The sequence below is a fragment of the Mixophyes fleayi genome, chromosome 2 (assembly GCF_038048845.1).
Source record: "Mixophyes fleayi isolate aMixFle1 chromosome 2, aMixFle1.hap1, whole genome shotgun sequence".
NCBI classification, from domain to species: domain Eukaryota; kingdom Metazoa; phylum Chordata; class Amphibia; order Anura; family Limnodynastidae; genus Mixophyes; species Mixophyes fleayi.
In genome coordinates, this window is record NC_134403.1 from 92,072,706 (window position 1) to 92,139,930 (window position 67,225).

The following is a 67,225-nucleotide window of genomic DNA, read 5'->3' on the forward strand; positions in this document are numbered from 1 at the left end:
GATATATATATATATATATATATATATATATATATATATATATATATATATATATATATATATATATATAATGTGTCTCATTTTATGAGGCTAATATCATATTAACAGTAAGGGACCAGCAAAAAAAAACGTTATGCCGCACAATAGTGCCCCAGTTCACATCATACCTCATTATTGTGCCCCCAATTCATCTTATGCCACATAGTTGTGCCCCCAATTCATACTTATCCACAGTTGCCCGCAGAAACACATAGTATGCCACAGTTGCCCGCAGAAACACATAGTATGCCACAGTTGCCCCCAGAAACACATAGTATGCCACAGTTGCCCCCAGAAACACATAATATGCCACAGTTGCCCCCAGAAACACATAATATGCCACAGTTGCCCCCAGAAACACATAATATGCCACAGTTGCCCCCAGAAACACATAATATGCCACAGTTGCCCCCAGAAACACATAATATGCCACAGTTGCCCCCAGAAACACATAATATGCCACAGTTGCCCCCAGAAACACATAATATGCCACAGTTGCCCCCAGAAACACATAGTATGCCACAGTTGCCGCAGAAATACATAGTATTTCACAGTTGCCCCCAGAAATACATAGTATTTCACAGTTGCACCCCGAAAAATACATAGTATTTCACAGTTGCCCCCAGAAATAAATAGTATTTCACAGTTGCCCCCCAGAAATTCATAGTATGCCACAGTTGCCCCCCAGAAATTCATAGTATGCCACAGTTGCCCCCCAGAAATTCATAGTATGCCACAGTTGCCCCCCAGAAATTCATAGTATGCCACAGTTGCCCCCCAGAAATTCATAGTATGCCACAGTTGCCCCCCAGAAATTCATAGTATGCCACAGTTGCCCCCCAGAAATTCATAGTATGCCACAGTTGCCCCCCAGAAATTCATAGTATGCCACAGTTGCCCCCCAGAAATTCATAGTATGCCACAGTTGCCCCACAGAAATTCATAGTATGCCACAGTTGCCCCCCAGAAATTCATAGTATGCCACAGTTGCCCCCCAGAAATTCATAGTATGCCACAGTTGCCCCCCAGAAATTCATAGTATGCCACAGTTGCCCCCCAGAAATTCATAGTATGCCACAGTTGCCCCCCAGAAATTCATAGTATGCCACAGTTGCCCCCCAGAAATTCATAGTATGCCACAGTTGCCCCCCAGAAATACATAGTATGCCACAGTTGCCCTTAATATCTTTTATGCCACAGTAATGCCCCCAATACCTTTTATGCCACAGTAATGCCCCCTTCTCTTCACACTTCAAAGTGCCTTAAAATATTTTTTAGATACAGAAAAAATGCCCCCAATGACTCTTATGGCCTCAGAATTGCATCAAAATCTTTTTTTAGGGTACTAATAAATTTAATAAAAAATTATATAATTTTATACTTACCTCTGCCAGGCGTCCACAAAGGCGCAGCAGTTCAACTCTTCTCCGGCTGTCATTTTAAATAAAATGTAATAGATTTGGGGTTTTCCCATTTTTGATGTTAAAGTTCTTGATTTTATCTTGTAAGCTCTTCTTGCAACATCAGAAATAACCATAAATATAGATTACAAGTAAGTTACACATGCTACTAGATGTGGACAGACAGATTGGGAAGGACATACAGAAGGTTACCCTATAGAACAGTGGGCCTGAGAAAGAATTTGGTGGCGGATATTGTACTATTTGTAACTGACCCTGGTGTTTATGTGTCTGCTACAGGGCTAAACATTGGGCCTGTGGTTGCTGGCGTTATTGGAGCCCGTAAACCCCAGTACGATATTTGGGGAAACACTGTGAATGTAGCAAGTCGAATGGACAGCACTGGAGTACCAGACCGCATACAGGTGACCGATACATTTTATTATTTGTCTGAACCTAGACTTGGATGTTCTACACACACACATACACCTCTACAAGTGAGACCCCTTTATTATGAATCTGTCTGTGTGGTATCGTTCAGCCATCTGCAGAAACATTAACATTTGATGCCCTCTATCAAGTAGCAGTAATGTCTCCTAGCTGGGATCACCCAGAGCTCTTGATCAGGAGACGGCACAGACTCTCCATAATGAAGGCTGCTGTGCAAGTGACTCATTAGGTGTATTCTCACCATTGTACATATATTCCATGAATTGTGGTGGTTAGCTCACGTTCAGCAGAAAAGTATGTTGTTCAATTTACTGCTAACTGCCCATATTTGTGTCTTTAATGCCTTTATATAAATATATTTACAAGAAAATCCTTTGTTCTCCCTTAGGTTACAACTGATCTGTACCAGGTGCTGGCAACCAAAGGTTATCAGTTGGAGTGTCGAGGTGTTGTTAAAGTGAAAGGAAAAGGTGAAATGACCACCTACTTCCTCAATGATGGTCCAGCCAGCAGTTAGCAGGAATCTCTGCTTTCAGGGGAGGGAGGAACAAGAAACCTCACACTGACCCCATACAGAGTATCCAGAACAATAAGGAAGCTACCTACATCATCTGCAGCATTGCAGGTGCAAGGGGGCTCTGTGGTGCCAAAGCCTCGCACCTGAGATGGAGAGCTTGGCAGGGGCGTGTTTGTATGGTGCTGTGCCCACTGTCCGTGCTGCCCTGCCCAGGAGACTGACTCACCTGTACAATGAAAGCCGAGAGAAGCAGCTTTCACCCTGGCACATAAAAAAAGAAAAATATGCTCACAGGCGGTACTTACAAGTTATTTATTGTGAACGAGACATCATGCTGTTTTCTTTCATCCTTCTCTTTATTTTTTATTGTATTGGGTTAAACCAAGTCAGACGACCATTTTACAATAGACATGTTAACAAAATGAAATGAAGCTTCTCTATAAACTGACCAAAGAGCCAGAAGTACAGGCCACAGCAGGGAGCGAGGGCATTGCCTTGTACGTCTTTATGCGCTGTATGTTTTTTCTCGTGAGCGTTTGACAGGTCTCCAGCAGCAGGTGGAATTAAGATGGTTCTCAATAGGATCCCCTGTACCACCTGCAGGGATACACAAGGGCAACACAATCTCTGCAGCTGACTTATTTCCTTCCATTCCGCGTCCTATTCACTCTCATGTGCTACACTTCCTCATCTCCAGGTAATGCAGACTGACGAACAGGAGCAGGCGATATTCCTACCTGGACCTCTCAGGGGGTTCCACATTACTGCATTTTATTTTTTGGTTCTGAATAGGAAGTGTGTTCAACAGACTCTCTGAGATCCCCTTGCATCCTGGGAGAGTTGCATGGGGAACCATATCCTGACAACAGACATCAGTAGTCTCTGCCTTTTTGACTTCTTCCCTAAACTGCCTTTAATTCTGTGGAGTTACTTAAGCAGAGGGGTGAGAAGAACGATGTGCTTGCGTGTCCACACCTAACAATGCACTTGGTTTTTCTTCACTGTGAAGCTGTCGTAAACTTTTTCTCATTTGCCAAAATTCACATCCGGCCTGTGGAATATGAAAATCTTGGGCTTGGAGACGAGGGATATCCGCCTCATCCACTTGGGGGCAGCACATACTGTGTTAGGTACTAGCTGGCCTCTGAATCCTCGGGCTGCAAGGATAGCCAGCGCCTTAATCCTTAACTTGTAGAATTGGTGCACTGTATGTGTTCTGTAACCATCAGATGTTTGATCAAATGGTAGTCCTAATAGAGGAGATGTCGGCTTAAGGTGGACTTTTACATTGAATACTGTAATCTAGGGAGATTTAACCTCTTCAGTGGCAGAATACCCTGCAAACCATTGTGATTCAATGAGTTGCCTGATTTCAGCTCAAGCGGTTACAGGAAAATATGGAGTCTCAAATAATAACGACTGTAGAGAAAAGAGGAAATATAACTCAAGAAATATAGTTGTGCCTCAAATGTATAGAGGTATTGGCTAATAACCTGGGGTCCTACCCACCTCTTTCACTACATTTAAAGCAGGGATCAAGGTTTCTATGCAGGTATTGTAAAGGTTTAGTCTCGGGCATAGATGGTCTTGATCCCCAGACAAAGGGCCTAAATCAAACACCTTTAAGCAAAATATTAGAATGGAATATTCTGCGGGGCGTGCAATTCCATGTCTAGTGCCAAAGAAGGGGGGTGGAGAGTTACAAGAGTACACTGGGGCTGCTTGTGTTGGCACTATCATGTATTTTTCACAGTTTAGTCAAATATAGTCAAACAACACTAAAAGTATTTTTTGGATAAGACGAGGCAGTAAGTCAAATCTTCATAAATTAAATTTGTTTTATTTTTCTTAAATGTTGAAAGCTCTAATTTTGTACTGACTACAGTTCCAGCACACAGATAACCGAGAGACCAGGAAAGTAAATGTAGAGAAGTGGTGCGTCGCTTATTACCATAATTGTTTGGGGAGCTGTGGATCTCTCTGGCTGTAGTGGAACTACAAATCTCAGCATGTCCATGCCAGGAGAGCCATAGCTTGCTGATGCCTGTTGAAATGTCTCTCTTCAGGACTGACTGCTTTTTCTGTCAAACACGGCTAGGTGGTGAAATAAGTCTATGTATAGGTTCTCTCTTAGTCTGCCATTAGATGTATGTAATATAACTATCCAGGATCCCGAAATGAAGGACTTCGCTATAGCCAGCATCTATTTTGGGAGAGAGAGTGAAGTGCCTTGTACAACTCTGTAGTAAATAGTCTCACAGACTTATGTTGTCTGCACCCTATCTCCACATCCCACATTGTTCTTATACATCCGGCTGTTCTGTCAGTTGGCAGATAATGAATATAGCATTTCTAATGAGTATGTTGCTTAATATATTACCACCTTCAGTGCAATCAGTAAGGTTATGTACTCGCTGGCTTTCTGTGTTTAATGTGGTTTTAATCCAAGTTACGCTGCAGCACATTAATTTGACCGCTTCTTGTTACATTTCAGTGTGTCGGACACGCATCCAAGCAGTTGAAATCTTATGTGTCAATAAGAACACACTGTACCACGGCGTGAAGTGACTAAGAAGCATTTACATAAGCGTTTGGTTTGAGCCATATAACACCAGTTTTGTCATAGATTGAATGCAAAAGTGCCCATCAATATATGTTTTAATATGCATAAAAAATGCATTCCAAATGCCAGTGTGTACATACCCTAAATCATGGTCAGGTCTTCTCAATACTAGCTATAGTTGCACGGTCTCAGAACTAGTGTTGGGGTTCCATTACCCTCTTCCTGATTGTGAATCTTTCAGTTATTCGAGTTCACTCTGTAGTGTTCAAACACAGTAAACTGGGCTTAAACCATATTACTGCTTCTCTGTTTTCCAAGTTAAGAAGACTGGGAGGGGTGTATTGAGGTAAAATCAGTGTCCTATTTCATTTTAAAACACTCCTCTTCGTCCAGGTGGTTAAGCAATGAATTATGGAGCAATGTCTGACGGGCCTCAATTAAAGGGAAACTATAGACAATATGCAGGTTGATCCAATGTGAGTATATTGTGACATTTGCAAATATATATTTGTAGACATTCCGAGTTGAGATGCGTTAATTAGTCAACCAGTGAGTATTATTCAATGCTCAGCTGTGTTGCTGACATTATCAGGTCTATGTGGATTCCTGTTGTGCCCTGTAGCCTTACACTCATTTGTCCGTTCAGGAACAGGACATCAGGAGTACATAGTTATCTGCGAATGCAACAATTAACTTCTATATTATGTAGTCTGTATAGTAGCTACAATGTTCCTTCAGTGCTAAAATAGTTAGAACATTTATAGGTGGCTATAGGCTTTGTCCTGGGTTGCTAAATTGTAATATACTGATATAGGAATCAATGAGTTCCTGTTTGTAGTCACTCACTATTATTCAGTGTGCTTTAACCCATGCAGTTTCTCACACATGTACAAGAATGAGACTTTTAATACTATGTGCCATATTTTCAGAAAAGGGTATTCTAAATGATAAGACCCTATAGACAAAGGGAGACCGCTTTATTGGAGGAAGTTAAAATTCCGGTTTATTTTTTTAAAACCTTTTTTGGTACTTTGTACATAAGCTATATTCGTGTTTTAAGAGGAAAATTGGTTGTTGTGAAGTCAAATGTTTCTCTAACATCTCACATCAGCGTTAATTATTATCAAGAAAATAATAATGATACAGGTAACTTCACTGCATTTGTTTTTGGATCCAAAAACTGGCTAATAGTGGATTCCATTATGCATAAAGTTCTAATAATTTTTCTAGATGTTTTAAAGTTATATATTTATAAAATATAATTTAAATATATCATACAATCTATATATATATTTAAATTATATCAGGTGGGGTTATATTTGAATGTACATGTATATATGTATTTATATGTGGCTTTTGTACAAAAAAAATGTGTGTGTGTGTATATGTATATATATATATATATATATATATATATATATATATATATATATATATATATATATATATATATATATATATATATATATACACACACACACACACACACTGTTAAAGTAAATGAATAGAGGGAGCAAATATAAGGACTATTGAATGATTATTAAAGACTGATTCAAGTAGGATGGCAGGGGCTGATCTTTAGATTATACGTAGACGGCTCTAAACCACAGCAATGGAAATATCCCATGTGTGTAAAATATATAAATTATAGCATAGCAAGCTGATTCCGGTAGGCCTGCCCCTATAGCTGTGGAAATGATTTCTAGATGTATGTAAATATATACAGCATTTTGCTTGTAAGCACAGATTGCTATAGCGGAAAAGACGTGTAGCAGGTGTGTAATGTGTGTGTGTCTGTGTGACTGATAAGGGCCAGCCTTTGTGTGTGCGTGTATTGCTGTTGACAGACATTGTTGGCATTAATTCTGAATGAACATGTTTATGTTGTCTCACAGCACTGTTACCTTTCATATTGAAATAAGACTAAAGTAAACGTCAAAATGCTACAAAGTCACATCCGCAAATATGGGCTGTGTTTAGTAAAATGTTTTCTGGCTCACAAAGAAAACAAAGTATGTTACATGGCATAGAAGTAATTCTCCTTTTATGTTTCCTATACCTTGCCTTACATTATAGCATGGCAGTGATAAGAGGATGTGGTATCTGTTGCAGCCAGTAAAGAATTGTATACCCTGGAACCTTCTGCACAATGATGGCCGTATAGAAATGGCTACAATGAAGCCTGGTTTTTACATTTGTTCTTTTGAACAGCCGCTTACGTCGCTCTGCCATCATTGCAGTATTGCTTATGGCCATTCCCCTCTATAGGAAATGGCAAAACAAATGTGAGTGAAACAAGGCTACCAAAGATTAAGTAGTGAATCTCTAGCCACAAATAACCCTGTATTAATATGGAATAAATAGATCTCCTTAACAGCCAATTGATGTTTGCTCATTCTGTAATAAGTTATGATTTCCTCTATAATAATAAAGCCGATGGCTTTTCATTGTCCTTGTTTGCAACCACTGTGTTCCTGATATTGTGTTTTACCTGATCCACACCTACGGCTGCAATCCTTCATTTTCAGCTGTTACTAGCTGCAATGTGAACAAACCTCTCTACTAACCATCTGTAGCAAATCAGAGGTGTTCATAACCATAACATGCTAATTACATCCTTATATTTATGTACACGTGTAACATAAAGCCTGCCATTAAAAGCCTATTTCCACTTTTTACTCTCTCGTCCAGACATACATAAAATAGAGTTACATAACTCTGAGCTATGTGACGTATTCCGTACAGAGTGGCGTTTTAAATACTTGTAATGATTTTGCAGCAGTAGGTGAAATACACACATCATGATTCAGATACACACACGTGTAATGGACACATGCCAGTGGGGAAAAGGAAGAGATTTATGAGATATGTTCTATAGCTTTTGAAGGATTCCTCCCATTATTTAACACCCCTACTAACTCTGTAAAGATATTACGCCTAGCTTCTATTCCCATACTAGAGTAGCAATATGGGGCCAGTCTGCTTCATCCACTTGTAATAGAGTATTAGCTCTGGAACATTCATTACATTCTTAATGTATCACTGAACTATAAGCATGGTTGATTTATTTCCCTCCATACCAATAGGACCTGGGCAGGATCTGTGTGGATTTTGTAGTTTTCTATGTGCAGGTAGACATAGGTGTATATGGTGTTAGAGAAAATCAGATTATTGAAATTTCATGCAATGCATATTATTGTTGGATATCCACAATGCAGCTTATGGGGCTCCGTTTAGCACATATTACTTTTGATTCAGTGTGATTCTGGATTAACCTCTGTTTGGAAAACTGGTTGGCAAGTCCATCAGAGACCTTTTATTTTGACCAATCCAATATGGCATAGGTCACCGTTATCCAGGCCATCATTCAATATTCAGATGTACTTCTATATGTTGTGTGGACAGTTTAACAGGGATTTTCACCACATGACATCTCCAGCCTTAAATATTAATATTAGGGTTGGGGCTGCAGACAGGCCTATATTTTTTGCGGTTTTACAAGGCCGAAGAGGGCTATATGAAGTATTCCCAACCATTCCCTTAATACTTGTGCTGCAGTTTATCTGGTGAAATCTGTCTTGCAAATGTGCTTGATTTTTTTATTTTAATTTTTATTAAAGGCCATTATCAAGGATATTTGTTAGGTTCACAATTATGCAGTCTGATTTTTCTGTTACCTTTTTTATATACAATATAAATAACCAAAAACAAAATCCTGAATGGATGCTTGCTGATAGGAGTGAGAGAATGTAAGAATTACCTTGGTGGCATAGTACCCAGGACATGTATCATCCTTTATATTAACCCTGGTATGAGTGAGTAATCTACTGATCTTCCATTGTTCCGTTTCCATAGCTACTCAGATTTGACAAGAAGTCCTCTTTTAGTTGAGCACAGTGTTACAGGTCGGTTAAGATGTAAAGCTGAGAGGTCACAAAATGTCACTAATTTTTTTTATTTAAAATAAGTTACTGCAGACAAAAACAAAGTGCATTCAATAAACATGTTTAAAAACACTAAACATTTTTAAATGTTTTGACTTTTCTATAAATGTTTAAAGGGGACCTAAAATTAAGTTTAAGAAGTTGCATAAAATGAAATATACATAAACATTGTTTGTGTGTGCATTTGTTTTCTTTAACATAGATCATATAGTTTTGTATGTGATGTTCCGTCACTCCTCTTTACTATGTTGCTGTTGATGGAAAGTTTTAGACACAGTCGAAGCTTCTGCTCTCACCAGTGATAGGCTATGAAATCAGTCTGAGCAAAATGATAAATAGAAGGAACATCGGGCAAAATATTAAACAATGTCATTTATTACACTAGAAAATTATGCAAAGTTGAATTTTACTTCATATAATACTCAAATATTTCATGCAAAAATTAATACTTTCTGTCACATTTTGTTTCATTTCATATGTCAATCATTTGTAATGTGTCATGCCCACTCATTATTTTACTTCTATATCACTTGTCTCATTTTGTCTACTCTTTTTCCATTCTACACTATGCCTCTAACTCTCCATTTTCAGCCTCTTTTCATTCTCTCCCCACTTCATTTCTCAGTCTGTTTCTTCTCTCTTGCGGTTCCCATTCCCTACCCTTCTTTTGATGCCTGACACTTCAGAAGCACACAAACATTCTTGATGCTGTTTATACATTAAGCAGGACTCAGCAAATTAAATGTCCTGCTCACAGCATGAAAAATGCCAACTCGCACATCCCTGCACTTGTGCAGAGCAAAAATGGTTACACACGGACATCACTGACCTTGACAAACGCTACAATAGGAGATGACACCTTAGCATAAAAGTGAATCTAGATACGGTTTTCCTTTAATATGTTAAGTTATTCCTTGGATAAGATCAGAATTTCTTCTTTACACTTTGATAAATGACATATAGGAATACTATTTTATGAGCAACTTCAACTGTTTTACGAAATTGTTACTTTAGTTTTAAGGACTGTCAAAATGGAATATAAAATAATCCCTTACAGGCGTATCTGTAATTTAAAAAAGGTTGGGCAAGGGACATAGAAGTATAAAGCTAAAGTGTGTCTGTCACCTGTACATAATGGAGGGAGCCATTTTGTGAGCTGAACCAATATTCGTGAAATTGCAGGTTACATATTTGCCAACGGTCTTATTTGCGGGGACAGTACAGGAAATTAAATATTTGTCCCTGTATATATCCCTGTTTTTATATTGACCAGCTGTGCATTGACGTTTCTCACTTTCTGCCTGTTATATCAAATTCTTAGCTCATCTAGAAAAGAGAATTAGAATAGATCATAGATAAATATTTATTGCAGAGGAATATTTTAAAAAATATGTTATGATCAAACACCGTAGACATGATCGTATCAGACTGGTCTCACATACATGCTTCAGCCCAACAGCAAAATATCCCAGGAAACTATTTAACAAAAAAAAATGATGAGGTTATCACAATAGACTGCATTATCATGCCTATGGGTCCAGTGCACAAAATGGCTGCCTGTAATTGTTTTGTGATTTATATAATTTACACTGTTGTGTGTTGCACATTATAGGTGGCAGTTGTCTGAGCTGGAGGTTGTTACACATACTAAACCCTGTCCCCTCATTGGCTGTGGTACAAGTAGGACCTCTCTGGTAATATGCCCGGCTCTTACAGCACCTGATTATTCCCATTGTGACAGTTTGTGATTTTGTGAGAATGAACAATAAAATTAATTTTTATTTAATTTTAAATAAAATTCCATACAGTGTCTTTACTTTTTTAATATTATTGTGTGATAGTTATTCATTTTACCATCTGCATTTCATATTTTATTTGTAAATCAATTGCATTTTACATTGTCAGTGAAAGGGCGCGATATGTCTTACTAAGTGTTGTTATGTGACATGTTAAGTATTTGGTCCACGATGACATGCATTTCACATGTATCATTTCTTCATTTTTATCGATTCAATATTTAGGGAGTTAAATAACATACTGCAAACAGCAATGATGTGCCTATAGCAAGCAATCTGACATCAGCTTTAAGCTGTTTACTGCGGTAGAAAGCTATCGCTTATAGAATGTGTCTTCTATACATCCTGCTTTCTTAAATAATTCCTATTGTGCACGTCTTTACAGCTCACCCCAAACGGCCTGGCCGCTAATTTCATGTCCATAACTATTCCCTGCAATAAGTCTCAAGATTTACAGCATTCAAAAGAAAAGTAAATTCACTTAAACTTTCTTCAGAAATCTGGGACATTTGTGAGGTATTGTATTGTACAGAGGCGGAGGTAGCAATCTGTGGGCCCTGCTGCAGGGCTGAGGGTACCGGGACCCACAGATCACTAGTTCACCATGTCCCAATATCTCCATGGCCCCCGGTGCACCTCACCGGCTGCACCAATGCTAGTTCCACCACTGCTCTGTATATGCATTGAAAGAAGGGATTCCTCTATTTTGCCCAGCGTCTCGAGCGTATACACATTAATATGTGCAGAATTAACAACATCACCAAACAATCTGTAAGATAGATCTTATGTTTGAATTATGTCAAATATCCAGTGCATTATCCTGCTTACCTGGATCATTTTTAACCCCTGCACTGCCGACGCTCACCCCTGTACTGAGCGTGTTTTGGCACTTCTCTGCCCTGGTGACATTACAACATCAGTAGCCATCATTTGTTTATGCAGTACCAATACTTTTTTACAAAATAATTTTTAGAAAATATTAAAGCTATTGCAATGTTTTGTTTTTTTTAGTGATTTAAAATCTTTGTGCAGATTCACTGGGAACATGTATAAAAAGATGTTCACAGAAAACAATGTACTGTAACCAATAGCAACCAATGAGATCTCTGTGTGATGGTAGAACATAATCTTTTTGTGAGCACTAGTTTTCATGCATTTTCACCACAATGAAGTTGACATTGCTAAAAAGTGCAAATACCAAGTAAAATCATTGCAGCCAATTAGTTAATGTTCATCTGTTGAATGCAGGTTGCACAATGAAAACACATTTGGATTGGTAGCCATTATTTTAGTGCAGAGTTCTCCCTTTGAGCAATGTTAGAAAATATCCCTGTAGAGGATTGTAAGAGCCCTGCACATCAGGTCCTTCCAGGTGATAGCTCGTGCTGTTATACTGAATCAGGCTGTACAGGCGATAGACACCATTCTCGGCTGACTAGGAATAATACAATAAAGCAGTGGTTCCCAAACTGTGCGCCTAGGCTCCCTGGGGTGCCTTGACCAGGGCCAGTGGTAAGCAAGGTGGGGGACGACTTGGTAATTATTTTGGCTTAGGGGTGCCTTGAAAAAAATTTGGAGACCCTAAGGGTGCCTTGAACTGAAAAAAAAGTTTGAAATCCACTGCAATAAAGTATTATTAATAACACTGTTGTATTACCCTGGTGGGACACACGTGACGACTGATGGCACGGTCTCCCCTAAATCTGGGCAGGATATATGTGGGAGCATGCTCCTGATAGTACAAAGGCCTAAGGGGGGATTTCTGACCTGGAGATTTTATAAGTGCATTGAACCTTGTGAATGGGGGGCAAGATTAACTTCAAAGTAATTGACAGCACCTGAGCTTATTGTGACAGGTAGAATATCCTACCCACGTACATGGATACTCTCATTAAGGTAATATTTATCCCTGCCCAGAAGATGGGTGACTTCATCTAGAAGAAGATAAATTATGAAACACCATAAATGTAACATATATTTAGTTGCATGCAAATCTTGGCACACTGATTATGGCTGCTGCACATCACTGTCCCTACTCCTGTGTGCTAATCCACCATTGATTGCAGAGTATTATTGTTACCTAGGAGATAAAGTCAATCGCTCACGTCTGGCTTTTGCACGACCCCACACTATATTCCTGACCATGGGCCTGATTCATTAAGGATCTTAACTTAAGTAAATTCTTATTTCAGTCTCCTGGACAAAACCATGTTACAATGCAAGGGGTGCAAATTAGTATTCTGTTTTGCACATAAGTTAAATACTAAGTTAAATACTGACTGTTTTTTCATGTAGCACACAAATACTTGATAGCTTATTTGTACCCTAACATTTAAAGTTGATATTTGTGTGCTACATGAAAAAACAGTCCGTATTTAACTTATGTGCAAAACAGAATACTAATTTGCACCCCTTGCATTGTAACATGGTTTTGTCCAGGAGACTGAAATAAGAAGTTTCTTAAGTTAAGATCCTTAATGAATCAGGCCCCATGAGAGAATAATACAAGTTGTTTCTATGTGTATTGCTTTAATGAGTTTTCTTTAGCCATCATATTCATTTTATTTAACTTTTTTTGAGTAAGAAAAGTTCATTAACACATCCCAAACTATCCAAATTCTGGCTTCCACCAAAAAAATGAACAATGTGAAAATTAAATTTGCAGTAATGTTGCTATGCCACAGGAATGCACATTGTAAGGCGTGAAGATGTGCCACAGCTAGTTGCCATATACTGTATATTACGCAGTAAATGAAATTTCACAGCAGCATGGTCCTAGATCAGCCCTGCTGGGATAAAACACAGATCTTCTCTCTGCCCCCATGCGGTTTAGAAATTAGAATTAATATCTCCATAAATAAATTCCAGAATGACAAAAAATAGATTCCCTATTGTTTCCTTAATGTATTATGACTTGCACCCCACAAAGCTCATCATACCGCTCTGAAGTCCAACGAATCCAAAGTACATTTTGTATAGTTTTGAAAAAAAAAATATTCCTTAATTTACATTCTTAAAATGAGTGTGATTGTGTAATGTGACAACTATTAGAAAACAATGTTCTGATTGTGTACAACTATTATAATTATTTATATAGCACCAATCATTGTGCAGCAAATCATTCACATCAGTCCTTAACCATTGGAGTTTACAGTTTAAATTTCCTAACACACACACACACACACACGCCAATTAACCTACCAGTATGTTTTTGTAGTGTGGGAATAAACCAGAGGAAGAACATACAAACGTCACACGGATAGGGCCCTGGGTGGAATCGTACACGTGACACCGGTGCTGTGATCAGCAATGCTAACCACCGTGCCACCATTACTCCACATGTAGTTTGTCTAATACTGGTGTCCAGATCATAGAAGTACATTGTCTACCTTTATCTTTTACTTGTCAGTAGTATACAGATTTTTATTTTTTTTATTTAAAAGTGCCAAATCTTCATGAACTTGTAAAAACTACATCTGCTTGTCAGGATCAGACGTTTTTGCTCCTGGAGAATTTGACTCATTACATGACCCATTGTATTTAAAGCTAACCAACTGCAATTATCAATATCTATTATTCTACTTGAATTATACATATATATACGTACATGTGTTCACGAGGGGCAATTACAAGCGGCAAACAGTCGGAGCGCTGCATGTTTCCTATTCTAAAACATTGTCTGGAAGTGGGTGTGACCGCACAGACCAATAGGAAGCTGTAAGCTAAATGCAGCTTTCTGTTGGTCTATATGTCCATACTGCACTTTGCCACGTTACAGTGCCCCAGCTTTCAGCCTGGACTCGGACAGATTCCATGGAGCATCCCCCAGAACTCTGATGAGGGGATTGGTGGGAAGGTGGTCATTTCATCCAACCTGGGGATACAGCTAGGTAATACAATGAATATAATGTAATAAATGTACTCATATATGTAAATGTATATATACATACACAGGAACACTGAGAGAGTGGGGTAAGTAATATGTAACCAGGCCTCCCTTGGCGGCCCAATGGTGGCTTATGGTGAGGAGGGTTATGACCGGCGGAAGTGACTGCAGATTGGTCTACACAGCCACACCCCTTCTAGGCGTTTGCTCTTCCTGCAAGAAGTGGGCATAATAAATACATAATATATATATATGTGTGTGTTTGTTAGGGAATTTAGACTGTAAGCCCCACTTGGGCAGGGACTGATGTGAGTGAGTTCTCTGTACAGCACTGCGGAAATAGTGGCGCTATATAAATAAATGGTGATGATAGATATATACATATATATGGCTCAGGCAGTGGCTTCTGAGGGACAGCAACATGGAACTAATTTGAAAATGTACATTTTCATTACAAAAGTGAATGTCATTGTCATAGATCTAATGTTTAATGCACCAGTCTGTATTTTAGAGTGTATTGTACTGCTGAACAAATGTTTTAGTTAATCTGAGTACAGGATGAAGTGTAATTTCAGCTATAAGTGAAATATCACCAGCATAACACACATTCATGGCCACCTGACCAGTAACATTATGTAGACTTGTATTGCAATTCAAAATGTTAAATCTATCGACTTGCTTCGCCCCCAAGACCTGTTATGTGTTTACTTTATTTTGAATGACATTGTTAAACAGTTAGGGGCATATTCAATTGTCGGCGGAAACTCCGAAAATCTCGTGCTCCGCGCACTATTACCGTTGTTACGGTAATAGAGTGCGGAAAAAAAACGTTATTACAGTAGTTTTCTTGCTGGATTTCAGCTCGCAGCTCCCTGAGCCGCAATAACGGTAGTAGTTTGAACGCCGCGGAAACCCGCAACAATTGAATATGCCCCTTATAATGATTTGTACTGAGCAGAAGGAAATATGTTAATATGACAATTTGTATAATATTTGGGAAACAAGTATTTAATGTGCTGCTTGTATTTAGAAGGAAGTCATCAAAACGATATTTTAATTTACTTCACCAATGTTAAAATGTTTTTCATTACATTGTTTGTTTAAATCAATGGTGACACCATTGACCCTCCTTTTGCACACTTGTCATTGACCTACGTTGGTATTAATAGTGTTATTACCCTTGACTATATGATATTAGGGTATTTTTAAACACTATGGGCCTGCCTCATTAAGGCACACAAAACGAGCCTAAATTGAGTTGTTTTCTATTGTAAATGCACATAAAGTGGGCATTTTATGCAATATGCGGCACGTATCTGCATTTACGCTCCTTAATGAATCAGGCCTTATATATACTAAAAGCATCTAGGGCTTGACAAAACCATTTAATTACTTAAAGCCTCCTAAGAAATGCATGTCCGTTTCTAACACTAGTGATTAAATGACACGATGCAGTTGCTGATCTATGATGAAAAAGATAACTTGTGGGGTTCAATTTGCTAGTGTATTAATAAGTCCTAAATTATTACAAACAAGAACAAACTGCTAAGACTCTAACCCAGATTCTACAATGGATTTCCCATATCCATTTCTGTCTAATAAGCTCACCTGTCTGACCACTGGGTTATGACTGGTGTGAGGGTCATTCAGGTTTTTTTTTTTTTGCAAGAAAAAGGTGCCAGAACTCACATCACGTAGTCACTCACTGTACACACACGTCAGTTGTGTAGCGAAACCTAATGGTCGCCGCCCCCCGCAGTAAGCGCTTTGCGCGCGACCACACAACCAATCACAAGCTGAGCAGCGCCACAAGCCGAGTAGTGCCATCACAACCAGTGCAGACGAAGCATGCATGCATCGGACTCGTAGCACTTCTGCCTCACAGCGCTGGGGTCATGAGTTCAATTCCCGACCATGGCCTTATCTGTGTGGAGTTTGTATGTTCTCCCTGTGTTTGCGTTGGTTTCATCCGGGTGCTCCGTTTCCTCCCACACTCCAGAAAAACATACTAGTAGGTTGGTTGGCTTCTATCAAAATTGACCCTAGTCTCTGTCTCTTTCTCTGCCTGTGTGTCTATGTTAGGGAATTTAGACTGTAAGCTCCAATGGGGCAGGGACTGATTGGAGTGAGTTCTCTGTACAGCGCTGCAGAATTGGTGGCACTATATAAATGATGATGATGACTCGACACACAAGCAGCCAGCATGCACCGTTTTAATGATTTTTCCACCGACCTGCTATGCCCGACAGGGTGATTCAAGTCCATGTGGACCAAACATCAAATGTTCAAAAGTTACTTTTAAAACTTGGAAAATCCGTCGAAAAAAGGTGCCGGAACTCCTTTCCGGGGGGTTCTATAACCTAACAAGCACCGAGGACATGTATGATTCTAGGATCAATAGTGTTTGCTGAGACTTGTGCTGCTCAGTAAGATTGGGGCTGGATCGCTCATGCTTGGGTTCTCCAGCACAATAATCCTCTCCTATGAACTTCCATCATGCTCTCTCTCACCTCTCTGCAGTAAGTAAGTTTAGGAGAGAGATGCTGCTCTGTCTGAGCCAGCAGAACATGAGTGGCAGCTTCAGTCTTGCTCTGCAGAAATGTGTTGTGTAAATTGGTAGATTCGCAGACCTGTTGGGAACAGTGATATCACAGCAGCTTGAGGGACTGAAATTTCAGCTTTTTATCCTTTATCTGGTTGGACAGCTTCAGCTGTATGTAATGGAGCAGAGAGGTAATACTCTATTAAACTTTAGCTTTTGACAGGTCCGCAGTGGTATTTAGGAAAATGCAGAGCAGTGTATTTATCTCAAATAATTTGGGTTTAGTGATCTTTTAAATATTGTTTTTTTTGTAACAAATCTATTGATAAAGTTGTATTTGTTTTGTGTAGCTTGTACTGAATTAGTGCAAATGTTGTGTAGGTTTCAGAGTACGGTTTAAGCAATTTAATTTTGGCCCAGACAGCAGAATGTTGAGGTCTAGCATTGTAAACAGATTCTTCTATACTGTGTTGATTAAGCTGATTGTCACAACAAACAAGGTCCGTTCAATCAGTGGTGCGAATTCTCACAATGATAGGCAGCTCAGAGAATGTTTTGTAGCTGTGGTTGGTTGTCAGCAGGCACCTACAGCACGGAGGTCTATCTCCAACTCATTTTATAGAGGACTCTGTATTAGAGACATAAAGACAATTGAACAATCCGCTTTTATCTCAGCCACATTGAAGTTGCCCATTACTGTTCGACCTCTTCCTGTACCTCAGACATTACCATGCTATCATTTTGTTTTTATTATGCAGCCTGTACGTAGATGGTACAATCATCAGCTCAGCCTTATGTATGTTGTCAGCGAGAGGTGTAGATATTAGAACTTGTCCTAGTAAATATTTTAAATGTTCTATGAAACCTGTATGTACAGTTGTGTAAATCGATAGAAACACAGATTTAACCAGCCCAGCTTTAATAATAAAATGGCCTTTATATGCAGAATGATTAGGTCACCAGCTGACCAGGAAGTACCTTCGGGATCCCGTTGTTTGGCAACTGAACAACCATGCACAGTCTGGCCCACACATATGTTGCCAAAGATATGGTTGTAAGGTAGATGGGACAAACAACCAGATTGCTTCTATGTGGCATTACAGTACTCAAGACTATGTCCACGCCTGAGAAGTGGATAAACTTGAAATATTTTGTTGACTTGGTTCTTCACTTGTACGATGGTAGAGGGGTTACTAGATAAGCAGTCCTTTCTCTCAGAAGTGTATTTTGACTAATGTTTGTTCGTCAAAATGTATGTTTTCCTGGGATTGCTATCCCTATTCATTAAGGACTAATCTGGCATTTAGTTTTATTACAGAACGAAGTGTGCCCTGCCTGCTTATCTCAGTGATTCACAACAAGCCTCTAAGTAGTGCTTTGGAAAAACAGTCTTATATTCTGAAGACAAGGTGTCTGTAATATTGTGCAAAAAAGAAATAAATCCATGGATGACAATGGTATATGAAACAGAAAATGTCTCAAGGTACCAGGATGTTGATGTGGACACATTTAACTCCTCCTTATCTCCTCTGACACACATTCTAGTGTGTGGGGGACAACCTGCAAAAAATATGACTCATTCTGCATCTGTGATGTCAGCGTGCATTGTGAACACCAGCCCTGTGTATCTGTTTTATTTTACAAGAGTAAAAGTATTCATTCTGGTCTTGACTTTGCGTCTTCTCAGAAATTTCTGGCCTCAATCCTTTTTGTTTTTATTTTCCTGTCAACACGGTTAAAGGAAAAACAAATATGTATATATGTGTGCGTGCTTTAAATATATATATATATATATATATATATATATATATATATATATATATATATATATATATATATATATATATATATATATTCTACTCTTGTGTGGTTTTTTTCGATTCAAATAAAAAAAAAAAAAAAAGCTTTCTATGAAATCTAAACAATTTTTTTGTAATATAACCGCTAAAACCAACAAAAAAAAAAGCAAATCACCATGTATTTCATTGAAATATTTAATATATTTAAGTATAAATAAATAAAAATTAAAATATTTGTAACAATGATAACGCACTCTTTATTTTTAGCTGTTGAAACGTATATTTAGGACTATTAGTGCACTGGGACTGTGGCTAAACAAAGAGAAGAAGAACAATAAACAGTGGTTAGATCATGACAGAAGGCCAATAATGCTCAGCTTAAGTTGGTAAAACTTTTTTGCACCTAATAAACTTGATCTATCACCAATATTTAGCATTTCTGATTAATTTGTAATGAATTGAACACTTAACATCTAGCTACTTGTTCCAGGGATGGTTATTTGTAATTTTTTTCTATTTGTTTTTTTCCAGTCTGGCACTTCTTCCCTAATGCATCTGAGAGAAGTAAAAAAATAAGTAGACATTCTGGAAGCTGAAAAATAAAGATGGCCCCTTCCACTGTGTGTTGTGGGAAGCACAGAAGAATTGCAACGATTTATTTCTGTTTTCAGACGATTACTTATTTGATGTTTTAAATATGCCAAGTTCTGTGCTGCGGGGACAGATCCATCATTTGGTCTTAGAGGAATCCTAATTATAGCCACCTCGTCCAGCGTCCGTACTGTACAATGCAGAGATAGGCAATCTGTGAGTCTCTAGCTGTAAGGAAAAACTGGAGCATGCTCTGCTAACATAAAACACCACGGACCTGATTCATTAAGGATCTTAAATTAAGAAGTTTCTTATTTAAGTCTCCTGGACAAAACCATATTACATTCCAAGGGGTGCAAATGAGTTTTCTGTTTTGCACATAAGTTAAATACTGACTGTTTTTTCATGTAGTACAGTACAGTATACTCCATGCTACACAATTTCCCAGTGACCCCAGTCCTTAGAGAATTAAAACTCTTATGAGCTAAATTGAAGTAAAACCTATGAACTTCTTATTTCTTTTCCTCAATTTGCAAATTCAAATCTATCACGTCCGTTATCAGAGACCAACAAATGGTCAGAGTATTACACTTCCATACCCCTCCACATCTAAATTAAATCTAAATTTTGTCTCAAACTGCTATAAGACATGTCCAGGGCAATATAGTTGTATGGACAGCATCCTATTTAAAAATAAATAAAATAAGTGGCTTACCACCAATCCTCCCATTATAAGAAACATATTTGCAAATACCTTATTCACCTTTATCCAGAGTTAGTGTACAGTAGCAAATGATCTGATTTTCTGACAGAAAAACAGAACTAGAACAATCTCTGTGTATATTATATATTATTATATATCTTTAGGCGTAAGTCCCGTTGCATGCTGTATTTTGCATGAAATTACTCTGCGTAAGTGCAGAAACTGACGTCACACCAGTGAACACAAGTGTATGCAATTCAGGCTCAAATGCAAACGACACCTCCTGACAACTTACGATTTGAACTGCTAAACAGGAGTGTATGCTCGTGTACAATGTACAGTAAGGAGGTGCTGGGTTTGAGCACATGTACTTTCATCAGCTTCAAGTTCTGTGGTATCTCTGAGGTTCGTGATTTTAGCCGTATCACTTGCACCAGCTGCAGGGCAGGTGTAGGTGCCAATTCATAGTGATGACTGCGGCTATGCATGCCACAACATGTGTTTTCAATTAAGACAAAATGTAAAAATCATTTCATGTACAGTAGACATTAAGAACATTTTGATATTTGTATTTCTTTTGATAAAAAATGAAATGTATTTTTATTAATGATTAAGAGGTGTTCATGTATTTAACTTTTTTTTTTCCCATGCGTTCTGATGGGACTTTATTTTGCACATATGCATTGTGCGTATCCTGCAGTGTGTTGTCTGCATACGGCATATACTGTATAGCCAGAGCCTACTTATACACATATATTTAAATGGAAACATTTCCTGAGATCCTCTTGTACTCGAATACGGGCGTATGCTGTGCAATTTATGTCCGTGTTTACTGTGTGTTCCTTGATAAACCATACCCATTGTCTGCGGATCTGAGATAAATGAAATAAGAATGCTTTTGTAATCCGTCTTGTAATGCTTCATTTTGCAGAGGACCTAGTGTTTTTGGATAGGAGGGAAACTTGCTCTTGAAACAATGGTTTGAGATTTTGTGCACCATTCAAAAACAAGCATTGCAACCGGTTTCCCTCTTAAACACCATGTTCCAAGTTATTGTAACTTCCCCACCCTCACTTTGTAGTATGACCAACAAGCCATTCCTAAGAAAACACCCAAGGAAGATAAAGTTAATGCTAACTTAGAATTTTGACAAAAATGCATATATGAAATTAAGAACAGAACAGATATAGGTGAATATGAGTGAAACATGCTGGACTTCCCTCACAAAGTACATTGTACCCCCCCCGCTCCATCAGAACTTCCCCTAATCTGTCCTCTTTCAAACGAACATTAAAAATCCACCTTTTCCTTAAAGCCTTCCAGTCTCATGCCTAAACTCCCACCGGTCGGCTACCTCTCTTTCTCATCCCTTCTTCCCTTCTCCCCCTTCCTCCCGTCTCTCCGTCTCATCCATGTGTCTGTCTGTCTTCCCCTCCCTTTAGATTGTTCGCTCCTTTGAGCAGGGCTCTCCTACCTCCTGTTTCCATCACTTTTAACTGCGCTCTTCAGCTACTCAGTTCACCTCCTCTCAGTCCCTCTGCCCTCTGTCTCCTCTCGCTTCTCTCCGCTCCCCTCAGTGACTCTCAACCTGTCATCCGTGCCCACCCTCTTGGGCCATAGTTACCTGCCTGTACTCACTTTTCCCCTCCCTCCCTCTCTTTCATGCTGTGCCTGAGCCCCCAGAGTTATAGTGCTTACTGTTACTTGTACTGTGCTGTTTCACCTTGTACTGTGCCATTGTTTGTCCTTGTACGGCACTACGGATACTTTGTGGCGCCCTATAAATAAAAGTTAATAATAATAATAATTGTATTGTTGTATCAGACATACATGCTCATTATTGCAGCTTTGCTAAAAGTATGCATATTATAGGTAGTGTATGCCAGTTTCAAACTTTGCAAACATTTCCTTAATGCTGCTACAAAAACATATACTGCAATCAGAGCCATCATTACAACTTAAGTGTGGCCATGTCAGTATCAGCAGTCTTAGACCTCACTGGCCTGCCTCCAAAACTCAGCAGGCCCTTGATACTCCTCGAGGATTAATACATGGATATATAGCATCTATTTTGTGCTTCTTCAACTCCTGTGACCAGTCTGTCCGACAACTGTGCACACATACCAGTTCCTGTACATTGAACTGTGCACACATACCTGCATTTACATCTACTGTGTGTTCAGCAGACTCCTACCAGCTAAGTACTGTGCTGCCTTCACGGAGGGAACTAACTACACTGGGCTGCAAGCTGGGTCCTCACCAAGTGAAGTCCATATCCAGAATTCCTGGTGAAGTGGGGGTATTTGTCACGGGCACTAGGAGTCTTTACCCAGGGATCACCAGGTGTTAAGCTTACCAGAGGAGTATAGATGGTAATATGGTACTCTGGTAGCGGGGTGAGCACGGAACAGGAGACAGCAGATGATAGAGATGCTCGGGAAAGTCAATGACTAGCAGCACTGGTAATATATATGTAGAAATACACGAGGAACTGAATGGACAAAGGACACGTGAGGGTAGTCAGTGGTCTGCGGTAGCAAGTTGTACCACTGCTATAGTGAGGAGGAATGTCCAACAGAAACGAGGAGGTGATGAGAGTCAGCGGTCTGGGTGAAGGAATGGAATCCAGGTGAAGGTATCCGGGGAGTCAGTGGTCTGCGTTAGTAAGTTGTACCACTGCTATGTGAGAGGACACTGGAACAGGTGACACTGGAAACAGGGATCAGTGGTCTGCCTTTAGCAAGTTGTACCACTGAATATATATGTGAAGAGGAGCACGGGGAGAGACTGCAATACAGAGGATACACGGGCACCTTGAACTTGATCCACAATGACATGCACAATATAGTAATGACTGAACAGCACTGCAATAATACAAAGTCATAGAAACTATCCGGGCAAAAGATAACACAGTCAATGATGGCAAAAGTCTCAGCGGATAGTAAGCTCCAGAGGAGAACAACTCAGTCCAGCAAGATATGCAATACACCAGCACAGTCAATGAGAAGTATGCATACCGTGGTTCAGGAGCAGGTTGTCAGACAGGAGTGCAGAGATACCTGAACGGCTGGAGGCCGGCAGGATGCGAAGTCCCTGGAGGGTGAAGCGGTAATCAAGTAGGTGCAGCGCACAGGTAGGTAGACCAGCAGGGGAACAAATACTCAGAAAGCAGTAGTATGTAGAACTGGACTCCTGGAGGACCCTGAAGAGTAGCGATGGTCTAGACGGGATGAAGGCAGTGAGGCGCAGATCCGATGCAGACTGGCGAGTAGACACCAGCAGGAACACTGGGAAGCACGGAGAGCGGATCAGCTGCTGCAGACACGAGTAGAACTGAGGGGTAGCAGACAGCAGGACTCTGCAGGAACAAGGAGGCAGCGGATAGCAACCAGCAGGTGCAGCCACGACGAAACACGGGAGAGCAGAGCTGAGCTGGAACTGTTGAGCACGGAGAGCAGCGGATAGGAATCAGTTGTAGCAGTCTCGAGGAAACATGGGAGAGTTGAGATGAGCTGAAGACTGTAGCGCACGGAGGCAGCAGATAGGAATCAGCCAAACAGTCACGATGAAACACAGGAGTTGAAGTGATCTGGAAACCACAGGAATCGGCAGCGCTGAATACACGAGGAAACACAGGAACACCTTCAGAGGCTCATGGGGAATGAGACTCCAAGATCAGGCAACGAGGTATAGACAGCAGGTGCTTTACATAGGGAGTGTTGCCTGATCAGCCAATTAAGTTAAAGGAACAGGTACTGAAGGTTTTGAAAGGGCTGCGCATGCGCAGACCCTCAGGATGGTGGACGGCCACGGTTCCTAAACACACGGGAAGAAGCACTCACAGTCTGGTGAGTGACAGTACCCCCCCTTTTAAAGGTGGGCACAGAACGCCTGGAATCGGGCTTGTCCGGATTTTTGGAATAAAACTTCTTAAGAAGAGCTGGGGCGTTGAGATCTTCAGCTTTGATCCATGAACGCTCCTCAGGACCAAAGCCCTTCCAATGAACGAGGAAACGGAGAACTCCTCGCGAAATTTTTGCGTCCAATACATGAGTAATCTCGAAATCTTCCTCCTGATGAACTTGAACTGGCTGAGGTGCTGAAGGAGGAGCCGAGAAACGGTTGATGATGAGAGGTTTGAGCAAGGACACATGGAAGGCATTGGAAATACGAAGGTTCTTAGGAAGTAGAAGTTTGAAACAAACTGGATTTATCACTTGAATGATCCTATATGGACCAATAAAACGGGGAGTGAATTTCATAGATGGGACCTTCAAACGAATATTTTTGGTAGATAACCAGACACGATCTCCAATTTTTAGTGGTGGAATAGCCCGCCTCTTCTTATCTGCGAAAGACTTATATCTGGCAGATGTCTTCTTTAAACAGGTTTTGACCTGAGACCAAATATTTTTGAAGGTCTGACAAACAGTCTCTACCGCAGGAACTTGGGTGGGAGGGAGGGCAGGAAATTCCGGAAAAGACGGATGGTGACCGTAAACCACAAAGAATGGAGTTTTAGACGATGACTCATGGTACATGTTGTTATGAGCGAATTCAGCCCAAGGAAGCAATTCTACCCAGTTGTCTTGATTGGCTGATGAGAACATCCTTATAAAGGTCTCGAGATCTTGATTGACCCGTTCAGTTTGTCCGTTTGATTGCGGATGGTAAGAAGATGAGAGCGCTAATCGTATGCCCAAGGTTTTACAAAGGGCCCGCCAGAATCTGGAAACGAATTGTACTCCTCTATCTGACACAATCTCAGACGGACATCCATGAATACGAAAGATTTCCTTAACGAAATGTTCAGCCAGAGTAGACGAGGAAGGCAAACCAGACAAAGGGACAAAATGAGCCATCTTCGAAAATCTGTCTACCACTACCCAAATAGTATTACAATTTTTACTAGATGGCAGATCAGTAACAAAGTCCATGCTAATATGGGTCCAGGGCTTGGACGGAATGGGTAGTGGTTGCAGCAACCCCGCTGGAGTTCTGCGGGAGGATTTAAACTGAGAACACGATTCACAAGAAGCAACAAACTCTTTGACGTCTCTCCTCATCGAGGACCACTAGTAACTTCGAGAGAGAATCTCAAAGGTCTTGCGTTCACCAGCATGTCCAGAAAAACGAGAAGAATGGAACCACGAAAGGATTTTCCTCCTAAGAGTAGGAGGCACGAGGGTCTTCCCAAATGGTAGCACTTTAGTGGAAGAAGCAGCCAGCGAGATACATTTGGGGTCTAGTATAGAATGGTTGGGGACCTCTTCAACGTCAGAGGACGTCACAAAAGCTCGAGATAGAGCGTCAGCTTTCTTGTTCTTGGCAGCTGGTTTGAAGGTTATGATTAATTCGAAACGGGAAAAGAAAAGAGACCATCTTGCTTGACAAGGATTCAAGCATTGGGCAGACTGTAGGTATGACAAGTTCTTATGATCCGTGAAAATCGTCACAGGGTGACGAGCTCCTTCCAATAAGTATCTCCACTCCTCTAATGCAACTTTGATAGCCAGCAACTCCTTGTCCCCGATAGTGTAATTTTTCTCCGCATGCAGGAGGCCCCGAGAGTAAAAGGCACAAGGATGGAATTTTTGGTGCTCCGATCGTTGGGAGAGAATGGCTCCTAAGCCCACATTAGAGGCATCTACTTCCAGGAAGAAGGGAAGTGTCACATCAGGCTGTCGAAGAATGGGAGCAGAGGAGAAGGACTCTTTAAGAAATTGAAAGGCTTGGAGGGCCTCGGATGACCATTGCTTAGTATTGGCCCCTTTACGAGTCAGGGCCACAATAGGAGATGCAATGGACGAGAAGTCTTGAATGAAGCGTCTATAGTAATTGGCAAAACCTAAAAAACGCTGGATAGCACGAAGAGTAGTTGGCTGGGGCCAATGTAATACAGCATTCACCTTTTCTGGATCCATTTTCAGGCCAACTCCGGAAACAATATACCCCAAAAATGGAATCTGGGGCAACTCGAATGAACATTTTTCTAGTTTGCAGAATAATGAATTTTTCCGGAGTCTGGAAAGGACCTCTGCCACATGTTGGTGATGAGAAGGCAGGTCCTGTGAAAAGATCAATATGTCGTCCAGGTAGACAACGACACATACATATAACAAGTCCCGAAAGATCTCATTAACGAAGCCCTGGAAAACAGCGGGGGCATTACACAACCCGAAAGGCATTACTAGATATTCATAATGCCCATCTCTGGTGTTGAACGCTGTCTTCCATTCGTCACCGGGCCGGATTCTAATTAAATTATAGGCACCACGAAGATCCAACTTGGTAAAGATCCGAGCTCCCTTGATGCGATCAAATAACTCAGTGATCAACGGAATGGGATACCGATTTTTAATAGTAATGGCATTGAGTCCACGAAAATCTATGCAGGGGCGTAGTGATCCATCCTTCTTTTTTACGAAGAAGAACCCGGCTCCAGCGGGAGAGGTGGAAGGTCGAATAAACCCTCGCTGGAGATTCTCCTGGATGTAATCAGATGTAGCTTGAGTTTCAGGTAACGAAAGTGGATAGACCCGACCCCTAGGAGGAGTCTTGCCAGGTAGCAGATCGATCGGACAATCCCATGAACGATGAGGAGGAAGACGTTCAGACTGAGCTTTATCAAAAACATCGGCAAATGAAGCATACTGAGGAGGGAGTCCCGGTGAGGAAGATGAGATGGAAGATTGCTGTATTTTAAGAGGAATGACTTGAGAAAGACAACGATGATGACATTCAGCTCCCCAAGACGTAACTTGAGGAGTGCGCCAGTCAAGCTGGGGAGAATGACATTGAAGCCATGGAAGGCCTAAGACAATCGGACTTGTTGTAACAGGAAGAATTAAGAACGAAATCTCTTCATGGTGTAGCACACCAATCTGAAGCGTTACTAGAGACATACTCTGGGTGATGAGACCATTGATGAGACGTGATCCATCTATAGCAGTCACAGTAATCGGTGTTTTCAAAGTAATCACTGGTAGGGACCATTGATTCACTAGGGATTTCGAAATGAAATTTCCTGCTGCTCCAGAATCAATCAGTGCTTGAGACTCAAAGGATTTGGTAGCAAAGGAAATCGTAACATCAAAAGCGCAGACTTTTAATTTCGTAGAAGATGGAGAGGACTCCAGGGACCCTAACTTCACCTCTCCAGAACTAGTTAGGGCCTGGCATTTCCCGATTTTCTTAGGACAAGAACTGAGCATATGTGTGGAATCAGCACAATAGATACAAAGTCTATTCTTTACTCTTCGGTTCCTCTCCTCTGAAGTTAATTTGGAACGTCCTATCTCCATGGGAATCACAGAAGGTGAAGCTGGACGAAATTGAGGGGTTGAGCGAAGAGGTGCTTTAACTGAAGTTGTTTTCTCAGATTCTCTTTCACGAAACCTCATGTCTACACGATGGCAAAGAGAGATCAAATCTTCTAATGACGTAGGAAGCTCTTGGGTAGTCAGTGCATCTTTAATTTTATCGGAGAGCCCCTGCTAGAAGGCGGCAATTAGTGCTTCAGTGTTCCACTGAAGTTCAGAGGCTAATATCCTAAATTGAATGACGTACTGGCCTACTGTATGAGAACCCTGACGTAAACGAAGAATGCTGGAAGCAGCGGAAGTCACACGACCTGGTTCATCGAACACACTTCGGAACATAGAAATAAATTTGGCACTATCTTGTAATACAGGATCGTTTCTCTCCCACAGAGGGGAGGCCCAAGCCAGAGCTTGTCCAGAAAACAATGAGATAAGATAGGCCACTCTGGAACGATGGGTAGAAAAATTTTGAGGTTGGAGCTCAAAATGAACTGAGCATTGGTTGAGAAAACCCCTACAAGTTTTGGGGTCTCCATCGTACTTTGACGGAGTAGGCAGGTGAAGCGTGGAAGCCGTAGACACCTGGGATGGCACTGGGGAAACGGAGGAAAGCACATGAGCTTCAACATTAGCTGTAACAGTCTGTCCAGATGTTCCTTGGGAGGCTAACGACTGGTAGCATTGAAGTAACAGCTGTTGGCGAACATCCTGTTGCTCCACACGGGTGACCAGATGCTGCAGCATCTCTTTAGCTGTAGGTTCCGTATCTGGGTCTGTCATAGCCTGATCTTACTGTCACGGGCACTAGGAGTCTTTACCCAGGGATCACCAGGTGTTAAGCTTACCAGAGGAGTATAGATGGTAATATGGTACTCTGGTAGCTGGGTGAGCACGGAACAGGAGACAGCAGATGATAGAGATGCTCGGGAAAGTCAATGACTAGCAGCACTGGTAATATATATGTAGAGATACACGAGGAACTGAATGGACAAAGGACACGTGAGGGTAGTCAGTGGTCTGCGGTAGCAAGTTGTACCACTGCTATAGTGAGGAGGAATGTCCAACAGAAACGAGGAGGTGATGAGAGTCAGCGGTCTGCGTTTAGCAAGTTGTACCGCTGTCTGGGTGAAGGAATGGAATCCAGGTGAAGGTATCCGGGGAGTCAGCAGTGGTACAACTTGCTAACGCAGACCACTGACTCCCCGGATACCTTCACCTGGATTCCATTCCTTCACCCAGACAGCGGTACAACTTGCTAAACGCAGACCGCTGACTCTCATCACCTCCTCGTTTCTGTTGGACATTCCTCCTCACTATAGCAGTGGTACAACTTGCTAAAGGCAGACCACTGATTCCTGTTTCCAGTGTCACCTGTTCCAGTGTCCTCTCACATAGCAGTGGTACAACTTGCTAACGCAGACCACTATGTGAGAGGACACTGGAACAGGTGACACTGGAAACAGGGATCAGTGGTCTGCCTTTAGCAAGTTGTACCACTGAATATATATGTGAAGAGGAGCACGGGGAGAGACTGCAATACAGAGGATACACGGGCATCTTGAACTTGATCCACAATGACATGCACAATATAGTAATGACTGAACAGCACTGCAATAATACAAAGTCATAGAAACTATCCGGCAAAAGATAACACAGTCAATGATGGCAAAAGTCTCAGCGGATAGTAAGCTCCAGAGGAGAACAACTCAGTCCAGCAAGATATGCAATACACCAGCACAGTCAATGAGAAGTATGCATACCGTGGTTCAGGAGCAGGCTGTCAGACAGTAGTGCAGAGATAAATGAACGGCTGGAGGCCGGCAGGATGCGAAGTCCCTGGAGGGTGAAGCGGTAATCAAGTAGGTGCAGCGCACAGGTAGGTAGACCAGCAGGGGAACAAATACTCAGGAAGCAGTAGTATGTAGAACTGGACTCCTGGAGGACCCTGAAGAGTAGCGATGGTCTAGACGGGATGAAGGCAGTGAGGCGCAGATCCGATGCAGACTGGCGAGTAGACACCAGCAGGAACACTGGGAAGCACGGAGAGCGGATCAGCTGCTGCAGACACGAGTAGAACTGAGGGGTAGCAGCCAGCAGGACTCTGCAGGAACACGGAGGTAGCGGATAGCAACCAGCAGGTGCAGCCACGACGAAACACGGGAGAGCAGAGCTGAGCTGGAACTGTTGAGCACGGAGAGCAGCGGATAGGAATCAGCCAAACAGTCACGATGAAACACAGGAGAGTTGAAGTGGTCTGAAGACTGTAGTGCACGGAGGCAGTGGATAGGAATCAGCCAACAGCCACGATGAAACACTGGTGAGTTGAAGTGGTCTGAAGACTGTAGTGCACGGAGGCAGCGGATAGGAATCAGCTAACAGTCACGATGGAACACTGGAGAGTTGAAGTGGTCTGAAGACTGTAGTGCACGGAGGCAGCGGATAGGAATCAGCTAACAGTCACGATGGAACACTGGAGAGTTGAAGTGGTCTGAAGACTGTAGTGCACGGAGGCAGCGGATAGGAATCAGCTAACAGTCACGATGAATCCACAGGAGTAGAAGTGGTCTGGAAACCACAGGAGTAGAAGTGATCTGGAAACCACAGGAATCAGCAGCGCTGAATACACGAGGAAACGCAGGAACACCTTCAGAGGCTCATGGGGAATGAGACTCCAAGATCAGGCAACGAGGTATGGACAGCAGGTGCTTTACATAGGGAGTGTTGCCTGATCAGCCAATTAAGTTAAAGGAACAGGTACTGAAGGTTTTGAAAGGGCTGTGCAGGCGCAGACCCTCAGAATGGTGGACGGCCACGGTTCCTAAACACACGGGAAGAAGCACTCACAGTCTGGTGAGTGACAGTATTAGACTCCACGCAAGTGTATTTGGTTGCACCAATCCTGCCTGCTAGCTACTGTCATCTGTGTGTTTATACTCCGCTATACTTCATGTCTACCTCTTTTCTATATGGTCACTACAAAAACCTCAGTTGTATCCATTTTATGGTCTTAACTGTGCTGACCCATCCGTGTACCTTATTGCACACTATGCACTGTACAAACAGTGGCGATACACCTGTGTACCTTATTGCGCGCTATGCACTCTACAAACCGTGCCGACACATCTGTGTACCTTATTGCACACTACGCACTGTACAAACAGTACTGACACATCCGTGTACCTTATTGCGCGCTACGCATTGTTTGACAAGTGCCAACGTCTCTGTGTACCTTTTGCGCACTACGCACTGTATAAACAGTACCAACACATCTGTGTACCTTATTGCGCGCTACGTGCTGTTTAACCAGTACCAACACATCCATGTACCCCAGTACACACTATGTGCTACCCAGGCAGTGCCTACAAACTCTGTGTATGCCGTTGGGCATTACCAAATCCCCATACTTCATATACTCTGCTCCACGCTCTGCTTTGGCCTACAATGTCAAACAACTCAGTGTAATCCGGTGGGACAACCTCTTTTTTTTTGTATTGAAGCCATACATCTTCCAGTGTGTACCCCATAGATATAAAATCCCAGGTTCTGACAGAATATTCAAGCCATGACTACATCCGGTACTCCATCTGCGATGGATCTCCTGCAAGACTACAGTAGAAAGGTGGACATCTAAGCATATAAGCACAGATAATGCTATGTCTGCAGTACATGTCACAATGCCTGGATACATTCTACCAGCTTCTTTCTATACCATCTAGGAATCTCACAGTCCCACCTGCCAGCCCTATGGCTCTGGTGCCCAGGGCAGGTTCCAACCACCTATGGATCCCCAACCCTAGGGTATATGAAGGGTCCTCCAGCAGCTGCCGGGGATGCCTCAATCGGGTCTCTATTCCCCGTTTAATTTTTTTCTAGGACTAGGGTGGCATACATCATCTTGCTGCTTTCTGGTCAGGCCCTGGAGCAAAATTTCCCTCTCCAGGTCTCTACATCGTTCATCATTTTATGAACCAGGAAGAGTCGCATCAGTGGCATCCTCAATTCTCTGGCTCCATCAAGGATATTCCACAGTGGGAGAGTACGTTGTCCAATTCTGGACCCTGTCTTCTGAGTTAACAAGGAATGACGGCTCTTCTAGCCATCTTCTGGAAAGGATTAGCATATCATATCAAGGATACCCTAGCATCTAGAGAAGTTCCGCCGTCACAAGATTAAATGATTGCCACCTGTATCAAATGTGACATCTAGCTGACCGAAAGGACAGCAGAGAGGAGGGTCCCAGGATCTGTAACCCAAACAGGTACCCCAACACCAACCATCTTGATATTGATACAGGGAACTGATGCAGCTGGATCAAGCACGGCTTACCTCACAAGAATGAAAACGCCACTTTAAGAATAAGTTGTGTTTGTTCTTTGCCATCCTGGAATACTTACTGGAAAAATGCCATAAGAAATCAGGAAAAGGTTATGCCTAGTCAGGACCAGGGAAGCTGGATTATTCAGTTAAAAATATTCCCTTTACGCAAACTGTTTATGGTACCCGTCACCCTCAGTACCTCCAGGAGCAAAACTTGGGTACAGGCATATATCAATTCCAGGGAAACCAGTAACTTCATTTACACTGACTTTGCCAAAGACAGGGACTTCCAAATTCTCAAACTACCCCACCCATTCTCTCTGATCTCTATGGATGGGGATAAGATCCCACACATCTCTATCACAAAAGGGTACCAATGCTACCCAAGTGCAAATAGGAGTCCTTCACTCTGAATTCTTCTTCTTTATGGTCCTACCACAAGCCATCCACCCTATTATCTTAGGGTTACCATGGCTACGTTCGCACTTACCCACCCTGGACTGGAACTCTTCAGAGATCAAGGCATGGGAGATCAAATGTCCACTACATTGTTTCAACAAAGTGGTCAAAAGAAACTATACCACTCTGAGGTCACCATGACCCTACCCTTCTACTACTTAATTCACAGCTGTCTTCATCAAACGGAGAGCAGAACAGAATCCACTACCTGGATGCCATTTTAATCTTCTCCTCTTGCATAACGTGTCACTGGCAACAAGTGAAGAAGGTGCTCAAATGACTGAGCCAACCAACTATACTGCAAATTAGATGAATAGTGTGAGCAGACTTTGATACCTCTCCCCAGACATATCACTTCGGGTACAGGGCTTAAAATAGATCTGGTAAAACTCCATGCCATCAAAGATTGACCACTATTTATTGGGCTCCGAGCCACTCAACAATATTTAGTGTTTTATAACTACTACCAGCAGTTCATAAGAAATTACTCCATGGTGGTAGCCCTGATAATGGCCCTCACTAGGAAAGGGAGAATCATAAACAATGGCCACGGTACAGGCCTTTAATACCCTGATAGAGGCCTTCACATCAGCTACCACCCTCACACAGCCTGACACTTCTTGACCTTTCATACTAGCACAGGGCCAATACTATCCCAGTGGGATACCATGGGGAAACTTTAGCCTAGTGCATACCATTCCCAAAATATGCTGCCCATAGAGAGGAACTATGGCATCAGGGACAAGGAACATCTAGCCATCAAGCTGGCACTTGAGGAGTGGAGACATCTGATGGAGGGGGCTCTACACCCAGTGACAATATTCACTGATCACAAGAATTTGGCAGATCTGCAGTTAGCTAGCAGACTAAACCAAAGACAAGCACACTGATCATTTTTTCCAGGGTCCAAGTCAATATTATCTTCGGACGGGCTCTCAGAACATCAAAGCACATGCTCTTTCCTGCTTGTTCGACAACACAAACAGAGAAGAGGAGGTAAACCCCAAACCTCTCCTCAACCCACCTAGTACCCTAGCAGCCACAGAAACCATCCCGGTAGGAGTTCCCATCGGCAAATCGTTCATGAGAGTAGGGTTGAAGTCCGGATTACTCTGCTGGGCGTACACATCACAATTTGCAGGACACCCTGGGATCAGGAAAATGACTTGCATCCTTATCAGATCTTACTAGTGGCCGACTCTCATGAAAGATGTGTAGAAATGTGTGTCCATCTGTGACAGTTGTGCCCAACACAAGATTCCAAGCATTAAGCCCCAAGGGCCCCTGCATCCACTTCCCATCCCACACGTCAACCCTGGTTCAGTATATCCATGGATTTTATCACTGAACTGTCAACAGCTATAGGATGCAACACCATCTGGGTTGTATTGGAGCAGCCTATTTTGTACCACTCGAGGACATACTATCAGCAGCGATATTATCACAAATCTTCATTATTGACATATTCTGACTCGACAGCTGCCCTAGAGATATTACTTCAGATAGGGGCAACCAGTTCATAGACCTGAACTTTTGCTCAGCATCTCACTGTGACAAGATGGACTTCCTATGCCAACCTGTCCATGTTGCTGGCAACCGGCTGGTTTTGTCTTGCCATCGATCCCTTTTTTTTTTTTTATCCCAAATTACACCCCTCAAAATGCAGAAGGCGGGGCTTGCTGCCCTTTGCTGGCACCTAGTACAGATTTCTTTTGGGTAACACTCGCTGGTAGTGTACCCTTTGCTAGGCACTTGGGCCAGTACACCTGACCTCTTCCCTTAGATCAATGTTGTTGTGTATGGTTCCCTCTAGCTTATCACACTGGCCAGAGCTGCGGGCTAGCAGACAGAGCATTGGTACTGGATACTGGGTCGCAACCTACAGCTGGATAACAGATTAGATTGGTCTAATCTGTATGCCACAGGAATTACAGCAGGTAAGTAGGCGTCAAAACAGGATCTTGAAGCAGCAATGTTGTATTAGCACAAGCAGTCCTAATAAGGATGGTTACGTGCCAGTTTATAGTCCTAGCGATCTTTCCACAAGTTACAGATTGAATAATATATTACATGGTCAAACAGTGCTTATTTATACAGATTCTGCCATTCATTTAGCAGGTGCTAACCTAGTGTTACAATTCTGTTCCAAAACTAGATTCTACCAATGACAGCTATGAATCCAGAAATATGAAAACATAAAAACTATTTATGGCAACGAGAACACAATCGAGGTAATGCAAGGTAAATACTGACCAAGTAAGGCTTGTTAAATAAACAAACAGCCGGGTGTGTCAGGATACCAAGTATATGATAATGAAAACAACACAGCTGTTGCAGGTAACAGCTGAACAAAGATTAACAGTGAGGGCCAGGAATGCACAGGAACTGTAAGTTTGCAATATGTCCATGCATAAGACAGATTTCAGATTAACATCCTGGTGACTGCGTACAGGTGAGTAGTAAGTGGTTACAGCAGGTACAGGCAAGAGCAAGGATTTCACAGGAACATAATGTAGCAATGCAAATGGGCCAAGGGAAAAACAAACAATAACCAGCCAGGCTCCTTGCAGGAAGCAGGCATAAATAATCAGTGACACATGTGTGGCAATTAACAAGGAGTAGAAGGTTAACTCCTGCCAGTGGGGGGAAAATGTTCAAAGGTAGAACAGCAGCACCTTTGGTGCCATTACTGCCAGACACAAAACGAGGGCAGAGACTTAACACAGAGTCCTAACCACCCAGGCTCTGTCCCAGCTGGCACTGCAATGTCTGATATATCACATTTAATAATTACCATTAGGATGTGATATAACCTCTAACCTTGGAGCTAACACAATTTAAACTTTAACAAAGTTTACATTAATCTGTGATTTCCTAAAACTTGCTGTCTACATTGTGCAGAGGTTTCCAGTCTCTTTAACAAGACACGATAACAGGTAAGGGACCTCTGCAGTGCTTCAGGCTAAAAATACCTTTTTGTCACTCACAGATGAAAAAAGTCGAATTAGCTTAATTGAGATTTCCTCTAGAAAAGTTACAAAACCAAATCATGATATACTGTCTCAGAAATCAATACATTTACATACAAAATATATTTGCAATGATATAAATTGGGGTACTGCTCTATTAAATTAAAAAAATATATACAATAAGTTATTTATAAGTGATCTGGTCACAACTACCCTCGGTTTAATGGCCAGATGGTGAACCAAGATCTTGAAAACTTCCGACGCATGTACAGCTCAGGCAACAAGGAGGACTGGATGGACTTCCTCCTGTGGGCAAAATTAGCCCTCAACCTACATTACCACTGGAGTACAGGTTTTACACCATTCTTTGCACTCCGTGGGTACCATCACTGAATTCCCAAACCTCCGGTCATTGTGACATTGGAAGCACCAGCTGTGTACACAAACAATTCCAGGACATTTGGGTGAATGTCAAGACTGTACTGGCCAAATCCTCCACCGCATACAAAACTGTGGACGGTAAAAGGAGAAGGAAAGGTTCGGGGAGACAGTCTACCAGGAACGTTCGCCTCCAAATCACCCATGTCATCAATCCTGTGGCATTTCGGCTAAAACTACCAGACTCCCTGCGGATTCCCAATGTGTTCCACATCTCATTGTTAAAACTACTTATCATCAATAGATGCCCTGCCAGGACATGCCAACACCACCAGTTGCAGTGTCATCAGAAGTTGTATAAAAATCAATCCGGTTTTAGGTGTTTGCTGATACAGTGTCAGAGGACGAACTTGCCACATCAGACATGCACATTTCACGCCTGTATAATGTAATCCAGGTAGTGGGTCTGCCCATTGCTGATTTAAATACGCCATTTGCACTGTGTCTATTAGAAATTACATGATTTCTTTATGTACATATTTATGACAGTCGCGTTTTTCATGTCTACATCATTAAAGCTGCCGGACATATTATTGTGCCTGCTGTACGGTAAGTCCATATTGTCATCTTGTCGCTATTATTGTTTTGGGGGTTATTTTGTAGTTCTAAACTCTGTCGGCATTGTTGGTGCCGATGACACCACTACTCCTGCGCTCCACAGGCAATCAAATGTTGCCTGAGGATTTGTGGGTGACCAGGCAGTGCCTACAAACTGTGTCTACTCCGTTGCTCATTACCAAAGCCCCCACACTTCATGTACTCTGCTGTACCCTCAACATTTTGCCTCAGTGTATTCCTGTGGGATAACCTTTTGTACTAAATCCTTATATATTCCCGTGAGTTCCTCTCTTTAGATACAAAATCCTAGGTTCTCACAGCCCATTATAATGAATTGCTCTCTAATTAAAATAAACATGCCTAGGACAATTCTAACAAAAATTAAATGTAAACAGATTCTAACCTCACATCATTGATCAAATTTACACTACAGTGGTGCTAGAAAGTTTGGGAATTTTCTTAGTTTCTGTCTAAATATGACCTTAAATGGGTTCAGATCCTCATTAAAGTCATAGAAATAAATACAGATATTCCAATAAATTGAATAACATACACACTAATATGCTTTTTCATTGATTTATTGATCATGATTCAACATTAAATATATTTGTTGGAAAAGATATGTGAACCTATATTATAATTACAGTTGAGGCAATAATTAGGAATCAGGAGTGTCAATCAATGGGATGACAATCAGGGGTGAGTTTGGGTGCCCCTTCCATATTTAAATCAATAAATAAAAGTTAACATTAACTTTCACTACCAAAGACTGTTCCTCACCCCACAGGCCAGTGAACACATGTTATGTCTTGATCAAAGGAGATTTCTGAGGACCTCAGAAAAAGAGCGGTTGATGTTCATCAGGCTGAAATGTTACAAAATTATTTCTGAAAACTTTGGCTTTACCAATCCACTGTCAGGCGATTGTCGCCTCATTTAGTTGGTTGTACCGTTTAATATTTTCGTTACAATCTCATTTCCGCTGTGTAGTGTGTATAAACTGCTGACCGATCCACAACAGTAAGTACGAAATTACAGTCATTGCTCACAACAACATGGCTGTAAAAAGTCGCTAAAGGGACGTCTGCTCTTCCCTTTATCGTCCTAAAGGCTAGTGTGTATGTAGTCCATGGACCGAGCGATCGGACCATCGATCGCATGTAAAATCACTCGGCATAAAAAGTTGGTTGAAATTTCTGTAGTGTGTACCCAGCTTAACATCTTAGGACCTACAGGCCTCTCTTTCACTGGCTAATGTCACAGTTCATGAGTCCAACATCAGGCAAACAATAAAGAAGAATAACGTACATAGGAGGACGAGGAAGCCACTACTCTTCAGGAAGAACATTGCTGCCCAATTAAAGTTTGCTAAACACCACCTGGATGAGCCAGAAGACTACTGGATGAATGTTCTGCGGACAGATGACATTAAAATTGAACTTCTGTGGCTTAAATGAGAAAAGTTTATGTTTGGAGAAACCAAACAATGTATTCCAACATAAGAACCTCTTCCCAACAGTGAAACACTGTGGTGGTCGTATCATGGATTGGGGCTGTTTTGCTACTTTGAGACCAGAATGTCTTGTATCATTGCTGGGACAATGAATTCTGAATTGGATGTATCCCACTGTGGACTTAAGCTCAACCGAAGATGGGTCTTGCAGCAAGACAACAACCCTAAACGCACAAGTCATTCTCCAGAAAAACAAAAAAAGTTGAAAAAATACATTTCGTATTTTGGAGTCAAAGCCCAGACCATAATCCAATCAAAATCTTTTGGTAGAACCTGGAGCAGGGTGTTCATATCCACCACCATCCACAAGTTGAAGCAGTTCTGGATAGATGAATGCTATAAAATGCCTCTTAGTCAATGTGCAGGGCTGATCGACAATTACCACAAACGTTTGATTAAAATATTTGCTGCATAAGGGAGTAACACCAATTACTGAAAGCATGGGTTCACAAACTTTTTCTGACAAAGAAAATTTAATGTTGGATCATTTTGATCAAGGAATAAATGAACAAATATGTTCTTTTGTGTTTTCCTTATTTACTTTTAGGACAATTCAAATACATTTAAAGTAGAGATGGGCAGGCTCGGTTTCCATGAAACCGAACCCACCTGAACTTCGTGGATCCGAGTAACAAGCCTAATCAGACTCCAAAACGAGGGAAAACGTCATTGTGACGTAGTCGGATCTTGGGAGTTTTGAAATCAATAAATACCCGCCTCAGCGGCAATCAAGCGCCATTTGAGAGAGGGACAGAAAAGGATTAGGTCACAGTATAGAGCAGGCAAAGTGATAGAGTAGAAATAGGAGGGTGGGTATTTTTCTGAATTTACACTACAAAGTGTTTGGGGTCTCATATATACTCTTATAAAAAAAGCTGTATTTTCTGAGTGCTGAAATCCTAATATAGCACTGTACTTGGAAGCCCATGTACAAACTTGCTTTGCAATACCTAAGCTGCCCACCCTCCAGTATGTACTCAGAAAGAGTTTTCAGCACAGCCGGAAACCTTGTCGGTAATCGACGTAAGAGTTTACTTCCTAAAAATGTGGAAAAGATGATGTTAGTCAAAATGAACTATATCTTCCACTAGGAAGGCCTTTACCGGCAAATACATCCAAGTACTGACACTTCTCTAATGGCGGATTCCAGCGGAGATGAATTAATAGTCTGTGATGATGTACACACTGATGAGGGTGAGGATGATGCTGAAGATGATGACGACAACATCTTGACAGTGTACAATTAATTTCACAGCATTGTTGGTCTACCATGCCTTTAGGGCATTGATAGCTGGTTTAGTGGGGCCCAACGAAACCAAGCACTTCAGCCACAAAAGTGGCAGCCCTTGTTGCTGAAGTGCTTGGTTTATTAAAGTGTGCATGTCCTTTGTAAGATCCAACATATGGGTGGGTGGGAGGGCACAAGGACAATTCCATCTTGCACCATTAATCTTTCCTGGCACTGATGTGTGTTTCTGCCATTACTCTAACAAGCCCGTTGTTAGCTTGTTTAGGGAGAGTCTAGCAGTGATTAAACAGTTTTTTTCTTAGTTTGCACTAATATGTGTAGGGTCTAATATACACCCAAAGACGAGTGCTCCATTGCTATCAGTCAATGATGAAGAGGAAGACAAGCAGGCTTGTCTCTAGAATTTGCAGGAAAATTCAACAGTGTTACATTGAATAAACAGACACATAGGGGGAGAAGGAGAAGAGGGAGACAGAAAATGAATCATCTTCCTCTTACTCAGGACTGTCAATGGTGTTATAGTCTCTTAGTAGGCTGGATCAGCCTGCGACAGTTCTGGATCGTCATCTTCTCCCTTTTCAAGATGAGGCAGTTCCTGGCAAGCCAGATAGCGTCCTTAAAGCAGTTCCTTAGGCTCCAGGCCTCCTGGATTGCCCCAATGATGTCGGTCCCAGGAAATAATCCAGAGAATACCGAATGGTATGAAAGGCAAGTTCTGGGCACACTGTCCTTATGTTCATGTTCCAAGGCATCCAACAGTGCCTGTGCAGTGGGGCAATCCCAAAAAATATGCTGTGTTGTTTCCCTTCTGGTTATGCAGAAGGGGCAGTGGACATATCGGCAACAGGTTCCAGGAGTGCATGAATATCCTGAGAGGCAGGTATCCCTGGATAGCCATCCATGCAATGTCTTTGTGTCTAGTAGTCAGCCTCTTAGAGGCCACATTTTCCCACATGTTTGTTTGTTGTGTTTGTAGTCAGCACTTTACATGAAAGGTACCTAACTAGATTATAATTTTGTGGGAATTGGGGCTGATTCGAAGCTCACTGATGAACTAGCTTTTTGCTGTGAATTTCAATGGCTCTTTTTAGTGCATTGTCTGGCACCCTGGATTGGTGAGTGTCTGATAAAAGCACGCATCCCAAGGGGATCAGCACTCGTTGCCATGTATTAGCTGTAGAATTACCTCACTTATCCAAGAAACAGGTGGAGCGATCGTTGCCATGTATTAGCTGTAGAATTACCTCACTTATCCAAGAAACTGGCAGAGCGATTGTTGCCATGTATTAGCTCTAGAATTACCTCACTTATCCAAGAAACAGGTGGAGCGATCAAATGAACCATAACTGGTTTCATGATCCAAGGACAACTCCATCTTGCACCACTTTTCTTTTTTGCCACTACTGTGTGCCAATGTGTAGTAGATGTGCTATGAACTGCCTTGTGTTTGAGTCATTGCTCTGTCGCTTACCATCCAGCCACATTGCTGCAGTCTTTGGCTGAAAGTGTATGAAAAGCATATTGTGACCAGTGAGATGGTAACAATTGAATGGAAATCACTGGAATTTAGTGTTTGTGAGGTTAATAATAATGTAGGTACAAAATAATACTTAAATTATATGATTTTAGCCCAAAAAAAGAATTTTTTATAAAATGGCTAAACAAAACCAAAACACGCAAGGGCTGTTTTGGCAAAACCAAAACACGAAGGTAATCCAGATCCAAAGCCAAAACCAAAACACGGGAGTCAGTGAGCATCTCTAATTTAAAGTCACATTTATTCAGAAATTAAGAAAATTCTAAAGGGTTCACAAACTTTCTAGCACCACTGTACATAATCACTACCTCCAACTAATCTCTCTGATGTCTGGGCCATTATTTTTAAGACCAGTGGTGATCCCCTCTCACCATTCCTACGATCATCATCTTTTAATATTTAATGATCATATTCCTGTTTCTTACCCACCTTGCCCATCTAATTTAAATGCACACCAATAGGGCAGTTAAACATTTAAAACATATACAAATTGTACTCCTACTAAAATTGTGCTAATATTGATGCTCATCTGCATTATAGACCCAAAATTTAGCTCAGCTGTACAACTAGCTCTAAGAACCTCTTTCACAAAATGACCAGGTTTTACCGCTTTAAATTTTAGCTGTCATCTCGCCGAACTCCCGCGAGTTGAAGAAACCGGAGTATGATACATTTACCCCCTTGAGTCTGTGTGCACAGGCAGGGCCATCTTTTCCATTGGGTACGATGGGCAGCTGCCCGGGGGCCCCACGGGCAAGGGGGCCCCATAGGCATGGCTCTTAATGAGAATAAATAATCCTGCAAAAGAAAAAAACCTGCAAGAAAAACCTTCAGGGGGTCACTGAGCAAGTACATCTATCTATCTCTATCTCTATATATCTATATCTATATCTGTATCTGTATATATCTATATATCTATATCTATATCTAGGGGCCCCGGTGCACTGCTTTGCCCGGTGGCCCATAATGTTGTTAAGATGGCCCTGTGCAGCACAGGGGTAGAAATGTCCATCAAGAATGAAGGGACTGTCCTGTAGAGAGACTGCAGGACTGCTTCCATCTCTGTGGTGAACGAACTGCAAGCATTTATTTAGCTTGTATTCAGAGGAGCATATGCTGTACCAAAATACCTGCCTCCATGTTTCCTCCTGGAAAATAAAGGACCAGGTTACGTTCAGATACCATGAAAGTCCTGCTTTCCTGTTATATACTATTATCTATGTAAGATAAGCTGCCATTTTGCATATCACTTAAGGCCAACGCTCTTAAGCAGATTATTAGTCTACCACACACATGGTAAAATTAGTCTACTCCCCTTACTAACTCCACCCTTAATATACAGCTCCGCCAGGACCGTAACTAGGGCTGTGCAACACGGGCGACCGCCCAGGGTGCAACGCTGAAGGGGGGCGCAATTTAGGAATATTTTAGGTTAATTTGGTTAAAATTGACTGCTAGGGGGCGGCATCTGTCTTTCTCGCCCCCAGGCGCTAGAATTCTAAGTTACGGCTCTGAGCTCCGCGATGCTAACACATTACCTCAGCCACTCTTTATAACTTGCCTCCAATAGTGCTGCACTATCATAGCTTAAAGTCTTTGCCAAACTGGGGTTATATCACTGCTCTGCTATTGAGGTAAGGAAAGTACAAAAATAACTAGTGCCAAATGATTGGATATAACTTTTCAAAACACAGAATCTTATATGGGGTAAGTCCAAGAGATTGCTCACAATTGTCTCCCGATGAAAACACAACAACTTGGAAGAATCTGGCGCAGTTGGACCCATAACAAATTAGAAACAATCTATAGTGTATGGAAGTGATGCACACACCTGTAAGATGCATTATATATAACACCTTTATGATGTGGTTTCAAGGTGAAGGTTTTACTGTATTATTTCTTAGAATGTCAGAAGATTTTCAATGTAATTTAGAAAAAATAAAAAACAATCCAATGTTTATCATTGTATATATTTACAAGTGTGTCTCCTATATATATATATGTGTGTGTGTGTGTGTGTGTGTGTGTGTATTACTCACTTAATAAAGGTGAGGGAACAGGAATGTACTTATTTAAAAAATTCCAAACAAGGAGTGTGAAGACAGTACTCAAAGACAATAGTGTACACTGCTAGTGATAATAATGTGATATAGTCCAGACAGACAATCACCGTGGATTGATTAAAACTTGGCACAACTTTTGGACTCCTTGTCTGCAGGGTTAGTAAGATGCAACAGGCTAAAAAGCATTGTTTCAGCCTTGCAACAATGATATAAAGACTTTTTTACATAGAAACTTGTGCTGAAAGGAGTACAACACAGAATGGATTGAGGGGATGAATCTATAGCTGTAGACTTGATGCTCTTTTCTTAGTCATAGAACATACAGGGCATCCGGAAAGTATTCACAGCGCTTAACTTTTTCCACATTTTGTTATGCTACAGCCTTATTCCAAAATGAAATAAATCCCTTTAAAATTCTACACACAATACCCCATAATGACAACGTGAAAAAAGTTTTTTTGAGATTTTTGCAAATTTATTAAAAATAAAAACCTAAGAAATCACATGTACATAAGTATTCACAGCCTTTGCTCAATGATGCACCTTTGGCAGCAATTACAGCCTCAAGTCTTTTTGCCCATTCCTCTTTGTAGCACCTCTCAAGCTCCATCAGGTTGGATGGGAAGCGTCGGTACACAGCCATTTTCAGATTTCTCCAGAGATGTTCAATCGGATTCAAGCCTGGGCTCTGGCTGGGACACTCAAGGACATTCACAGAGTTGTCATGAAGCCATTACTTTGATATCTTGGCTGTGTGCTTAGGGTCGTTGTCCTGCTGAAAGATGAACCATCGCCCCAGTCTGAGGTCAAGAGCGCTCTGGAGCAGGTTTTCATCCAGGATGTCTCTGTACATTGCTGCATTCATCTTTCCATCTATCCTGACTAGTCTCCCAGTTCCTGCCACTGAAACACATCCCCACAGCATGATGCTGCCACCACCATGCTTCACTGTAGGGATGCTAATGGCCTGGTGATGAGCGGTGCCTTGTGTCATCCAAACTTGACTCTTGGCATTCAAGCCAAAGAGTTCAATCTTTGTCTTTTCTCATGGTCTCATGGAATTTTGTTTCTCATGGTCTGAGAGTCCTTCAGGTGCATTTTGCCAAATTTTAGGCGGCCTGCAATGTGCTTTTTACTAAGGAGTGGCTTCCGTCTGGCCACTCCAGGGCCGGATTTACCGCTAGGCAACCTAGGCACCTGCCTGGGGCCTAGCGGCTCTCGGGGGGCACAGCTGGGGGGGACAGGAGCAATTTAAAAAAAAAGAATTTCGGCCCTCCCCTGACTCGCGCTACCCCCCCCCCCCCCCCGCGACTCGTGCGGGAAGGGGGGGGGGTGCCGCCAGTCGGGGGAGGGGGGATGGTGAAGGGCACAGAGGTGGTGATGGTGAAGAGGCACAGAGGTGGTGATGGTGAAGAGGCACAGAGGTGGTGATGGTGAAGAGGCACAGAGGTGGTAATGGGCACAGGGGTGGTGATGGTGAAGAGGCACAGAGGTGGTGATGGTGAAGGGCACAGAGGTGGTGATGGTGATTGGCACAGAGGTGGTGATGGTGAAGGGCACAGAGGTGGTGATGGTGATTGGCACAGAGGTGATGGTGAAAGGGCACATGTGATATTGTGAAGGGGCAAAAGTGACAATGAAGGGGCACAGTGTGATGATTGAGGGACAGAAGTGACAAGAGCACATACTTGGATTTATGTGTATTATTTTTGCAAACAACTTAAGTAAGTATTTCTGCCCTGACTTCAATATTTATTAAGTTGTTTTGACCCAACTACTTAAAAAAACGGGACTGCTTGGTAATTATTTAGGGGTGCCTTTTTCTGCAGCAGGGTGGCCTTGCTCTTTTCACATGTTAGGTACGCCCCCAAAGATGCAAGCCACGTCCTCACCTCCTTTGGCGGCGTGGCACATGCGTTCATATCTACTTAACTATAGGGGTATATGGTAGGCATGCGGCGGCACATGCTTTCACTTCTACGTAACTATAGGGGTATATGGTAGGCTGCAAAAATATAGTGCTATGGATTGTTTCAGGGAGGGGGCCCAAAAACAGTATCCTGCCTAGGGCCCCATGAGGTCTAAATCCGGCTCTGGGCCACTCTACCATACAGGCCTGATTGGTGGATTGTTGCAGAGATGGTTGTCCTTCTGGAAGGTTCTCCTCTCTCCACAGAGGAATGCTGTAGCTCTGACAGAGTGGCCATCGGGTTCTTGGTCAGCTTCCTGACTAGGGCCCTTCTCCCCCGATCGCTCAGTTTAGACGGCTGGCCAGCTCTAGGAAGAGTCCTGGTGGTTCCGAACTTCTTCCATTTACGGATGATGGAGGCCACTGTGCTCATTGGGACCTTCAAAGAAGCAGATATTTTTCTGTACCCTTCCCCAGATTTGTGCCTCGAGACAATCCTGTCTTGGAGGTCGACAGACAATTCCTTTGACTTCATGCTTGGTTTGTGCTCTGAGATGCACTGTCAAGTGTGGGACCCTATATAGACAGGTGTGTGCCTTTGCAAATCATGTCCAATCAACTGAATTTACCACAGGTGGACTCCAATTAAGCTGTAGGAACATCTCAAGGATGATCAGTGGAAACAGGATGCACCTGAGCTTAATTTTGAGCTTCATGGCAAAGGCTGTGAATACATATGTACATGTGATTTCTTAGTTTTTTATTTTAAATAAATTTGCAAAAATCTCAAACTTTTTTTCATGTTGTCATTATGGGGTATTGTGTGTAGAATTTTGAGGGAAAAAAGGAATTCATTCCATTTTGGAATAAGGCTTTAACATAACAAAATGTGGAAAAAGTGAAGCGCTGTGAATACTTTCTGGATGCACTGTAGGTTTTTCTCTAGTGAAGGTTAGAAAATGAATGCAAGTGTCTGGTTGCTGAGAGTTACACAGAGAGTTACTCTCCTAGCATGTCCAAGAAACTCCGGAATTTTGGAATGGGACTCCCATGGGAGCTGGGCTCCCTCCTGGATCCCACTCACTTCCTTTTTGAAGTGGGCAGGGCTTTGATGACTCAGTGCGCTGTGAAGTCGCATTATGGTGTCTCTGCCCCTGCTGTGCGATGATGTGATTACATTTTAGGGCCTTTAAGTAGACAATAGCAAACTATACCCCAATAGTAATCATGTCCACTTCATAAACAGTACGAACATCTTAGATTTAACTTTTATTAACGTGACTTTATTCAACAACTTTACCATGTATTCTTGGACACCAGTAGGGTACCATTGCAGGGCTGGAGGGAGGAAGCTACAGATGAGGTGAATCACTTCTTGCTGTTTGTGTTAAAAATGTATATATTTTAATTCTATGAATTAAATACTATTGGCTTCATTTGCAAATGACAAGTCAGAGCACCTATTGGCATCACTCTTGAAAAGACATGAGGTTGAGGCTTAAGTGGTTGTAGCTAGAACAATTTGTGTGGAGTAATAGACTGTTAACAATAACACAGAGCATTTTAGCTAAACCGCCTGCTGTGTGTTCATATGCAGGCAAATGAAGTGGCACAGAGGAGCACGTAAGGTTCCTGCCAAACTGCTGTGTGAAGATTGTGATGTCAAACACACCTCTATGGGAAACAAAGTTCATGACAAGTGTATTGCAGAACAGTCAAAGGAATGTGTCCAGTAAGCTTCACTCACAACACAGAATTAAGCAGCAGGCCCACAAAGACATCAGGTAATAAGTAAGATAGAGGGCTATAAAACAATTCTCTTTATCATGTGACATTTAGTCACATGAATCTATGACCTACTGTGAGATGCCCAACATGAAACAAACATGAACCTTCTGCAACCTTCTCCTTATCGGCCTCCCCCTCTCTCATGTCGCTCCCCTTAGATCTGTACTTAACGCCGCTGCTAAGCTTATTTTCCTCTCTCGCCGTTCCACCTCTGTCTCCCAACTCTACCAAGCCCTTCACTGGCTCCCCTTCCCCTATAGAATCCTTTTCAAGCTCCTCACTCTGACTTACAAGGCCCTCGCCAACTGCACTGCTCCCTACATCTCTAACCTTATCTCTATTCACACTCCCTCCCTCCCGCCCACTGTGATTGTCGCCTCTCTTCCCCTCTGATTACCTCCTCTCACGCACGTATCCAAGACTTCTCCCGCGCCGCTCCCCTCCATTGGAACAAGCTCCCCCGCTCCATCAGAACGTCCCCTAATCTGTCCTCTTTCAAACGAACATTAAAAACCCACCTTTTCCTTAAAGCCTTCCAGTCTCCTGCCTAAACTCCCACCGGTCGGCTACCTCTCTTTCTCATCCCTTCTTCCCTTCTCCCCCTTCCTCGACTCCGTCTCCGTTTCTCCCGTCTCTCCGTCTCATCCATGTGTCTGTCTGTCTTCCCCTCCCTTTAGATTGTACGCTCCTTTGAGCAGGGCTCTCCTACCTCCTGTTTCCATCACTTTGAACTGCGCTCTCCAGCTACTCAGCTCACCTCCTCTCGGTCCCTCTCCCCTCTGTCTCCTCTCGCTTTTCTCCGCTCCCCTGAGTGACTCTCAACCTGTCATCCGTGCCCACCCTTGGGCCATAGTTACTTGCCTATACTCACTTTTCCCCTCCCTCACTCTCTTTCATGCTGTGCCTGAGCCCCCAGAGTTATAGTGCTTACTGTTACTTGTACTGTGCTGTTTCACCTTGTACTGTGCCATTGTTTGTCCTTGTACGGCGCTACGGATACTTTGTGGCGCCCTATAAATAAAAATTAATAATAATAATAATAATAATAATAATGAACATCTCTTTAATAGGCCGTTTACACCTCTTCCCACCTCTAGTGCAGATCTGGTGGAGACAAACCATGCTTAGAAGTGTGTTATCTGGATGGGTTAATGCTTTTTTTTTCCTTTCTACTGATTGCTAATCTAATTCTATTAACCCTTTCTTTGGAATGGTAAATGCGAGTTGCCATTTTGATATCTCTGTGTGAGCTGAACTGTAGGAGAGAGGATGCTGTAACCTACACCAAGTAAATAAATGTGGATTTCGTCTACCTTCCATCCAGCACCTCTACTTCCTGCAGGACAGAGATGTACATGCTAGGTGGGTACATGACTGAGCTCCTTAGCTATTGCACCTATTTGACAGCTGTTCAAAACAAATGCCACAAGTCCACAAGTCATGGTACCAGGCTAGAGGTAAAATATTTCCCCAGATCTGAATCACAACATCCCTCTATCAGACTCCTTGCATATACTGTCTCCTGGACCACACTGTCTATATATAACCAACCCGCAGAGCAATGTTAAATACCTCAGATTTCGCCTGTGTTTTATTGGATGCAGTTACATAGGGAGAACCCACAATATTCATCTTTGGGGGGGGGGGGGTCACTGAAGCTTGAGGACATTGAGTGGATCATTTATTTGGACATATAAAACAGCTGAATATTCCAGAGCCGTCTTAATGCATTGGCACGCTGGGCAGTTGCCCGGGGCCCCATAGATTTGCCAACTTTTCAGTATTCCCGGGAGATTTATTCAGAACCTTCAAACCCACTTTATTAAAACGTTTAGGTGAACTTATCCCCTCAGTATCAGCTGTTATCTGTACATGTGAACTTGCTGTTGCGAATACATATCTTCACCTTGACAAAGGTGATTAATGCTGTTAAGATGCCCCTGGAATATTCTGAGGTGTTGGCCTCAGTACCTGACTGAAACTTGTCACTTTGTACTGGTACTGTACTGGCTCCAGGAAGCTGCATCATCTCATTCTTAGCAGTCAGGTGTGGCCATATGTTTTATTGTTGGTCACTATTGAAAGGGATATCTGACTTCCTATTTCCACCAAGTCTGTGGACTTGGGGAAACACATGATTTAGAATTAAATATATTCCCATACTTCTGTACCCAGACCATGGGAATTTGGTTAGGAGTTTTACAACCATTGATAAATACCTGGAGTATGGTCTTCACTTCCTCAAGGATCTATTGGATTTTTTTTCTGCCCACAAGAACCTTTTCTAATTTTCTACGTATTCTTGTATATACTGTATGCGGAGCAAATATCATGGTTTCCTTCCTTTAAACCTAAGCCTCAGGGTGTGCGAGGAGCTACTCTGGCTGAGGAAACATTGCAGCAAGAAGCAGTGGATGGAGATTGTGGAATTATCTCAGGAAAGACCTTATCTAGTCAGGCAGTGTAGGTAGGTGGCCAACTGCCCACTTCAGATTTCCCTGCAGACTGACACTTAGCTCAATAACTTCAAAGCATTTATTGAGCATAATCTGTACATCAGGTGCAGCACCAATAAATTATCTTATCTCCTGCTCTATTTTGCTTTGTAGGTCTCAGTTACATATTGCTTTGAGCTATGTCATTGCAAATTAATATTACCTATGACTTCACCTATGCTGAAGCCCGAGTTACATCACTAACTAAAATCTAATTTCTATTAATAAGGGAGAAGCAAAATTGGTGTTTAGTGAAAAAATAGATCTAAAAAGAAGTGATAATATTATAAACATAAATTGAACTGATTTTTTCTTAAGTAATTATTTAAATTACCCTAAGTTTATTTTCATTTTAGATCAACACATAACCTATAATTTTCCTTTAACGCCTATCTCTTTCTTTATTACTATATTGAAGATCACCTACAAAGTTCTTTAATAAAATGATCTCTTTCTTTTATCCATAGCATTCCCTACTACCTGTATCAGGTTGCATACTGTATTATAATTCTCAGCATTGTTTAAATGCTCACACACAACATGGGAACTCAACTCACACTTGTTTGGAGTGTATGAGCTATGCTAAACAACAGATAAAATGAGGTTGCACTGCCCTCTAGTGTTCAGAATGGAGACTTTCTATTACATTCAATAGAGACATAGACAACCCAACATGACCTGACCACTGGACATGATACTAATGAAATTGACTATATATATCAGGGGTGGCCAACCAGGAAGGTAGGGAGAGCACGCTGCACTGTCTTCTCCTCCTTCCATGATTGAAGTGCTTACACACTGTGACCTGCGTTGTGCGGAGGAGGTCACATGACCAGGAGTCGCCATTGGCTGGGAACGAACTACCCCTGCTGGCACCTGGAATATCGGAGCTGTGGTGGCAGCGGACTGATCTGCCCTGCCAACATCGGAGCCACATTTCAAAGTCAAATGAGCCGCGGGCTGGCCACCCCTGCTCTATATAGACATTTTATTACACTCTATATAAATATAGGTTGTTACACCTACCCAACATGACATTATCATAATTTACATATTGATGTTTAAATACAATTATAACTTTGACCTTAGAAATGTAATTACAGCATATGGGATAACCAAAACAAAGAAAGCTGCTGTGGACAATTAGTAGTAAACCCAGAGACACACACATTTCCAGTGACAAATCTTTAAACGTTTGGACTGCTCTAGAAATGAAGGACTGGTGGAAACTATGTATAGTCCACACATGTGCCACATACTGGCAAAACAGGTAAAAACTTGTAGTAGTTGAAGTGTCCTGAGCTCAGCATATAGTAAGATGTAATTACAAGTGACAGAAATGGCTTCAAGTCTCTGTTTACAGCTTGCAAAGTGACAGACTCTGCAGGGTGAGATCAGGCGCTCACTCTGCAATGTGAAAATGTTATGATAAATTGTGTTACAACTTGCAGGTCACAGGATTCCTCATTTTAGAATAAGTACATCATAAACCAATAAAAGCAATCATTGTAACTGGGGGAAGAGGGAAGCATAAGCAGAGGGCAAAGGACGAAGAGGGGGAAAGAAGACGTACACAGAAGGGAAGTTAAGTGTGGATAGTGAGAGTCAGCAGCATCTGCTGGAGGATGAAGAGGAGACCGTGGAGGTGTCTGAATTTTAAGGAATTCCATGTTCGTGAATTCTACTAACAAAAATCTGGATTGAAAAAACTGTATAGAAACTGGATGTTAATGTAAGCCTGCTATGTAAGTACAATTATAAAATATATGAAAGCCAGGGAACATTATTTTATATGTAGATACAATTGAGTGAAACTTAAATGACGACAGAACAGAAGAGGATGTTTAAAAATACGTCAAACGAGAACGGTTTGAATCACATCTTTGTTTTTTAAGTGATAAACACAATGCAGTGATTATTATTACACATGTAGAAGGACTGGTGCAATTAGATTACTCAACCTCATTCTAGTCAACAACAGAGACCTTGTTATGAAAGCTGCCATTTGTGTGCTGCTAGTGTTTAGTAATATGGATTTTTACAGCAGATGAAAGCCCTGTAGTTTGTTGTTTTTCTTCTAGCTTGTTATTTAGCTGTTAGTTGTATCACAAACGTATATATGCCACTGAAAGAGATCCCGTGCTTCTGCCTTAATTGCGCATGCTGTTCTCATATTCTGCTCCTGGATATGGAGATGGGGGTCCGCGCTTCCTTAATATATGATGTGCAGCAGAGATGGCTGCCCGGGGAACCAGAAAGGTCAAAGGGAAGTTCCAACCCTTAGATAAATGGGAATACGTAAAAGAGTTAGTGCAATGGTAATCAGTAAGCAGTATTTATGCAATACAGATAACGTATCCCAAAAATTTTAATTTTAATGCTGGTATAAATATATACGTGATATTGTATGGAGGTTGCAACCTGTAGCGGAAATTATTACACCTTCTTACCAGAGGAAAATCATATCACATGTCATACTTATAGCACAGTAATCAATAAAAATAACAAGTGACCATAATAGGTCCAATGTCACAGTCTTTGGGTCAGTACCAACACCTGTGTGTAGTGAGGTAACAACCCTCTAATAAGGATTGTGAAGATAGAAATATCAGTCTGATTTTGGTGATGCAGTAAACATCAGCAGGTCCCTCCACATTTTGCTCTGGATAGACCAACCAATAGATGTATATTCCTCAGTAACAAAAGGTGAGAATGTCCAGAATGTAGAATAAATTTCTACCAGTTTTTGCATTACAAAAACTGGTAGAGGAAGATATTAACCGTATCCCAATTAATGATAAACAAAATAGAAGCTCAAATCTGACAAACAGAAGAAGGGCCCTAAAAGAATTGAAAGATAACCATGATCTTATAATTAAACCAGCGGATAAAGATGGGGGGATTACCATCCTTGACAAAAAAACAATGTCTAGAGAAGCTTAATAGACAACTTGAGGACACCAATATGTACACAAAATCCTCCACAATTATTCCTATACTGAGCAGATCGACAAAGAGAAAATACCTACTTACTAGGAAAAAGACAGAGTAAACCCGAAGACAGGAGATCGCGACTGGTGTAAATGACGTCAGTTACAGCTGCCACTTGCAAAGTTCCGCATTTAAAGCGGCAACGCACGGAACCAGGTAAGTATTAGCTTTACATTACCAGTTAGGGGTAGGGGTTAGGACTTAGAATTGCAATTTTTGATATATGTTATCTGTATTGCATAAATACTGCTTACTGATTACCATTGCGCCAAGGGGACTATCTCTTTTACATATTCCCATTTATCTAAGGGTTAGAACTTTCCTTTGACCTTGCTCTGCTGGAGAAACACGTTTTTCATAAATGGTCGTCCACTTCTTCAGCACATCTCCTAGGTGAACACATGCTCGCACAGCTGACAATGCCATTTATGCCCCCCATTCTCCGTATATAGACCTGAAGGGAGGTGGCACTGAGCAGGAGTCCAGTAATAATATGATAGCGATTGTACAGTTAAGAAAGTGTGCAGCTTACCGTCTCTACTCCCCTTCCCTTCTATATTCCCTCCCCATTCCTTTCTTAAAATTTGGAGTCATCTGATAGAGATACCAACGTTGTTGTTCCATTTCTCTTCATTTGAAATGCTTTGGTTTTTTTTCTCCTGTGAGTATGTTCTATTGCAGTAATGTATCTCGCTTATGTTATGTTTCTTGATGTATTGTTTTGACTCGTCAAAAATAAACGTTTAAAAAAAAACCAACAAAAAAAAAAGAAAGTGTGCAGTTGTAATTAAATCTCTGCAAGACGCTTCCAAGGTCCTGCTCCCCTTTCATGCACTGGGCAATGCTTGATTATATTTACTAGTATTATATGTAAGTGAAATTGTTTCATGCTGAATTATCCATGTGCTGTTTCACTGGGCTCTTTTGTGCTACTTTGAGTAGTTGTATAAAACCATTCCCATGTAACGTATTACATTTTGATAATGATCTATGAATATATATAACACAAGTTATCTTATCTTAGATTACAAATGATAAAAAATACTTTCTTTTTTATTAGATTGTTCAAACCATACAAAATAGACATTTAACCTGTGTCTTGAAATCTAGATGGCGTTTCAGACTGTAAGAATTGTGCTGTTTCTGGCAGATCTCAGAACAATCTAAATCCTTTGTTAGTTACTGCCATTTTATCCACAAACCTGTACGATAATTAAAACAAACGTGTTATAATGCTTAATAAAACATAACAAAAATACAACACAGTTTATCATACAAACAAGAAGTTGAAGCGCCTGGACGTACCTTAATACAACCATCTGAGGACTGATAGAAAAATATATGCCAATAAAGGAAAACAAGCACTTTAAGCTCCTCTTAATTACATTTTTACATTTTCCTCTCCTCATTTATGCCTTAATAATGTCATGAGAGTAATGGAATATTGGAACTGTGCTTATTATATGTGTCACAATAGTATGTTTTATTACATTTGTACTAGTATGCATAAAAATGTACCTTTGAACCTATGGAAAATGTATTATTATCTTTTGTTTATAAGCTGCCATAAAGTGTCTGCAGCATTCTGTGGCACAGACAGACAGCAAGGATCCATAACACAATACATAATACATAATACATGAAAAACAAAATGTAAAGACAAAAAAAATACAGACATCTACTGATTAAATAATACACAGATAACTCTGTAATGCGTTCTCTGAAAACCCACCTCTTCAGACAAGCTTATAATATTCCTCAACCACCCTTTTAGCCTCACTAGATTACCCTATTACCACCCGTTACACAATTTCACACAAAATAACTACCCCCTGACCAACATTGTTGTGTGTGTGTGACGGGATCATTTAGCTTACAAATCCCTTGTACCTTTGCAATCTGGCTGGACCGAAATGCAAAATGTAGACTTAACCTCATGTATCAAACTCCCATTGTCCCATAGACTGTAAGCTTGCGAGCAGGACCTTCTCACCTCTTTGTCTGTTTTACCCAGATTGTTTATTAGTTTACGGTGTTTGTCCCCAATTGTAAAGTGCTACGGAATATGTTGGCGCTATATAAATAAATGATGATGTAATGTAAAACATTTATGGGGCAGTGAGTAAGAGTGATGGTATGTGAAATAGGCCCGAGCTCAAAAAAACAGGGCTTGGGAAGCCGGCCTAGCGGTACCGAGGGTGATGGAAAAGTAGATGGAGAACATGAGGAAAGAGGACCCTGCTTGTTACAGATTACATTCTAAAAAGAAGGGGAAGACACAAATAGGGTTGTACCGAGTGGGTGGAGTGGAGGTGAGAGCTGAGGTAAAGGAGTTAGGACAGGGGTAGGCAACCTGCGGCTCTCCAGGTGTTGTGAAACTACAAGTCCCAGCATGCTTTGCCAGTAGATAACCAGCAGATAGGTGGCAAGGCATGCGGGGATTTGTAGTTCCACAACACAAGGAGATCCGCAGGTTGCCTACCCCTGAGTTAGGAGAAGGGCTGATAGGCTTGAATAAAGAAAGTAGTGTTAAGGGCATGAGCCTGTGGTTTGAAGTCTCAGCCATCCCATATCCCAGCATAATTACGATGCACGTTTGGGTGGTTTAAATTTAAGCCCTTGCATCTTGGCATCTGAGGTAAAGGTGGGTCCTAATAAAATAATGTATCACAAAAGAATCACGAATTCAAGTGGTTGAAAAGACTACACATTTTGGGCAGTACACAGGCTCTTCAATACTGAAACACATGTCGCCCAAATCAACATCCATGCCGGATTACATTCCTGTCTAATTGGGATAATCTGCCAACCAGAATAGGGCCACTAACGCTTTGGTACTGCTTCCACTACCAGTGATATCACAGCGTCTGCAGCCAGGATTAAACCAATCACACAGTTCAGATATTAGTGTCCCCCCAAAGTCTTGGCCACCTTCAATAGCATACTATAAATAGCACACAGACAGGTATAGTTAAGTTACACACACACATAACTACATTTTACTGAGGTACAGGGAACAGAGATTTTCACAATAAATCCTATTTTATGTCTTAAATTTAGAGGCTGCAGATAAATATATCTTTGTGGAGAACATTGCATTGAAATGATCTTCATTAGACTGCAGGCCTCCTCGCACAAGGCAATAACCCAGAAAGTTGTTTTATAATTCATGAATATAGTTCACTTGTAATTAATTATTCACTGTCCTTGGTGTCAGAGCTGAAGCAGTGTTGGTAGCCATTAATGAATGCATTCTCTGTGATGGTGTAGCCAGGCAGTTTTACCCATTTCATAGCCTGATACAATGTCTCATTGTGTGGAAATGGTATATTAGCATTAGAGTATGTTAATTACACACACTTATAATATATGTAAATTTGGGTAACTTAGGTGAATATACTCATTGCTGAGAATTCAATTGTGTCAGGACATAAGAGGCAGACAGTACGTGGATTAAAATTCTTAGGAACAAATTAACTTTTTAGTTTAATTACATAATAAATGTAGCGTAATCAAAACATAATTGGGAAGCATATATTGTCTTACTCCAGTTCTGTGATGTAAGATTCTACAGGAATTTGCCATGTTGAAAAGTGTTCTGTATTGTCCTTTTAGTTTTCAAAATTTAAGAAAATACCAAAATAACCAATGTGCTGTGCTCCATCATATGGGATGTGAGCAGGTAAAACGGAAAGATCTGCTGCATAATTACAGCCTAATACAGATGTAAAATTATGTTATTTTTACAAAATGTATAATTATTGAAGCTGTTTTATTGGGGGGGGGGGCAGTGAAAAGTGTATTTTATGGTAATAGTTGAGTCTAACATTCAGAGTGCAGATTTACAGTGATCCAGCAGCACGGTGGCTAAGTTGTTAGCACTTTTGCCTCACAGCGCTGGGGTCATGAGTTCAATTCCCGACCATGGCCTTATCTGTGTGGAGTTTGTATGTTCTCCCCGTGTTTGTGTGGATTTCCTCCAGGTGCTCCGGTTTCCTCCCACACGCCAAAAACATACTGGTAGGTTAATTGGCTGCTATCAAAATTGACCCTAGTCTCCCTCTCTCTCTGTCTGTCTGTGTGTGTGTGTTAGGGAATTTAGACTGTAAGCTCCAATGGGGCAGGGACTGATGTGAGTGAGTTCTCTGTACAGCACTGCGGATTTAGTGGCACTATATAAATAAATGGTGATGATGATGATGATCCACAGCTGCTTCACCCAATTGGCAAGATCCAACTTTACTAGTAAAAGTTCTGTGTGATCTCTGAAGCTGATCCCTGACGTAAGAATTCGTATCAGCCTCTCACTACAGAGGATGGAGGGAGGAAGAAACAGGGAAGAGAAGTTCCACTGTAACTTGCAAACGGACAGATTTTAATATTAATAATGATAGTAACATTATATCTCAATGTTATTTTATACATGGAGGGGATAGGGCTTTTATGTGGTATATCTCCCATCTAATCACTATCCTGCTCTGAAAGAATGACTCACCTGGTCATGGGACTGTTGATCATGGGGTGTCGTATGGTTTGACTCCACGGATAGACACCATCAACTTTAACCATGGGCTCCTGTGGCAGCCACCAGCCATACTGCTGGGCCGTCGTCAGAGGCATTCGCTGACTTTGTTTAGGGGCTGAAATGCGACATAAATAACAATTTAACAACTTCACTGCTTTACTATTAGGGAAATCATTGTTTTCTGAACATAATTACACTCTAGTGAAAAACGAGCACTGATTTCCATTAGAATCATACAATTTAAATAAAGGGGTTCATTTATAAAGCTGCAGAACCACAGTCCCACAGCGCAAATGTTGTTTTGTGCTGTTATGGTCATACTTTTGTACAACTACCCCCATTTATACAATATACAAGATAGTGTCAACTGCTGGGGTGAAAATTAATCCAATTCAAATCCTCACCCCTACCTACAAAGCCCTCAACACCACCACCCCTTCATATAATTGTCACTCCCACCTACAAGACATCTCATGTGCAGCTACCCTCTTAAGGAATTCCTGTACTTTCAAGAAATGAATAAAACCCAAAACAATTTCTATATAGCATGTGTCAGCCTGCAATACCATAGACATAAATACCAAACGGACACTGTGACAGAGATGGTCTGAGTCTCACCAGACCCAAGTTATATCTTTCATTCAGGAAAAGCTGTGTTTTCGACCATATGATACAAGGGTGCAGATATCTCTATGAGCTTCATTAAGAAATCGGGTATAAAGCATACTTGCCAACTCTCCCGGAATGTCCGGGAGACTGCTGAAATCTGGGTAGGTCTCCCGAACTCCCGGGAGAGCAGGTAAATATCCCGCATATGACAACTTGCTGCTCAAAATGACGCGATGTGTGATGAATCACGAAATTTTGGCCCTGCCCAACGCAACAAAACTGGCATTTTGTCCAACCACGCCCCCCTGCCCTTGATCTCCCGGAATTAAGTTTCCAAAAGTTGGCAAGGATGGTATAAAGGCGATATCAAATTACTATCTAAATATTACAGGAGATTTTTTTTGGGGGTGTGGTGTATTTTATTTAGCAAAGGGCTATAAAGTCTCCTTTCCTCCACAAACGTTTTACACATCCGTGCTGGTATTGGTAAACTGGGAACAGCCTACACTTTCAGTGGAAAACCATTTGCATCAGCCAAGTGAAGTGCATGTGGGAAACTACATTTATAGGTGCAATTATACAAATGTAACACTATCATTAAAAACTATAAATTGTATCTGTGCAATAAAGACAGTCTAAATGTTAATTAAAAAAGCCAACTCCAACCAAAACAAAATTTTCATAAATGAAGCATAAAAGCAAATATTACCTGTGTTCCCACTGGCAGACCCCACACATCTGCCAAACTGATAGGAGGCTCTTGTTACTCCTGCTGGCAGCGTGCGGGCGATGGCCAACACACTGCCTGTATGATAAAAGCACCAGTTACGTAATAATCTACATTTACGCTTAACTTATGGAACTCAACCTAAAACTGAATGTTGAGTTTGATGTTGACTTTGTGCAGAGTTTTTTTTTTTTTTACCTATACCCATTTCCAAGCAGAACATATGAACGTTTGTCCCGACTGGCGGGAATTTAGATGCGTGGCCGATTTTTTTTGAACTGTTGAGAGGTATTCTTTAAAAAGGATACCTTCAAAATAAAATAATAATAATACAAAAATCAAAACAAAAAGGATACCTTTTATAGGCTGTCAGGGGTTAATACAACACAAAACACTTGTTTCCAGGCTGGAAACTTTTGAATGAGACATTAACCCAGTGATGTAAGTAGCACTGATCTATTCAAGAGACCTAAAAAATATTTGTTAAAACTAAATGACACTTCTCCTTTACAGGTCATTATTTCTGGTCTGTTGTATTCCTTCCTCATTCCTGATGCTTTAAAACAGGCAGCCGAGTATATACTGTATACTCACTTCTCAGGTCTTGGTGGCGTCTTACTCTCTCATGATAAGTCCCATAACTGACATATGAAGACAGGGGGACCAGCACTGGAAGTTTTACAGCATTGTTTTCATTTTCTCCTAAAAATAATGAACGAAAAGAGTAAGAAGGAAATGATTATGAAAATGTATTAAATAATGCAATAGATAATTTAACTATCCAACAATCTATAGTCATGCAACAGCACAATAGTTAAAAAATAAATAAAACTAGATTGCAATATAAAGTGTACACCGAGAGGTGTTTTAATTGTTGTCATTGTCCTATAAATTAATTGTACTCGTTATTATTACTCAGTATCATATAAATAAGATGCAGTTTGGACAACTAAGCGCTAACTGCTCCGCAATGTGCTGTACAACTACACTGGACTCCAAGATACTGTTCCTGCTGCGATCTCACCGGAGTCTCCTTGAATTTGTGCGGCCCGCAGGGGCGCTTGATACCCGAGGCCTGTGATCCCGAAGAACGCCATAACAGTACGGGGAGCGTCCCTGGTTACCACGGAGGAGATGGGAGGAACACTCTGCGTCTGCAGGTAACACATGAATGAACCGTCGCTATGGAGACCGATGTACATACTTGTACTGTCTGTGTATTCGGAGCAGGATTCTAGTCGGTCAACTGAAGCCCCACAAACTGGTCCACCCAGCGCCAATTAACAGCAGCATTAGTTTGCCGCAAAACGGGGTGAGGGGGGGTTACTGCATAGGCAGCAAGATGAGAGCCTTAACGCCCAGGAAAACTGAGTATGGTCCCCGTAAACCTTACTTTCGCCTCTCTTACACTGAGTAGGCACTAACAAGGGAGAGTTAGCAATAGGCTTCATCCCTAGTAGGATAGTGCCCCCATGACGTCATGAGGCTGCCAGAGTCCTTTTTTTATTGTTTAAAGAAAAAACAGAGACTAGACTAGAATACCGAAAATACTGGCTTAATGCAAGATGCAAACAAGATTTCATTTTATGGAGCGGGTATTATAATAAGAAGATAATGGTGAATTTTGAAATGCTTTCTTGCAGGACACACCCATACCCCCTTCATCATCATCATTTATTTATATAGCGCCAACATATTCCGTAGCGCTTTACAATTGGGGACAAACGTAATAAACTAATAAACAAACTGGGTAAAACAGACAAAGAGGTGAGAAGGCCCTGCTCGCAAGCTTACAATCTATGGGACAATGGGAGATTGACACATGAGGTTAAGTATACATTTTGCATCTTGGCCCAGCCAGACTGCAAAGGTAAGGTGACTCATAAGCTAAATGATCCTGTCACACAACAATGTTGGTCCGGGGGTAGTTGTCTTGTGTGAAATTGTGTAACAGGCTAAAGGTAGTGAGGTTAAGATGGTGGTTGAGGAATATTATAAGCTTGTCTGAATAGGTAGGTTTTCAGAGAACGCTTGAAAGTTTGTAGAACAGAGGAGAGTCTTATTGTGCGAGGGAGAGAGTTCAATAGAGTGGGTGCAGCCCGAAAAAAGTCCTGTAACCGGGAATGCGAGGATGTAATGAGGGTGGATGAGAGACGCAGATCTTTTGCAGAACGGAGTTGCCGAGTTGGGAGATATTTTGAGACAAGAGAGGAGATGTATGTTGGTGCAGCTTTGTTGATGGCCTTGTAGGTTAGTAAAAGTATTTTATATTGGATTCGGTAGAAGACAGGCAGCCAGTGTAGAGACATACAGAGTGATTCAACAGAGGAATAGCTATTTGCAAGGAAAATCAGTCTTGCCGAAGCATGCAAAATAGATTTTAGGGGTTTGAGTCTGTTTTTGGGAAGACCAGTAAGGAGGGAATTGCAATAGTCAATGCGGGAGATGATTAGTGCATGAATTAAGGTTTTAGCAGTGTCTTGTGTGAGATATGTGCGGATTCTGGAAATGTTCTTTAGATGTATGTAACATGATTTAGATATAGAGTCAATGTGGGGAACAAAGGATAGGCGTGAATCAAGGATTACACCTAACGCAGCGAGCTTGTGGGGTGGGATTTATGGTCATGTTATCAGGAGATAGAAATGTCAGGTATGCTCTTGTTGGCGGGTGGGAATATTATTAACTCTGTTTTAGAAAGATTAAGTTTGAGTTGACGAGAGGACATCCAAGATGAAATGGCAGAAAGACAGTCAGTTACACGGGACAACACAGATGTCGCGATATCAGGAGAGGATAGATAGATTTGGGTATCATCCGCATAGAGATGATACTGAAAGCCAAAGGAACTTATTAGATTTCCAAGAGAAGCGGTATAGATAGAGAACAGCAGAGGACCTAGCACCGAGCCTTGTGGTACTCCAACTGATAGGGGAAGCGGAGCAGAGGTGGCTCCAGAGAAATTAACAGTGAAAGAGCGATTAGAGAGGTAAGATGAGAACCAGGATAGAACTGTGTCTTGAAGACCTAGGGATTGCAGCGTTTGTATGAGAAGAGAGTGGTCAACGGTGTCAAATGCAGCCGAGAGATCAAGGAGAATTAGGAGAGAGTAATGGCTTTCAGTCTTAGCAGTGATCAGATCATTAACAACCTTGGTCAGCGCAGTCTCTGTGGAGTGTTGAGAACGAAAGCCAGACTGAAGAGGATCCAACAGGTTGTTTGCGGAAAGAAAGCGTGTGAGGCGAGTGTAGGCAAGTCTCTCTAGAAACTTGGAGGGGCAAGGGAGCTGAGAGATGGGACGGTAATTTGAGAGAGAGTTTGGGTCGGAGTTTTTTTTTTTTTGAATAGGAGTAATCACTGCATTCTTGTATAGTGATGGAAAGATGCCAGTAGAGTGAGAGATTACAGATTTGAGTTAGAGGTGAAATGAGCACAGAAGACAGGGATCTACCAATTTGCGAGGGAATAGGATCAAGAGGACAGGAGGTAGAGTAGGAAGATAAGAAGAGCGTAGAAATTTCCTCTTCATTTGTGGGGTCAAATGAAGAAAGGGTGTCAGAGGGTAGTGGGAAGGAAATGAGCTGATGGCTTGTTGAGGAAGAGGATACCATTTCTAGTCTGATCTTGTCAATCTTGTCCTTGAAGTAGGAAGCAAGATCCTGAGCACTGATAGTAGATGGAGGGTTCGGGGTGGGAGGATTGAGAAGATGATTAAATGTATTGAAAAGGCGTTTGGGGTTAGAAGCCTGAGCATAGATAAGAGATTGAAAGTATGTTTGTTTTGCAGTGTCCAGAGCATTTCGATAGGAGTGGTAGACAGAAGTATATGTGAAGAAGTCATTAGAGCTTCGAGATTTACGCCAGTGACGTTCTGCTTTACGGGACAGTTTTTGAAGATTTCGTGTTGCTTTGGTGTGCCACGGTTGACATCGAAGTCGACGTGTAGTATGAAGTGTCGCTGGAGCCACTTGATCAAGGGCCGTTGCTAAGGTTAGGTGAAAATGAGGTACTGCCATCTCAGGGGATGAGAATGTAGAGATAGGGGAGAGAAGGTGTTGGAGAGAGGTGGAAAATTGTTGAAGATTAATAGAATTAAGATTTCTACGAGTATGAGGAGGCTTGGTTGAGTTAGACAGTAGAGAGGTTAGAGCAGTGGGGGTGAGAGTGTAGCTGATAAGGTGATGATCCGAGAGGGGGAAGGGTGTATTAATAAAATTAGAAACTGAGCATAGTCTAGAGAAAACAAGATCAAGGCAGTGGCCATCCTTATGAGTAGATGATTCAATCCACTGGGAGAGGTCAAGTGAGGATGTTAGAGAGAGTAGTTTGGAAGCAGCTTTGGAAGGTGGGTTATCAATGGACAAAAGGACTTGAATACTGCACTAGCTCAGAGCTAATGATAATTTGGGGGGGTGTCGATTTACTGATTATGTGATGTTTACTGCGATAGGTAACAATATGTATCATAGCATATCACTGCATGCATAAAGTTGTATCACAGGTATTTACCAACACTTACCTTGTTTACAATGCAATACCGTACTTGCCCACTTTTCAAACCTATACTCTCAGAGGTGGATGTGGCTTGGCACAATTTGCATCATCACTGCATGACACTGCCCACTTTGCTGGCAGGTAGGCACCCTTGCATAAGAATTGTCTGCATTTTTGGGAGTCTGGGGGTCTTTCCCTGACACAGGAGTGTTCAGGACATGCTGGAAATGTGTTTTCCATGGGTATAACAAATGGTAGTTTCCTTTTTATTGAGGAACGCTCTAAGGCTGGTTAGTCTCTTATAGCACATGATGGGTCTCTGGTTGAATGTTGATGGAATGAGCTACCAGTTGAACAGGAAGTCTATCCACCTGGTCTTGTTTCATTTTAGAAGATAAAATTTGCCTTTCATTAAAAAAACACCCCCAAAAAACCCAATAAACCGTTCAAGTAGAATAAAAGAATAATACATTCTAAAATCACCTATGGTTATCAAAAGAAAAAAAACATATATCACTACTTGTGTTCCACCATTAGCATACTGCTGGCCACATTAGCTGCAATTAGTCAATTATGGCAGTGTGTAGCCAGCCCCTATATGACCACAATGTCTGGTTATGATCCTATAGAAATTGATAGGGTCATTATCAGGCATGTCGGAAGATGATTGCCTGTGTCTGAAGTCATCTTCTGACCAACTTAACACATTCCAGTAATGCAGAAAGGGATTTGCAGGCGCTCATCCATTATGGCCATCCACATGTGTGTACAAGTTAGTGATCCCTTTGCTCAGCTCCCATTTGGAGCAGCAGAAGCGAAGCATATGGCCAATGTCACGGCCGTCTGGTTTTCTTTATCCGTTTCAGGATCCTTGGGTCTTGCAGAAGCAGGAGTGTGACAGAAACTGGAGGCCTTAATAAAACCTCTGATCATCTGGAATGTACCGAGTGGCACTAGTAGGATGGAAGTTTAGTACCGGAGTCTGGAGTCTGGAATCGGAATCCGCTGTAGCAACACTTTGGAACTGTTTGTGGGAACTCAACCCTGGCACCTGTAACCAGGCACACAGAACTGGAAACCACTACTAAGAACTCAGAACAGAATGAGCTGGAACTGGAGAAAGCAACTCAGAACTGTGACTAGGAATGGAGGACTCAGGACTGTGACTAGGAATGGAGGACTCAGGACTGTGAGACAGCCACAGACCTGGGACCCACACACAGAACTGGAACTGAGCCCTAGAGACTCAGAACAGTATGTGTTTGTTTACAAATGAGGATGTGATGGTGAGGAATGCTGCAGGTGACCAGGAGGGACCAAGATAGCCGTGAGATGACAGCTGCTGACTTGGTAAGTGCAACTAAGACCCCGATGTGTGACAGCCAGCCTCACTATCTCTTACAATATGTCTGTGCACAAGAAAGCATTTCAGTATGCTCTTTGATCAGTTACATCATACCTCCCAAATGTCCCCATTTAGGCGGAACATTCCCGATTTGAGGGCTCTGTTCCGCCACTATGGGGACAGCTTTGATTGGTGAGAAAGTTGGGAGGTATTCTGCAACACTATATTCTTTTTTTGTACCCAATATCCTTTTGGCACCACCCTTTGTGACCTATTGGTCCAGCTTTGGAAGAAGACTATCCCCCAGCGGGAGGGGCACGCAGCATCAGATGTGCTCCTATGAGCATTCATTAAAGCCCTTCGTTATCCTCATCTCATTACTCTACAATGAGTATTGACTTTGGGCTGCAGTCATGTATAGATGAAATAAAGATGGCTTGTCCTAAGTGATTACTCAGAATTGCAAATCATTTCACACATAACTCTACACCACAGCCGGGCTGGCACCCTGCCCCTAAGCCCCCAGTAATTTCCCCCCAACCAACTATCCTGTATAATTATAAGTAAGGTCAGTTACTACATGATAAAGGTGATCAGGATCTCTACAAAATTCATCTCATATTCACCAAGTGAAACTATTATTAATAACATACATTTGTTCAACGCTTTAACTGCCAGAAAGTCCTACAGAAATAAATGCATGTATTAATGTGCTAGAACCAGCACTCTTCATATATTTTATTTGGATTAGTTAAAGACAAAATATCATTAACCCCTGTATAACCCTATGTAATATATAAATCTGCAGGACTACCAATTGCCATGTATTGTTTCCCTTGTACAGTGTCCACTTTGTAAACAAAACAACAATAAAAAACTTCACTGAACACATAATTAATCTCAATGGCCCACAGGTTAAAATTGTTGTCTCATAACGTGGGGGCTTGGGTTTGATTCTGACTGGAGTGTTATGTACCTGCTGTCAGAGCGCTAGGCAATTTTCCGGGGAGGGTGGCCACACCCCCGTTATGACACAGAAACGCCCCATGATGCCACAGACACGCCCACTTTAGTCAACTGTCCCACTTTGAAATCCTCCAGTGTTGGGAGCTATGATTTACATGTATCTGACTGCTGGGAGAGTCAGGATTTTATGAGCCAGCCACAGGTGCTCTTCATCAACTGCTGAGGAATACAGAAGAATATCTTAACTGCTGCATAGCTGGAACAGCAGGAAACCAAAATACAGCAGCACCCCTGGTAAATGTATGGTACTGCAACAAAGCTCTTTGTCCACAGAAACCAAGAAACCAAGTCCTGTCATCCCAAATTCTGGTGGCTAGTGTAGAAAGTAATCCTCCAATCCTGGTGTCAAGTACTGAAAGCAAATCCCAATCCAGAATGTTTATGTCTGAAGTAGGCCCTAAGCTTGTTGGCTGCTATAGAAAGGAAACTGAATCATGGTATAAAGTGCACAGAGTAGACATCCCCAATCATAGTGGTTAATGTGGAACATAGATCTCCAGTTGTGGTAGCTATGTTTAACGGAGACCTCTAATCCTGGTGGCTAGTATATAGAGGAGACCAATACTTATGGTGACTATTGCAGAAACAGAGCCTGAATCTTGGTTGATAGCATTTAAAAGAGATACCCAAACCTGGTAACTAATGTTGAAAGCAAACCCCAATCCTCTTGGCTAATGTAGAAACGAAACCCTCAATCCTGGTGACTAATGTAGAAATCAGATTCCCAATCCTGATAGCTAATGTAGGAATCACATCCTCAATCCAGGTAGCAATGTTGAAAGAAGACCCCAATCCTGGTGGGTTATGATGTTTCCTTAAAGCGCCACAGCATGTTGTGTCCTTTTAGCAATTTCTACATCTGTAAATCATCCCTCATTACCCCCTGCCTCACCCCCCTGCTGCCATCCAACCATCTTCCTATGTGCTCCTTCCGCCCTTCATCCAGTGAGGAAGTCCATTCCTTAGTTCTATTCTCTCCCCTTCCACCTGCCCCCTTGATTCAATCCCCTCATCTTGTGAGATCCCTTTTGCCCACTGCCTGCTCCCTCCTGGCTCACCTCTTCAATTTATCCCTTTCATCTGGTATCTTCCCTTCTTCCTTCAAAAATGCTCTGGTCTCTCCCATTCTTAAGAAACCGAATCTCGATCCCATCTCCCTGTCCAATTACTGCCCCATCTCTCCTCCCCTTCACCTCTAAATTACTTGAACAGTTTACAGTTATCTCACCAACTCCTCTCTGACTACTCACGCCTTGATCCTCTTCAATCCGGGTTCCACCCCCTCCACTCCACTGAAACTGCCCTAGCTAAAGTCACTAATGACCTCCTAACTGCCAAATCTAAAGGCCACTATTTCCTCCTCATCCTATTTGACCTCTCTTCAGTCTTTGATATTGTTGATCACCCTCTCCTGCTGCGTACCCTCGGCTCCTTTGGACTTTCCGACACTGTCCTCTCTTGGTTCGACTTCTATCTCTCTGACCGCTCCTTCTCTGTTTCTATCTCTGGCTCCTCCTCCACCTCCTCCCCACTTCCCGTAGGTGTCCCTCAGAGCTCCTTCCTTGGCCCACTGTACTTTTTCTTCATACACCTCTTCACTGGGTGATCTTATCAGCTCCTTAGGCCTCCAGTACCACCTCTATGCTGATGGCACCCAAATCTACCTTTCTTCTCCTGTACTCTCCCCTTCCATCCTCAATAAGGTGTCCTATTGCCTCTCTGCCATACCTTCCTGGATGGCCCAACATTTCCTCAAACTTAATATGGCCAAATCTGAACTTATCTTACCCCCCTCTAGTGACTGCTTAACCTGATCCTAAGCTATAGAGCGGGTTCCAAGAATCAAAGAGCCGATGCTCTCTCACGTTGTTTTGACATCTTGGATCTTCACACCCAAAACCAGTCCTGAATCTGACTAGTATTGTAGCTTTCACCAGTTTGTCGGAGCTGTCAGCTGGGCATTAGAGCTGCAATCCTGCAGTTCAGCTGGTTGCTAGGTAAATAGCAACAAGCTTCTCTTCAGCTCCTAATCTGGTAGCTGTGCTATTACTTACCATACCCATTCAGCTTATTATCCTACAATTATAGATTGGTGCTGCTGCCTTTACAAACCTACTCCTGACAATATACAAATGTTGGTGATAGTTCCTACTTGACCTAGTGTGCCTTGTATACTGACCTGATCTGTCCTCTTTATTGACACGGATTGTTCTAAGTATTCTGCTGTCTTCTCCACTCATGACTCTTGGCTTTGCTAAATGGATTTACTCTCATATCTCTATCTGCCCATATCCCTGGCTTTTTTAAAGGATTCTGCTCTCTTCTCTACTCCTGACCCCAGCCTGTCTGACTCTGAGTTCTACCAATTACACTCTGGTTGCTCACTCTCTGCTACTGCGAGCTGTTCACTCCATCAGACAAGTGTCAGACTACTCTGCATTAACCCTTGCGTGTCTGGCTCTGAGTTCTGCCAACAATATCCTGGTTGCTCACTACCTCCTATCGTGTTCCGTTCACTTCACAGAGCAAGTGCTGGATCCAGAACTGCTACTACCCAAGCTTAAGTCCTGGGGGCAACCGAGTACTGTGGAACAAAATTAGTTCCTCAAAAAGGGGGCTGATAAAAGGTGAACATCTCATGAAGAGGTTCTAGCAGTTGAG

The 67,225-nt window shown here is 41.8% G+C and overlaps 2 protein-coding genes across 5 annotated transcripts in view; one reads left to right on the top strand and one right to left on the bottom strand.

Moving 5' to 3' along the window:
* ADCY6 (adenylate cyclase 6) overlaps positions 1 to 5,264 on the top strand; it is a 118,369-nt gene extending 113,105 nt beyond the window's left edge. For all 3 annotated transcript variants that reach the window (XM_075199650.1, XM_075199649.1, XM_075199648.1), the window contains exons 22-23: positions 1,740 to 1,864; positions 2,278 to 5,264. In XM_075199650.1, the coding sequence (XP_075055751.1) occupies positions 1,740 to 1,864; positions 2,278 to 2,406 (254 nt within the window). In that variant the 3' untranslated portion in view covers positions 2,407 to 5,264. The remainder of the gene's footprint in view (positions 1 to 1,739; positions 1,865 to 2,277) is intronic.
* Positions 5,265 to 52,875: 47,611 nt separating this feature from the next.
* On the bottom strand, positions 52,876 to 59,157 carry SPMIP11 (sperm microtubule inner protein 11). 2 transcript variants are annotated; one of them, XM_075198030.1, is made up of 4 exons: positions 59,093 to 59,157; positions 58,294 to 58,401; positions 56,334 to 56,478; positions 52,876 to 53,040 (listed from the first exon to the last, which is right to left on the bottom strand). In XM_075198030.1, the coding sequence occupies exons 1-4, from the start codon at positions 59,148 to 59,150 to the stop codon at positions 52,992 to 52,994; spliced, it is 360 nt and encodes a 119-aa protein (XP_075054131.1). In that variant the 5' UTR covers positions 59,151 to 59,157; the 3' UTR covers positions 52,876 to 52,991. The 2 variants fall into 2 exon arrangements, with proteins under 2 accessions (XP_075054131.1, XP_075054130.1); XM_075198029.1 differs by lacking the exon at positions 59,093 to 59,157 and adding an exon at positions 58,724 to 58,882.
* Positions 59,158 to 67,225: the final 8,068 nt, after the last annotated feature.

What these genes read in the sequence shown, in the direction of transcription:
- SPMIP11 (XM_075198029.1), bottom strand. Translation starts at nt 58,868, where the DNA reads ATGTGTTACCTGCAGACGCAGAGTGTTCCTCCCATCTCCTCCGTGGTA. An exon ending in ACAAATTCAAGGAGACTCCG is followed by an intron (nt 58,402 to 58,723) that starts GTGAGATCGCAG and finishes CATTATTTTTAG; the next exon opens with GAGAAAATGAAAACAATGCT. An exon ending in ATCAACAGTCCCATGACCAG is followed by an intron (nt 53,041 to 56,333) that starts GTGAGTCATTCT and finishes ATTATCGTACAG; the next exon opens with GTTTGTGGATAAAATGGCAG.